This window comes from Hibiscus syriacus, unplaced genomic scaffold (assembly GCF_006381635.1).
Source record: "Hibiscus syriacus cultivar Baekdansim isolate YM2019G1 unplaced genomic scaffold, ASM638163v2 tig00110030_pilon, whole genome shotgun sequence".
NCBI lineage: Eukaryota > Viridiplantae > Streptophyta > Magnoliopsida > Malvales > Malvaceae > Hibiscus > Hibiscus syriacus.
This window is the reverse complement of record NW_024062572.1, coordinates 924543-996631: the sequence shown is the minus strand read 5'-3', so window position 1 is coordinate 996631 and position 72089 is coordinate 924543. Positions and strand designations below refer to the sequence as shown.

Below are 72089 nucleotides of genomic sequence, written 5' to 3'. Positions count from 1 at the left end.
ATATTTCTGCTAAGAGCGTGGGGGAATCGGTACCCCCTAATGGGGAATCAGTTCCCTAAGTGTAAAATTCAAATATTCGACCGTTGAACAGTGGGGGGAATCGATACCCCCTGGGGGGAATCGGTTCCCTCCGAGCACACTGTTATTTCTCGGAGCAAAACCATTCAGGGGAAATCGGTACCCCCTTGGGGTGGAATCGGTTCCCTCTGGACAAACTGTAATTTTTGGCCTTGAAACAGTTCAAAATACTTTGTAAAATTGTTTTGAAATTATTTTAAGATTAAAACTTAATTTTACACTTTAGTAAGGATTTAAAATGAACTTTGAAATACTTTGAGTAATATTTTGATATTCGATTTAATATATCGAATATGCTTAGAAAAGTCATTTTCAAAATTAAAATTCTTTTAATTTAATTTGTTATATCGAAACATCAAAATGTTTTCAACAATCTCTCCCTTTTTGATATAACAAAACATTTTAAGATTTTCTAATTTGAAAATGAATTTTGATTTTGAAAAATATAATACTCCCCCTTACTTTAACACTTTCTCCCCCTTTTTGTTAAATCCATAAGACCCTATAAAAACATTTTAAACAATAATTTTGAAAAATGTAAGCCAATTGATTTATTAATATAAAGCTTAAGCTGCTAAGATCACAATCAAAAGAGAGGTTAGCCATTAGTTTCATAATCAATATTCATAAACATGTAATGGATAATTGGTCATATATGTCTAAAGATGCAAAATAAACACGAAATCCAAATCAAATGTATTAAACATAAGTTCGAACAACCAAAAATAAACAATCCAAAAGCATTCAAAATGTTTTAACAATAATGAAAATATCCAAGTTCAATCCAAACAAGCAAAGCAAAGATCAATGTTCAAGCATCCGTATGAGGATCGGGAGGAGGGAAATGAGCTCGCATAGCTGCCATTTCATGAGTGAGTGCATCAATACGAGCGTTGGTTACTTCATTGTTTGCACGCATCTCCCAGAGAATTTTCAATTGTTGAGCTTCCATAGTCAAGAAGTGAGATTCTATGGAAGTGAAGCGAGAATCCAATGATGCATAACGGAAATCAAATGTCTCCATAAATGATTGAAAATATGGAGGCACTTGATCTTCTTGTTGAGCTTGTTCCTCGTGCTGCTCCGGCTCATCGTCGGCGTCGTCAATATCTTGCATTAATTGTTCAAGCTCGGGATCATCGTCAGCTTCTGGTGGAGCTTGTGAAGAACTAGCTCCCAGAGTAATCTCAGAAGATCGAACCCATTCACTGGTTGTTTTATTCTTGGTCCATCCCGATCTCATTAAGGAAATAAGATTGATTTGTTTTTTAAGAGGAAAGGAGGCATCTAGAACAACTCTAAGCTCGGCTTTAGAAAAAAGATCACTCAGAATGCAACCATAAACTAGAGAAGAACAAAGTTTCTTATTTGGAACTAAGTTTACGGTTTCAACAATTTTAGCAAAAATAATCTCAGTAAGATTTATTTTAATATTGTTTTCAAAATAATGTAACCACCAAAGATCCTAAGCTCTAAGAGTAGAGTAACGACCTCCGGATGGTCGAAACCACCAATTGATCATTAGATGAAGAAAACGCTCATGAAGATCTAAGACATTTGCACTATCCCTTGTTTTATATCGAGAACCTAATAACTATTTTCATTAGATAAACCATAATTATCTAATCCTAATGCATTGGCTATGTAAGCCGGGTCAAGATAGAAGTATTGTCCTAGAAAGTAGGAACAAACTCCTATGGTTTCGGATTGATTTCGGTTTTTAATACAAACAACATTAGAATAAAATATACGAACAAGCTGATGGTAAACCTTAGGTTCAAGATCACAGAGTTTATCAAATTTCCATTCACGTAAGATATGGAGATATTTAAAATTGATATCAATCATAGCTTGAAGAGATGGGATACGCTCTTCTCTAATTTTATACGAGTCAAAATACTGATAATACCAAAAACGATGATTTCTAGGACCAGGTTGATTGAAGCACGAGTTTTGGATAGTTAAATTAGGATCAATGGGATTATGAATAGGATTTGGTGGGATAGGAGGAGGGTTTTATTGACGGTTTGAACGACTAGACCTAGCTCATTTTGACATGGTTTAATAAATCGGAATAGAATGGATAACCTGCAATTTAGAAAAACACATGTATGCAATTTAATCAATCCCAAAACTCAATTGAGTCCTCAATATTTCAAGGTTCTCTAAAACAAATCTAATGGGAAAAGTTTTGAAAAAATATTGAAAATAATGTTTGAAAAACACATGTATAGTTAACATGTAAATAACACAATTAATTCAAAACACAACAATTTAAAAATAATTTTTTTTAAATATTTCGAAAATTCAAAAATTATTTGAAAAGTTGTGAGATTTTGATGAAATTGGTTGTAAAATATAGTTTCTAAACACTAAACAATCAATGCCCAATCATTATTTCAATCTAGAACTAAGTAAATCTAGTCCTATGTTCAAAAATTGACAAAATAGAAGTTTTAGAAAAATACCTTGAAGATTTTCGGATTTTGTGAGAATGTGATGATTTTTGCACTAGTTTGATGATTCTAACAGGTTTAGAAGATGATATTTGAAGAGAATTCTGATTAAAAACGTTGTTTTGAGGGAAAATGGAGATATAGAGATAGTAGAGAGGAGAACGGTGGCAAGAGGAAAAGAAGAGATTTTGAGAGAAAAAGGGTATTCTGGCCGTGTTATATCCAGAAACCCCAAGGGGTATCGATTCTGGCCGTGTTATATCCAAAAATCTGTATTTTAAACACTCAAAATGCTAAATTAATCTTCTCTAGTGGTATTGGCAACTCATGTATCAAAAATTAATTATGTTCAATCAATCAAATTAATCCTTAAACTACATTTGAACATAAAGTTAATTTTTCATCAAGAATCATAAACTCCCCCTAACTATTAGCAATTAATGTAATCAGAAATTACTATCATAAGCATTTTTCATTTATTCTTTAAAGTGCTAAAATTATTTTAAACACTTAGTGAAGATAGGTCAGTTAAACCTAATTCTCTCCTAAGTGTCTAAAAACGTTCCTTGTCTAAAGGTTTTGTGAAGATATCCGCTAATTGATGCAAAGTATCAACAAATTCTAGAACTACATCTTCCTTAGTTACATGGTCTCTAATGAAGTGATGTCTTATTTAAATGTGCTTAGGTCTAGAGTGTTGGATGGGATTTTTAGTGAGACAAATAGCACTAGTATTGTCACACTTGATATGAATGGTACCTACATCAATTCCATAATAAAAAATTTGTTGTTTCATCCATAAAACTTGTGCACAACAACTACCAGCTGAAATGTATTCGGCTTCAGTGGTAGATAATGCAACACAATTTTGTTTCTTTGAAAACCAAGAAATCAGCATATTTCCAAGGATTTGGCAAGTACCGGAGGTGCTTTTCCTATCTAATTTGCATCCTCCATAATCTGCATCAGAAAAGGCATGCAAGCTAAAGTTAGAGTCTCTAGGATACCAAAGTCCTAAACTAGGAGTGTCCTTAAGGTATCTAAAGATTCTCTTAACAGCTGGTAAATGTGATTCCTTAGGGCATGATTGAAATCTAGCACATAAGCAAACACTAAACATAATGTCCAATCTACTTTCAGTTAGATAAAGTAAAGATCCAATCATTGACCTATATAATTTAACATCTACATATTTACCTCCTTCATCTAAGTCAAGCTTTGTTGAAGAGCTCATTGGAGTGTCATGAGGCTTGCCATTTTCCATTCCAAATTTCTTGAGCATATCTTTGACGTACTTAGCTTGATTGATGAAGATGCCATCTTTTCTTTGCTTGATTTGGAGTCCTAAGAAAAATGAGAGCTCCCCCATCATGCTCATTTCGAATTCGCTTTGCATTAGCTTAGAAAATTCTTGGCAAACAACATCATTAGTAGAACCAAATATTATATCATCAACATAAATTTGAACTACTAATAAGTCTTTACCTTTATGCTTTAAAAACAATGTAGTGTCAACCTTCCCTTTTGAATAACCTTTTTCAATTAAAAAGTTTGACAATCTTTCATACCAAGCTCTATGAGCTTGTTTTAAACCATAAAGTGCTTTTGTCAATTTAAGAACATGATTCGGAAATTGTGAATCTTCAAAACCTGGAGGTTGTTCCACATACACTTCTTCTTTTATAAAACCATTTAAAAATGAACTTTTAACATCCATTTGATATAATTTAAATTCATGAAAACATGCAAATGCTAATAACATTCTAATTGCTTCCATCCTAGCTACGGGAGAGTATGTTTCATCATATTTGTGCCCTCTTCTTGAGTATACCCTTGAGCAACAAGTCTAGCCTTGTTTCTCACTATATTACCACTTTCATCAAGCTTATTCCTAAATACCCATCTAGTATCTATAGTAGATTTATTACTAGGCCTTTCAACTAATGTCCATACTTTACTTCTCTCAAATTGATTTAACTCTTCTTGCATAGCCATAATCCAATGTTCATCATTTAATGCTTCTTTAATATTCTTAGGCTCTATGCATGAAATAAATGCAACATAATTACAAATATTTCTAAGAGAAGATCGAGTTGTTACCCCTTTCGATGGATCACCTATAATCTCACCATCCTTGACATAGTTGTACTCTCTTGGATAAGATACTTCCCTTTCTTCAATGGTTGGATTCTCGAGAGGATCATGAGTTTCCTCATCTTTCGTTTCTTCCTTTGATGATGATTCTCCAACGTCATGTCTAACGTCATTTGTATTTATAATACTTACATCATCATTAACATAAGAATCCTTCCTTGGAACAAGATTATAATCGAAAACAACATGTATAGATTCTTCTACAACTAAAGTTCTTTTATTAAATACTCGATAAGCTTTTGAATTTAAAGAATAACCCAGAAAAATTCCTTCATCACTTTTAGCATCAAATTTGCCAAGGTTTTCTTTACGTTGTTTAAAACAAAACATTTACATCCAAAAGGATGAAAATAGCTAATGTTAGGCTTTTTATTTTTGAAAATTTCATATGGAGTTTTCTTTAAAAATGGCCTAATCATTACTCGATTTATAACATAACAAGCGGTATTTGTGGCTTCTGTCCAAAATTATTTTGGCAAAGCATGGTTCTAGCCATTTCTTCTAAAGTTCAATTTTTCCTCTCAACAACTCCATTTTGTTGAGGGGTTCTAGGTGGTGAAAAATTATGGCTAATACCATTAGAATTAAAAAACTCATTAAATCCAAGATTTTCAAATTCAGTGCCATGATCACTTCTAACACTAGTGATAGAGTAACCTTTTTCATTTTGGATTACTTTTGAAAATGTGATGAAATTTTCTAATGCTTCATCTTTAGTACTTAAGAATAGAACCCAAGTACATCTAGAATAGTCATCTACCAAGACAAATGCATATTGTTTTCCACCCAAGCTAGTAGTCCTAGTTGGCCCAAAAAGATCTATATGGATCAATTGTAATACTCTACTAGTTGATACATCATTAATGGATTTAAAAGAAACTCACTTTTGTTTTCCTTTAGCACAAGCATCACAGATTTTATCATTATCAAATTTTAGTTTAGGCAGCCCTCGAACCAATTCTCCTTGAACTAATCGTTGCAAAACACTCATGCTAGCATGTCCTAGTCTCCTATACCATAACCAACTATCATGCTCATCCTTAGCAACTAGGAACAAATTAGTCATATCAATAGAATGTAAATGCACCATGTATATGTTTCCTATTCTATGACCAGCAAGCATAATCCGATTAGATGCAATGTCAATAACTTTACAACCATTAATTTCAAACATGACATTGAATCCCTTATCGCATAATTGACTAATACTCAATAGATTATGCTTTAATCCATTCACATATAACACATTTTTAATTTTTATGGAAGAGGTATTACCTATAGTACCAATATCTTCAATGTGACCTTTTGAAAAATCACCAAAAGTCACTTCTCCTCCATTTTTGGTGTTAAGCTCTATGAACCGGCTTTTGTCTCCGGTCATGTATCTCGAGCATCCACTATCAAGGTACCATGAATTTGGATTTTTTCCCATGCCTTGTACCAATGCTCCTTTTCCTACAAACATAGATTAATTTCTAATTTTTTGTACCCAAATTCTTTTGGGTCCATATTCATTAGTTTATAAAATCCTTGTCCCCTTTGGTATCCATTTATGAAGGACATCCTTATCTTTAGTAGTAATGAATTCTTTAGGAACCCATATACTCCTAATAATTTTACCATTCAAGGTTCGTTGAGGACTTCTATGATTGTAGCTTCTAAATTTTTTCTTAACAAAGTTGGATTTTGAATTCTCACCTTTTTCAAAACTTTTTGGTCCAACCTTATTAAAAGAGGTTTTAAGATCATCAATCTTCTTTTGATGATCATCATGATTTTTGAAAGTAAGTTATGCAAATCAGTATTTTTCTTTTCAAAATCATTAATTTTGATTTGTAATTCTTTGATCTTACTTTCAAGCTCATTGTTGGTCTTGATATAAGACTATTTTCATTTTGAAATATCATTTTTGTATTTTGAAAATAGAGTCTTATAATCCAAAGCCAACCCATTATAATCCTCTAATAACTCATCATAAGATAATTCATCCAAGTCGAATGAGTTAGAGGTTACCTTAGAATCTTCCTCGATAGCCATCAAGCACAAGTTTGCAACTTCTTGTTCCTCTTCATCAGAACCTTCTTCATCGCTCCATATAGCTACATGAGCCTTGTGCTTCTTTTTTGATTGACCCTTTTTCTTCAATTATGGGCAATCATATTTGACATGCCCCAGCTTTTTGCATTCATAGCAAATGATCGGGTCTTTCTCCTTCGATTCAGGTTTGAAGCCTTCATGACGTTTGAATTTTCTTCCTCGGTTGGGCATCATCAACTTTCTGAATCGTTTGGCAAATAATGCCATTTCCTCTTCATCATCATCGTCATTCGAATCACTCTCATCTTTTGTGGATTTGAGAGCAACTCCAATATTTTTCTTCTTCTTCTTCTCCTTTGGCGTCTCGACAATTTTATCGAGGTCCACTTCATCTTCAAGCATCATTTTGTGAGTGAGAAGTGAACCAATTAGTTCTTCAAGAGTTAAGGACGTTAGGTCCTTAGACTCAATGATTGCCGTCTTTTTTGATTGCCACAATTTTGGAAGGGAGTAGACTAACTTCCTCACAAGCTTTTGATTTGAAATGATCTCTCCATATGATTTGAGACCATTGAAAATCGTTGAAAATCTATCCGTCATAGCTTTGATATCTTCATTTGGTTTCATCCTAAAATTTTCATAGCTATGAGTTAGAATACTAATTTTAGATTTCTTTACCTCATTGGTACCTTCATGAGTAACTTGAAGTTTGTCCCATATTTCTTTGGCGGTTGTACAAGATGAAACTCTTCCATATTCATCTGGTCTAAGAGCACAATATATGATATGGATGGCTTTGGAGTTGAGCTGGAACATTCTTGTCTCTCCTTCACTCCACAATCTTGGATGAGTGAGAGGCTTGATGTATCCTTCTTCTACGGCATTCCATGCTCCCATGTCACTTGCTTGAATGAAGTACATCATCCTATTTTTCCAATAGGCATAGTTAGCCCCATTGAAGAAATGAGGCTTGTTGACAGGCATCGAATCGAGACTGGAGTAGAAGTTTAAAGTAGAGGCCATTTATGACTTTGATTATCGATGTAACTCTTCCCGAATCGACTCAAGAGGTGATTAAACCTTCAAATGAGTTAGGCTCTGATACCAATTGTTGAGTTAATCGATTGACAGAATCGGCCAAGAGGGGGTGAATTGGCAATTAAAATTTTATGGAAGCTTTTGCAGAAAATTGAAAGTAATTGCACAACGATTTAGAGTGGTTCAAGTTTCTCAATCAAAGTCTACGTCCACTACCTTAGCTATCCACACTAAGGATTTTCCAACAAATTCACTAATTTGTTATTTCTTTTGAGGCCAAAGAGATAACCTTACAACACCCTCAAGAATATACCCCAATTCTTGATAACACTCTTTCCCAAAGAGAATATTACAAATTTGAAAACTTATAAGGAAATCCTCACAAGGTAGATTGTTTGCACAATTCTAGAACAAAGAAAAGAACACTCAAGAATGAATACAATTGAGTACAAGTAGTGTTCTTGAAAGAAAAATGAATATTGAATGAAAAATAGGCTTGAAATGCACAAACTTGAGGTTTGATGCTTTCTCTTTGATTCTCTCTTGATTCTAGTTGCTTGATGTTTCTTGTTATTGATCAATGGCTTCTAAGCTTGTTTAAATATACCTTGAATCACTTCTGAACTTTGGGGATCATTAATGAAGTTATTTGATCCGTTTAAGTGTGAAAACAATTAATATTTCTGCTTGGAGCGTGGGGGAATCGGTACCCCCTCATGGGGAATCGGTTCCCTAAGTGTAAAATTAAAATATTCGATCGTTGAACAGTGGAGGAATCGATAACCCCTGGGGGGAATCAGTTCCCTCTGAGCACACTGTTATTTCTCAGAGCAAAACCATTCAGGGGGGAATCGGTACCCCTTGGGGGGGATCGGTTCCCTCTGGACAAACTGTAATTTTTGGCTTTGAAACGGTTCGAAATACTTTGTAAAATTGTTTTGAAATTATTTTAAGATTAAAACTTAATTTTACACTTTAGTAAGGATTTAAAATGAACTTTGAAATACTTTGAGTAATATTTTGATATTCGATTTAATATATCGAATATGCTTAGAAAAGTCATTTTCAAAATTAAAATTCTTTTAATTTAATTTGTTATATCGAAACATCAAAATGTTTTCAACAAGAACCCTTGGTTTCTTAGAGAGTCGTGCCTTGAAAACAATTACACTTTGTCTCTATATTAAAAAATTAAGAGATTCAATTTTATTTAATTTTTTATTCTTTTAATTTCCTTTTAATCTTTATTCTTTTTAACTTCCTATAATATTTTTCCTTTTGATTTCTTTTTAATGTTTATTCCTTTTATTCGCCTTTAAATCTTTATTTCTTTTAATTCTTATAAATAGTTGTACTAACATTTGAACTTAGTGATTTTCAGGGTATTAAAATTTTCCTGAGACCGTTTGTTTTATCTGGTTCCTTTCTTTCCTCATATGGTTAAAAGTTTGAGTTTTTCACCTGGCACGCAACATATCCACATTCATAACATGCGTTCTATACCAAAACTATCCTTTTTAAGTGACAGAAAAAGCGACGTCTTCGTGATGATTTATTCTTCACACAGACCTAGTGAGTAACTTTCAGGGTCTGAAGTACCTATATCTTCGTGGGAATTTATTCCTCGTGTCAGGCATAGGGAAATGCTCCCTCTCGAAATTTGACTTGGTCTATAAGTCTGTCATGGGTGAGGATCGAGGGTTTAACTAGCCCAAGGGGGTGGCAACAAGGACAATATCGAGTACCATATCCTTTAGAGTAAAAAACATCCATATAATTAACCATAGATCTAACCGCTATGAACCTCTTCCCAAATTCCACCTTAGGTACCCTAATAAGTGTACACAAGTAGAAATCAACTCTAGCTTTTTATTTATATTTATGTTATGAATCGATGCATGTGAACTAGAAAATCATGTGGCTTAGGACTTATCATGTTTTTGAATTGTTATTATATATCTTGCATGTACTAACTAATCTCTTTTTTTCTTCTTGATTTTTTATTTTTTCTCACGTTTTCATTTTCATATCATAATCAAAGGTGTTAATTAATAAGTGATTGACCAAATTGGAAGATTTTCATATTGAAATAAGGGTTTCTCAATCGAATATTCAAAGTAAAGACTTTTACTATGTCCTAAATATCTACAAATAACACTAACCAATGAGTGAAGAAATTCGAAGCTAATGGAAAATTTTGAAGGCACCAAGATCGAGATGATAACCTGAAATCGGATACTAGCATAGTAAAATTCTTGACAAAGACATGAAGACCGTGAGAGAAGACTTTGATTCAAAAATCGTAGCAATCAATTAACGAACATCATCAAAAGAGAAAGATATCTCAATATCTTGATTGCAACATCGACTTGGAGTGCACCGTCAAATAATTGGGATAACACAACTGGAAGATTGAAGCTTGCTTTTGAAGTATTATGGTTATATGTAACCTTGTAGTCTCATGGAAATTGTTCTATGGGATCACTTTTAAGAATTGACACCTTTTTCATTTGTATTTCCTTCATAATAACATAAAGGCATTGATCCGCATTTGATTATCTAATTAGAAATTTTTTTCATAAATAGAGAAAAAGTTTCTTAATCAAGTCTTTGCATATGTGGATGTGCACCGATAGAAGCTTAAAGGAAACCAAGAGACAACTAGCATGGAATTTATAAATCAAAGTTGATGGATAACATGTAATTCAACATCAAATCAGACGATATCCAAATATCAAAATGCCTTCGATCTAAATAATGGTGCATCTATAGGATATGGCCTACATCTGTTCCATCTTTAATCGTCAATGAATGGCATTCAAATTTAGCATCATAGGGGCATGAACCAAGGTAGAGATCATATTTCAAATAAAGTCGTTACACAAGCCCAAGAAGCTGCAGAGAACTTGAGGGGCATGGTTTTCAGGGTAGAAGTCGCTAGGCATAACACAAACCCATTTCCTTGATTAAGGGAAGCAAGACAAGATCAAGCATCTAAGTGAAGTCACATATGTAAAAATGGACTAGCTTGTACTGATGTAGACTTTTATCTCTAATGAAATTTGTTCTATGATATTCATCTTTGGGATCAATACCTTTTGCATTTGCATTTGCATCTTTACATTTTATCATTTATATCACATTTATTTACGATTTTTTATATTGCATTAATCATTAAAACATGAGAATAAATCGTGGAGAATCTTATGGCAGAGGTCTCAAAAGTAAATATAAGTCACCCTAGTTGTACCTAGAGAAAGATTGAGAGCCATGAATGAGATACTAGCGCGGGTTCATAGAATTGAAATTCTACAAGAATAACTCGTCAAAACTCAACAGGAGATGAAATACAAAGTAAAAGAATTTGAAGATGAGCTAAGAGAAAACAATGTCCAAATTGATGAACATGGTGACTATTTTTATTCATAGGGGGAAGCCACTAGAGAATCCCACTATGGAAATAGAGGAAAATACTTTGAACGAGAGTATAAATTTTAATTATGAGGTTAAAGTGACATTGGTGAATGATCAAGAACCCGTTAAAAGTTGAGATAATTCAGGACAACTGCAAAAATCAAATATGAACTCAGAAAGCACTATTAAACCAATGTTGGGTAAAATGGCTGCAGAAAAGGAAGGTTTATTCATCAAGCGTACGTTTCAGCCAAATAAGAGGGGCTTAGAAGAATATCCAATGATGATCAAGAGGACTAAAATAAATGAAAATAAGAAGGCATTATTCATCCCAATCATTCAATCATATTCAGACTTTCTACCTTTATCTCTTCACGAATCATCTTCTCGCACCAATTCTGCCAAGGTTTAATGTTTATCAGTGACCAGGTTTGCGTGGTACAAGGATTTCATGTGGATATCACCTTGTCGTCTTTAATCATTACATAAGAATTGTAAGGACTTAATATTAAAGGTTCAAAACCACACCACAGAGAGGTTACTATTCTTTCAAGATATAAATGTTGGATTTCTTGAAGGCTCAACATATGTTAGTTAACCTAAGACATAGTATCAAGGCCAAGCATTTGCAAGTCAATATTTTAGCTTACCACAAATTGCATATCAATATTTGAACCTTCACAGCCAATCATTTTCAACGCAAGCTAACTTTTTATCAGTTTATCAGGGGAAGGAATATGAAGTGAAACTATCACATGATTCTCAATCCACCAATTCTACTTCCCGTATGAAAATTTATACTCTAAATTTCTCAAAGACAAGTCGATCGCATCGTGCAATGTATAATCACAATTACCTTCGTGTCAGAAGTGGTATGATGAGAAACATCGTTGCATTAATCAGGTTGAAACTCTGAGGTATTTCATAGAGGGATGTAAAAAGTAGTAAAGAATAATGTGAAGATCCTATTGAATATGAAATTAAGAAGTGTAAAATAGAGGAACATAACATTAAAACTCAAATGTCAAAAATTCCTAGCCTAGTGGGGTCTAACATGACTAAATCGAAAGAATGGCTCAGGATAAAAAAGAGGAGTAAAAAGAAATATGGAGTTAAAAGTAGAAAATATGAAGCAGAATTGGCAAAAGTGACCTTTAAAATGTCTCAAATGATGAAAGATGAAATGAGAGATAATAAAAGTATGGAGTAGAGCAAAGAGATTGAAGAAAAGGTGATCATGGATATGCATTCGTTTCAAAAGATAAATTGGGTAGATGCAACCTTTGATATGTCTCAAACACTGATTTCATATTTTTTGGAGGCAAGTAAGTCATTAAAAGGGAAGGATCTCAGATCCAGTTGAATCATGCATATTAGGGGTATTCTAGAGCAAGCAAAAGAGACCTTTGTCCACTAATCATCGAGCATAGTTACACTTGCATGAAAGCAACATGTTTTGTTTGAACGTGTTTTTCATTCCTTCTTTGTTTTTCATATGTTTCAAAATTCTTTGGTTAAATGAACATTAATTTCAGACTATGGGTAATGAAACAATTTCTTTTAAAAGTTTAATGAGTATAGTGAAATTCTCTTATAGCTTATGACAAGCGAAAAGATTGATCCTAGTAAAACAATGACCCTTTATCATACTCCATAGTTACGTCTGAGCATTATACTTTTTCCCTTTTATGGTTGAAGATAACCTTATTCTCCTACAACAAAATGATTAATGGGTTTGGTATTCAGGTATGTATAGGAGCGGACAAAATGGGGCATATTTTTTATGTGACATTGCAAAACTAATTAGATCACATTTCTATTAAGAAAGTTCAATGATGATCATAATCTCCCCAAATGGAATGGTGGAGTAGATGAATTTAGTTTAGGTCAGTTGCTTAGAAATTGAATTCTAAAGATGAAATTATCGGACTTTCAATGATACCCAGGCTATAACAGGTTCTTCTCAATAAGCTTAAGAAATCTTAAAGCTAAAAACCAAAAAAGTTAATAAATGAGTGTAATAAAATTGGGTCAATCCGATGAAAGCAATAAGATGATAATTTGAAGTAATTTCAAGTAGCTATAGAGGTAATTCTAAGCTTCATAAAGTGGTTATATTCAAATCGTGACATTAATTGTGACGTGATGAATTCCCTAAGGTGATGAAAAAGACAAAAACAATAAAAAAGAAAAAAAAAAGCAAGAACACTAGAGTGAATCAAATAAAGGCAATAAGGCTTCAAATTTAAAATGATTTTAGGTGGGAGATGGACTAAGAGAGTTGAGAAACACTTGTTATAGTTGACTACACATAAGCACTCGGGAATTTCATTTTTAGATTGATATTTCTGCACTACCTTTGCTAAATGAGTCTATGAAGCTTAAACAAATGAAAGATTTCATAAAACTGAAATAAAATTACTCTAAAAGGTTTAGGAATTAAATATATTAGTTTCTTCATTTTATTCGCATCCGATTGAAATGGCAAGTCGAGATAAAAAGAGGTATGTCACAATGTTTACAAGGATTGAGGGAAAAAACATCTTGATGATTGATACCTTAGAATATTTTGAAACAACCCAAAACCAACCTATTAATCCTAACACTTGTCAAAGAGCTATAGTTCTTTTGAAATTCAAAAGCTAATTGATGTTCATTGAATTGATAATCTGTTTCAATTGTGAGCCTGAGGTAAGAAACACTACTTTATTTTTTAATTTTTCATTCTTTTGAATTCTAAAATAATAGAAAGGAGGAAAAACATTTTCAAACATTTCTATCTTTAAAGAAGGTCTTGGAAGCTGAGGAGGCTCATTTTTTGTCTCTGATGTCCAAAGTAAAAAAGTGGGGAAAGAACCAGAAGCCCGAGCAAGGAGAATAAGTGGTACAAGAGCAATGAAGACATTCGCTGAATTGTTTTGAGAGATAAAAAGGTTCAAGAAATTTTACACATTTCTTTGTGACCATTCAGAATCAATAACAGACCAGAGAACACATGATCACCTTGATAAGGATGGGTGTGGTTTAGTATAAGATGTTCCAATATCAAATTTCATGACAAAGAATCAAGGAATTCTTGTCTCAGAAGTGTTGATCGCTTTTCAAAGTAAACATGGGGAAATAAAGCATTTTTGTAATTGAAACTAACAATTGTGTTTAAAGGTTTTCTTAGAGAACAAGTTGTGTGTCCATCTGATTATGAGACCTCATAAATAGAATCCCTTGTTGTTCAATTATTCGTTCAGAGAAGAGATAAAGAGAGCATTTGATGGCATTTCTGTCAACCCTAGTTGAGCATGTGGGTTGTTGATGAATGGTACGAGGTGGAGACCATTCGAAGTTGAAATTTTTGGCACTCGGGTGAAGATAAGCCATGAAAATATTTATCTCCATTGGGACATTGCTAGGGACCTAGATCATGATGGGGCAATTAAGTTTGACATTTCATTTCTCATTGGAGCATTTCTCATCAAGTTCAGGCTATCTGGGGTATATAAGAAAGACCATAGTTACAGAAAAAAGAAGTAGAGAATAAATAAGAGAAGAAGAGAAAGAGAAGAAGAAAGAGAAAACAAAAGAAAAAAACCAAAGTGAAAATCCAAAAGGGCATTTTAGAACGAATGAGGAATGAACCTGAAGGGAATAAGAAAAGGGTTTGATTCTAAGCATGAGGTGAAACCATGATTTGGAACCTTTAAAGGATCATGATGATAAACATCGAGCAAAGAAGAAGAAAAGAGGCCTAGGAGGTAGTGGAAATTGTGATCCTAATATAATTGATATCATGCATTCATGTTTAGGCATATAAATAACTGAATATTCTCCAAAATACCAACAAGTCAACCAAACATGACATTTGATAAATAAATATTGCATCATAAAAATTATCAAGGCAATTCCAAGTTATCCATAAATCCTCGAGTTCTTCAACATTAATATGCCTTCGAAAAGTTCTCATCATCGATACATGCAAAAGTCTTGGAAATTGTCTAGCTATTCGAAAGTCATGGCAAGTGTGTCCTGCAATGCATGATAACACAACAAAATAAAAAAAAAACTGAAAAACATTAAATGAAAAACAACACCTCCAAGTTAATGAGAAGCATTTTCCTCAATGCATGAACATGATGAACGCAAAAATATGTAAATATGAAATGCTAAACAAAATAAATAAACAAAAAATAAAAAATCAATAGTAAAGGTACAAACCCCCTATTATGGTGCACCTTGGTGGTGCTTTGACCTTCAGTTTCTTTGGTGGTGGTGGTTTGACAAGTGTATCCTCTTCATTCTCATCAGCATGTGATGTCGCCTCAATTGTCGCATCAGTGGGCATAATAGTGGGTACTTCATCTGTCACCACAGCATCAGTTGTCGCTTTAGTTGCCATATTAAGAGGCACGCGATCTTACTGAGGGACTATCTTCTCAGGTGCTTGTTTTCTCATGGCAAGAGACTTAGGCTTCTTGTGCTGCAAGGGAATCTCGGTGGCATCACCCATTTTATTCAGGTGGTGATGTGTCATTTTACATACTATATAGTATAGTATAATACGATGGGCTTTAGTATATAGATTTTTAAAAAATAATAATAAAATGTTTGGGCATAAATAGTATATAGTACGTATATAGTATATAGTTTTCATATTAAATAGTATAATATATAGTATATAGTCTTCATATTAAGTAGTTTAGTATATAGTAGTACATATTATAATTCCATGGTATATTGATTTCCATAATATATAGTTAGACTACCACATTTTCATATTGCATAGTTTTCATATTATATAATTAGTATATTAAATACTTGTCCATTTTATAAATCAAGCCCATTTTGTTTTCTTTTATAAATAATAAAAACAACCCAAAAGAAGTCCATTTTTATTAAATAAATAAGTCCATTACATTATTTTTTCAAGACCCAAATATTAGCCCATGTGTCTTTACAAATATATACAAATAAATAAATAAATAATCCTAAACAGTCTACTTTGCCACCAGTTTTGTGGGCTTTGGTGGGGAGGATTTTCTTTGGAATTTAAAAAGAGAAAATGCATTGATTTGGGTGATTCTTTTGAGGTGATGGCATCACTAATCCATGTAACAAAACCAAGACAATATCATCCATTAATTAGCCTTCATCCAATAGCTATTATTCTATCAATCCTTGGCAAACAAACACAATTCATGTGAACCATTGATGGAGGATTAGATACAAGGGTTGGAGCAAAAAAGGAGATTCAAAAAGGAAGAGAGTTCACTGTTCAAAAAGGAATTGGTCCGCGGTGATTCAAGTTTCGTTTAAGGTGAGGTTTTTTTACATCATTTTTTTCATATTCTCGGTTCGAACAAAAAATGAGTGGTCGAATTTTTGAGGTTGTAGGCATTAAAGCTGCGCGGTGACTGGAGCTTGGTGGTTGGCCAATGGTGGTCGAAATTTGGACGGTAAGATGATTTCGGGTAGCTAAGTGGGGAAGAAGGGGTTGGTTCTCTTGAACCAAGGTTTAGTTTGATATAGATGGAAGAACATTAGGAGTGTTCTTGGAAATGTTCTTGGGTTTTGTGTGTTTTGATCCAAAAATAACAAGTTTTAAAGTGGTTTTTGTTTTTGTGGGTTGGATTAAAAGATGATTTTTCGAAGAACATGGAAAGAACTTGAGAAGAAAAAGGGGAGTTTGATCCAAGATGTTCACCATTTTCTTGGAATTAGGTGTTTGTGTTATTGAATTGGTAAAGAGAAGGGATATCATTTTTTAGGCTAGATAATGTGAAAATTCAAAAAATGAATGAAAATGGAAAAATGAGGAAAAAAAGGAAAATGGCAGAAAATGGATGGAATATGACTGATAGTCGGTCGGGCCACCGTTTAGCCCATAGGGGTGGCCCGCGTGTACTCATGTTTTTACATGGGGATTGGCTTTTGAACCATTGTTTTAATTCTTTATTGGTCACGATTCTATTGCAATTTTGATTTTTTACATTGTAATTGAATGCAATTTGGTCACTAAATGTTTGTAAATTTTCCATTAAATCAAATACAATTTAGCCCTGAATTTCATTTCAATTGCTTTTATTATTTTATTAAATTTGTTTAATTATTAAGTGTGAGTTCCAATTTTTAAATCTTTCAAAATGGTCACACATTTAAATATAGATTAAAATATTTAGATTTTAAATCTCTTAATTTAGTCACTAAAATTAAGCCTTAAAACTTTTAATTTAAACCTTAGATTTTTATTCTTTTGTTTTAGTCACTAATTATTAAAGCCTAGTTTTAGGTTCATTAATTAGAAATTAATTAGGTTTAGAAGTATCATTTTAGGATTAATTTGTTTAGTAAATTCTAATTAAAAACACATTAATGTAATTCATAATTTGATTAAAATAGAATGTCTGTTTATTTTTAAATATTGAAAAGGATGGCCTTAAAGTAACTAGACATCCATTTTTCAATATTTTTAAATAAATAAACATTCTACTAGTGATCACCAAAATTAAAATAGGTTCATTAATTTAAAAAAAAAACGAAAGGGTAAAGGTTTGTTTCTACGTTTAAATTATTCATGACATGTTGTTTGATTAACGTCAAAGACTTATCATTCGTTCTTTAAATCAATGAACGTCCTTATTCTTATTTACAATAATTTGAGTAACTTGTCATTTTTTTAATTTTCTTTTTAAGGTTTAATAATTGATTAATTTTTTAAATTTTTGAGGAATGACAATATTTCATTAATTTGATTAAAAAAATAAGAAATAATTACCTTAATTCTGATCAAAGGGTTAGCTTCTTTTTAATTGGAAATATAAAAATATTTGTGTGTCTCTCCTAAAATCTTAATTACGTTCAAATATTTTATTTAGGGAATAAATGTAACACCGAAACCTGTACCCGACCCGGATACAAATCCGAGGTGTCACCTTTACTTTTCAAAACATTTACTTATACAAAATAGTGAATAATTTTAAATAAAATACAATCATATGATTTTTACAAAACCAATTAGAACAAATCAGATCCAAATCTTTATTTACATGCCAACTACCATCAATATTACAAAATACATATTATTCAATGCTTTTCTGATCTGATCTTTGGAAATGAGGAACTGACTTGTCTTGCTTAACTTTTATCGTTATTCCTCTTCTTGGTATCTACATGTGAAACAATCACACGCTAAGTCGTTAACTTAGTGAGGCATATACCCAAATACATACATGCACATATAATAGAAACCATAGAACATTTCATATAACAAAATACATACATGCACATATACTCTAATTATCAACACAAATATCTTTATCATGATCTCTATCATTATCAACATCAATATCATTATCATGATCTATATCACTATCATGTATTAACATTCTTGTATATCATATAACACATATATCATTTCACAAAGAAACACGCATAACATCATATAATTCTTATAATACATTTCATATCCCAAAAGCATATACATATATATTGTATTTATGTTATCTCTTTAACTAGCCCATGGTACACTTGTGAGAACAAAAGATATGTGAGTGAATTGAGGTTGTGCACAAATGTTGTCACCACGGCTCGTAAAATTCCCACTAGGGGCACTGAAATTTGTCCCGAATGACCACTATGTCCCGTAGGACCACTGTAACCCTCGACTCTTGGCATGCCAACTATACCCCTAGCTCTCATATTACATAACATGGGCATTATCATTTTTGTCATTTCACATATTCATATAGGCACTTATTTCACTTACACATAGAACATTCTCATATGATTAACATTCACTTGTCACATGGCTTATATCATGTTCTTATGTCTTCTCCTAGACATATATTCACATGTTCACATAGTCACATAAGTCCATGTCATATAACATATATCACATTTTCATGTAATCACATATATCGTATCATATAGCTTATATCATTTCTCATGTGTTCATGTAAACATGTATGTCCTATCTTATTCACATATGATCATATATTCATCACATAACTTATAGAATAACATATAAACTTATACACTTATTCATGTACATACTTTTATATAGTTCGTATAACAATACCTTATAATTTATCTCACATTATTTATATTCTAGTTTCACATAGCTTGTTATATATATATTCTCATAACTTATCATCACATAACTTCCATAACATTTTCTTTTAGCTTCATAAATCTTTACCATATAACTCATATATTATATGTTCATTTATGCCCATAATTCTTCCCCATATAGCTTATATTTCATGTTCATATAATCACTTCTGTGAATGTTTCCTAATTTATACATTATTCTCATATTGTTCTATAGGTCAATACTATTTAGCTTATCTCACTTTTCATTTAATCTCTTAAGTTGATTATACCAATTCCTATATATCTAACTCGTGTAATTTATATCTTTTTATAATATCTTCATTTAAACTTATCTCTGGTTGTTCATAAACACATATATCGCATTAATTATATATTATTTCCATATATTCACTTATATTGGGTTCACATATCTTGTATTACATATTGATGTAATCACTTATGTCAATGCCACATAGCTTGTATTATACTTTCATATATTCATGTAGTTAGTATCACATATCGCATATACATGTAATCAGGTAGATCATGTCACATATAATAACATTTGACACATATATCCATTTTCATGTACTCATGCACACATAAGAATAACATCAATCACAAATCAATTAATATTTCAGGAGTCACTTATTACCATAGTAACTCCGTCACTGGCTCATCTTAAACCAATGTTTATTCGATAACATAAGTATAAGTTAAATTGCACTCACCTTAGCCTTGCTTTCTGTGATTCGATCCTAATTCTTCGATTGTTTTGGAACAGGGTTACATTCAATATCTACATAATTATACATTTATACATATCAGTAATTCAATTGTATACTCTAATCTTTCAACTCTTAAACTAAAGGAAAACCAATTTCATATCTTGTTTAAAGTACGTATCGATACCCTCTATACGGTATCGGTACACCCCTAACTAAGGTATTGATACCATGTCTAGGGTATAGATACCCTAATAACATTCTGAATTTTTTATCTTCACGGGGTATCGATACCCTACTGACATTATGAAATTTTTTGTTAAAATGGGGTATCGATACACCTTAATAGGGTACCGATACCCTCCGCCCAGAAATTATATTTTGAGCACGAAAATCACCTCATTTCTGCTCAAACACTTCCTATTTCATCCCCTTACATATACTTAATTTATCTACTCATACTTGAACTCATTAATACTCATTCAATACATCTTTAACTTCAAAATCCACTTCTCTACCTAGAATCCAAGAATCATACCCAATTTTTAACATGTTCTAAATTCAATTCTAACACTTCATGCTCCTTAATTAGGTTGATGACAAGTCAAATTTAGCTTTATATTCAACTTATCAACTCTTTTCCATAAATTCATATAAAAACCCATTTCCTTTATCTCTCATATAAATTTCATCTTGTTGTTTCAGAACAAATTAAGCTTTCCTTAAGCTTAATTATCATCTAATGATCGAAACCCAACTTAAATTTCAACTAATAATCAACTATTAATAAATCTTACCTTTGCAAGTCGGAGTCAATGGATGGGAGAAGGAAGAAGAAAACTCTAGAGAAATCTCTCATTTCCCCACGTTGTTCCCTTATCTTATAAAAGGGAAAAATATCTTTCATGTTAAATGACCATTTTGCCCTTTGATTCCTTTAATAATTATTAAAACTTCAGGAAATATTTTTGAATAAATCATTGAACTATTCAAATATCCCACTTTACTCACCATATTCTGAAGTTTTACAATTTAGTCACTAACTCATAGTTTGGGATGTTACAAATCTCCCCTCCTTTAAGAAAATTAGTCCTCGAATTTTCAATGCACACATTGATAAGAACATATATTCTGATGTTCTCATGTTGCTTTCTTTACTTTATCACTTCACAATTGCAGTTAATGTTTTGCCTTTAATTTCCAAAGAACCCAATCTATTTCTATCTTTTCTCTTTTTCTATTGTACACTTACTTTTGACCGTTGAAAATCCATATCATGTCACTTATCATATAAATAGTAACATTCGTTCTTATCACCCAATATCATAAATCAATTAATTTCATTCGTCAATCTTTAATTGACTTACAATAATAACTCAACCTTTAATCCTTTATCATATATTATTAAAACATACACTTTAACAAAAATCAAACAATCTTTTTATACCACTTTACATGCTTTTCTTATTTCTACATCAAACTTATAATCTACTCCTCCAAATAATCATTGTCACTCTAGATTCTTTAAACTCCATCATTTAATTTCCTTAGCTCTTTATTCCTTTACAAATCAAAATATCCTTGTAATATAAATCATATCTTTTTCTTCATATTCCATTACTCTTCTCATATCGATATGAGAAACATCATCATAACATTTATACTCATATCTGATTAATACATTTTTTATCACATCTCCTTAACCTTGATAGTCAACACTACTTGTATATAACTTTATTCTTTATCATTCTTATACTTGTACTTTCTTTAATTGATTTAACAATTACCATATTCCAATACTCACCTCATCCATTTAAAATACTTTTTCTACTTCAATTTGCATAACTTCTAACAGAGCTTTTAATCTGATTCACAAAGGTTATCTTGAAACCTGTCTTATTATCAATTAAACGTTCATAGTTCCTTATTTAATATTCCAGTACGAGACCCTACTACTTGAGTCTGTCTGGATCTCATTGGATTTGATCCTCTGACAGAGGATACAACTAATTCAGACCTAGTCTGAAGTTGAAAACCAGAATCTTTACTTCTATTTGATAGTGCTAAACTCTATAAAGCACTAATTATCTTAATCATCCGAGATTTTTGTTCTTCAAACCTTTCATTTTGAGCTCTCTAGAGCTTTAGCACAATTAACCATTTCTTGAAATGAGAATAAATTCAAAACCAGTAACACTCTTCTAATTTAAGGCGCAAGCCTTAAATAATCAATCACATGTATCCTTTTGAATCGAAATCAACTCAACAAGAAATCTAATTAACTTATTAAACTTACATTCATACACATACACATGCAATTTCCTTACTTCAAGCTCATATTTCTAGTTTCCTTTATCTTATAAACCGATTACTGATGTATTCATTCTTAAGCTCTTTTTATCAATCCTTAGCTTTACTCAAACATACGAATCCTCACTTCCTTCAGTTTATCACATTACTATGATCAAAATATACAAATGTATTCAGATCCACTTCATATTTGGTTATCATAACCTAACAATATATTAAAATCCTATAGTTCCAATACATTTTTCATCACATAATCTTGTTAGTCAATGCTAACTCTTTCCATCTAAAATACAAACCCTTATCATATCACACTCTTGCTTATACACAATACTATTCTTTTGTTTCCAACTCATAAACTCTGGCTTTATATACCTTATGTGCTTGTCATTGATGCACTTATTCTTGAACTGTTCTACAAATTCTAATCACATCATTTGATCATTTAACATTCTTATGGTGACATTTGTCCACCATACTCTAGCTTGCCCACGTAGTAACGAAACTACTCAATTTAACTTATCCACTTTGGAGAAATGAAAACCATATAACATTATCTTCCTATCATTTAATCAAATGTCTATAACAATAGAACATTTCTCAAATTCACCATTGAACTCGGGTGTTCTCAACTCTTTTAACTATTTCGATACATTCATTCTATGAGTGGAAGAAGTATAAAATTCAAAACACATTAGAATATCATTCAACATTATGAAAACATTCTCTAATCTTATACATGTATTCTCTGAGGTGTTCGCTCTTTTCCCTGCCTGGCCAGGGCAGGTGAATGCTATTACCTTCAGGTCTATGCCTTCCGCTTCATTTTGGGAGCTCTCATGATCATACATCTAATATAACTTAACAATTTAACTCTATTAACAAGACAGTACACTCCTTACACTATCAAATCAGAAAATTTTTCACTTTGTGTTGGAATGTATACTTTTAAAAACACTTTTGACTTCATTTTTAGCCTAGAATCAGCTAAATCGTAGCTCTGATACCATTAAATGTAACACCCAACCCGTACCCAACCCGGATACGAGTCCGAGGTGTCACATTGACTTTTCAAAACATTTACTTATATAAAATAGTGAATAATTTTAAATAAAATACAATCATATGATTTTTTAAAAACCAATTAGAACAAATCAGATCCAAATCTTTATTTACATGCCAACTACCATCAATATTACAAAATACATATTATTTAATGCTTTTCTGATTTGATCTTTGGAAAGGAGGAACTGACATGTCTTGCTTAACTTTTATTATTCTTCGTCTTCTTGTTACCTACGTGTGAAACAATCACACGCTAAGTCGTTGACTTAGTGAGGCATATGAAACATATAATAGAAACCATAGAACATTTCATATAACCAAATACATACATGCACATATACCCTCATTATCAACACAAACATCTTTATCATGATCTCTATCATTATCAACATCAATATCATTATCATGATCTCTATCACGATCATGTATTAACATTCTTGTATATCATATAACACATATATCATTTCACAAAGAAACATGAATAACATCATATAATTCTTATAACACATTTCATATCCCCAAAAGCATATACATCATATATATTGTATTTATGTTATCTCTTTAATTAGTCCATGGTACACTTGTGAGAACTAAAGATATGTGAGTGCATTTAGGTTGTGCACAAATGTTGTCACCACAGCCCATAAAATTCCCACTAGGGGCACTGAAATTTGTCCCGAAGGACCACTATGTCCCATAGGACCACTGTATTGTCCCGAAGGACCACTATGTCCCATAGGACCACTGTAACTCTCGACTCTTGGCATGCCAACTATACCCCTAGCTCTCATATTACATAACATGGGCATTATCATTTATGTCATTTCACATATTCATATAGGCACTTAATTTACTTATACGTAGAACATTTCCATATGATTCACATTCACTTGTCACATGGCTTATATCATGTTCTTATGTCCTCTTACAGACATATATTCACATGTTCACATAGTCACATAAGTCCATGTCATATAACATATATCACATGTGCATGTAATCACATATATCGTATCATATAGCTTATATTATTTCTCATGTGTTCATGTAAACACATATGTCATATCTTGTTCACATATGATCATATATACATCACATAACACATAGAATAACATATAAACTTATACACGTATTCATGTACATACTTTGATATAGTTCGTATAACAATACATTATAATTTATCTCATATTATTTATATTCTAGTTTCACATAGCTTGTTATATATATATATATATATATATATATATATATTCTCATAACTTATCATCACATAGCTTCCATAACATTTTCTTATAGCTTCATAAATCTTTACCATATAACTCATATATTATATGTTCATTTAAGCCCATAATTCTTCCCCATATAGCTTATTTCATGTTCATATAATCACTTCTGTGAATGTTTCCTAATTTATACATTATTCTCATATTGTTCTATAGGTCAATACTATTTAGCTTATCTCACTTTTCATTTAATCTCTTAAGTTGATTATACCAATTCCTATATATCTAACTCGTGTAATTTATATCTTTTTATAATATCTTCATTTAAACTTATCTCTGGTTGTTCATAAACACATATATCACATTAATTATATATTATTTCCATATTCACTTATATTGGGTTCACATATCTTGTATTACATATTGATGTAATCACTTATGTCAATGCCACATAGCTTGTATTATACTTTCATATATTCATGTAGTTAGTATCACATATCGCATATACATGTAATCAGGTAGATCATGTCACATATAATAACATTTGACACATATATCCATTTTCATGTACTCATGCACACATAAGAATCACATCAATCACAAATCAATTAATATTTCAGGAGTCACTTATTACCATAGTAACTCCGTCACTGGCTCATCTTAAACCAATGTTTATTCGATAACATAAGTATAAGTTAAATTGCACTCACCTTAGCCTTGCTTTCTGTGATTCGATCCTAATTCTTCGATTGTTTTGGAACAGGGTTACATTCAATATCTACATAATTATACATTTATACATATCAGTAATTCAATTGTATACTCTAATCTTTCAACTCTTAAACTAAAGGAAAACCAATTTCATATCTTGTTTAAAGTACGTATCGATACCCTCTATACGGTATCGGTACACCCCTAACTAAGGTATTGATACCATGTCTAGGGTATAGATACCCTAATAACATTCTGAATTTTTTATCTTCACGGGGTATCGATACCCCCTATAGGGTATCGATACCCTACTGACATTCTAAAATTTTTCGTTAAAAGGGGGTATCGATACGCCTTCATAAGGTATCGATACCCTCCGCCCATAAATTATATTTTGAGCACGAAAATCACCCCATTTCTGCTCAAACACTTCCTATTTCATACCCTTTCATATACTTAACTCATCTACTCATACTTGAACTCATTAATACTCATTCAATACATCTTTAACTTCAAAATCCACTTCTCTTCCTAAAATCCAAGAATCATACCCAATTTTCAGCATGTTCTAAATTCAATTCTAACACTTCATACTCCCTAATTAGGTTGATGACAAGCCAAATTTAGCTTCATATTCAACTTATCAACTATTTTCCATAAATTCATATAAAACCCCATTTCCTTTAATCTCTCATATACCTTTCATCTTGTTGTTTCAGAACAAATTAAGCTTTCCTTAAGCTTAATTATAATCTAATGATCGAAACCCAACTTAAATTTCAACTAATAATCAACTGTTAAGAAATCTTACCTTTGCATGTTGGAGTCTACGGTTGGGAGAAGGAAGAAGAAAACTCTGGAAAAATCTCTCCTTTCCCCACGTGGTTCCCTTATCTTATAAGAGGGAAAAATATCTTTCATGTTAAATGATCATTTTGCCCTTTGATTCCTTTAATAATTACTAAAACCTTCAGGAAATATTTCCGAATAAATCATTGAACTATTCAAATATCCCACTTTACTCACCACATTCTGAAGTTTTACAATTTAGTCACTAACCCATAGTTTGGGATGTTACAATAAAAGGATCAAATTAAATAAATATTTACATTTTTAGATTTTTAATATACGGACAAATTCGTAATTGAAGGTACCAATTTTAGGCGTGGTGTGTAATCATTCCTCAATCGTAATCAACTCGTGAACTCATAATCTCTAAAATCGCATACCAAATAATGTCTTTTTAGGGTTTTTATTTAAAATTCTTTAAAAGGGCATTTTCCATATTTTCGATCTACTTAATCCCAAAGGTCGATGACAACTCCAAACGTTTCTAAGTCTTTCCTAAAATTATGATTCTTAATTCCGACTTGTAAAATCATTTCATATATTCCTTCAAAAAAAAGTCTTCATGACACTCGACGGAGAGTGTTCATCCAAAATATGAAAAATATAGTCATTAGATGGATCAACAACTTTTTGTTTACCTTCCTCCTTGGTAGGAGTTGTCGTTGCATCATCTCTCAATTTCAACTCCTCTGTTTTTCCAGCTGACTCAGCGTGTTCAATTAGCTGGAGCAGCAGTGTAGGAAATGTCGAAAATACAACATCGGAATCCGATTTGAGTTCTCTTAGGGCTCGTCCAATGGCACGGTCGCAATGGTGAGCATAATTCCAGTATATATAATGGTTTGCCTCCAGCAACCCGAATTGCACCATCAGGTGCAGCACAGACTATGAGGATGGCAAAGTTGGTTCTAGAGTAGGCTCATTTTTTGGCATCATGGGCATTGTCCTTTGTAGGTATTACCAGTATAGTTGTTGATGGTAACACATCAAACATAATCTATTGGTAGGCCTTCTTGGTTAACCCCAATCAGTTTGGTAGCATATCGTCATCTAGAATATCTATCGCCCAAGCTTCCTAACACATCGTGATTAAACAAGGAAAAGTTAATTTCCTTATCTTTTTCCTTGTGCGTGCAAAACTTTACTTGACAATAAAGTTCCCAGCATTGATTTTCTTTTTCTGCAAAATAGAGTCAATCAGTAATAATCTAGAAATGCTAAAAGTAGTATTATGAGTGGTTGGGAGAAGCCTAGTTTTAATAAAGTGATTCTAAATCCTGGCTATCGGTGTCAAGTTAACACGGTTGACGGTTCCTCATTGGTTTCCATCAATCCACTGTGTGCCTTCAACTGTCAAAGCACGATGAACGGCCTAGTGGGTTTCGATAGTGGCTTTGCTCATGAACTCGGGATGTTCATATTTGTCAACGTAGATGCCATACAAGATGTTAACAAAATCGACATCAAGATACACCAAACTACCATGAGTGGAGATGAAAGTGTGCTTGTTAATATGGGACCATCTTGCAGTTTACTTCGCTACGCTACTCGCATAGCATATTGTAGACACCCATTTTCTTAAAAGATAGAACCAGCAAGAGTTCATCTCCTAAGAGGACTCTTCCACCACCATATATTTTAAAGCAACAACCACACCAACAAACGTGCAACAACCGAGCAAGGAGTCTAGTTGCATTAGGATTCTATTGTTAATAGGATTCTAAAAATAGTTAGTTTTTTTCACTATAAATACATGTAATCCTCCCCATTTGTAACACAAGATTTACATACAAGATACAGAGGAAAGCACGAAAAAATACAAAGGCAAAGCTATTGTAAACGATTCGAAAAGGAAATAAAAGGTAACATCTTTTTTTACATTGATTCATTCATTTCTCGCATGTGCATGTTATTTTTCTTGAGATTTGGTTTGAATAAACCAAAGCGTGGGTTGCGCCGATGACCAAAAAGGGGTGGGGTTTCGAAGTTTCGAACCTAGATCTACTCCCGATACATGTTCATTTTTTTAAAGTATTTAATATTCCCCCTAAGTTAATCTTAATCTTTAATTTACCTTGAAATTTACCCTTTAATTTTACTTTTATATTAATTTCGTCCCCTATATATATATTTTTAATTATGATTTTTTATTTATTATATTCCTTTTTTATTTATATTATATTATTTTTATATATATCTTATATATTATATATATATATATATATATATATGTATAGATGTATTAATTTTTCTCCATTTACTATGTATATATTTTTTTTAATATTATATTTTATACGTTTATATATATATATATATATATATATATTTAATATTCTATTTTTGTTTTTATTTATTTATATATATTATATTTTTACTTTATTTTAGCTTTTTCTATTATTTTTTTTCTTAATATCATGTATATCTTTATTTTTTATTTGTTTTACTTAGTATTATATATTTATTATCTTTATTTGTTTTAGTAAATACTATTTATATGTACACATTATTTTTATTCCTTTTTAATTTCATTTACTTTTTTTATTTTTTTTACTCCATTAATATTTTTCCTTTATCTGTGTGTTTGCTTTTTTAACATTTTTATTTTTATTATTTTTTACTTGTTTTGTTATTTTTCATTTTTTCTTGTTTTATTTATTATTCTCACGTTTGCACACTTGCTATCCTAATTCGATTTTATACTCCGCTACGAGTCAAACGTTTTTATCTTTTAAGGGTATTCAAATCAATCAATTGTAAGTAATTTGAATTGGGTTAGTTAAATTTTAATTTAAATTTCGAATTTTCGCAACTAAGACAACCGGCAAATTAATTGGTACCGAAAGGGCGGTTCAAGGGTGCTAATCCTTCCTTGACTGTAACCGACTCTCGAACCCGACACATTTATGGTAAAAACGCAGATCAGGGTAAGATGGTGTCCGGCCCACCTAAATTTGTTTTAAAATGGTGGGTGGCGACTCCAATCCACATTTTTCAAGTCGAAGTCCAATTTTGGGGCCCAATCGAAAGACGGTTACGACAGCTTGGCGACTCCACTGGGGACAGGTAAGTGAGTCAGGCCGAAATTAATTTTTGGTTGTCTTTTTTTAGCGAAAATTACAAGTTTAAATTTTAATTTATTTATTCGATTCCAATTATTTATCTTTGATTATTTTTTTCAAGTAAATAGTTGTACTGACGTTTTTTAAATGATTTCAGATTTTTGAAAAAGTTTTCATCTCTAGTTCTATACCCGAGCTCCGAACCCTTTTAAGTGGGGGTGAAAGCGACGCCTTCGTGTGAATTTATTCACCGTGCAGGCCTAGCAAGTAGCCTTCGGGATTCATATACCTTATGTCTTCGTGTGAATTTATTCACCGTGCGAGCATAAGGGAATGTTTCCTCTCGAGTTTAACTTAGTCCACATAAGCTTGTAATGGGCTTAGGACTAAGGGTCTGGTAAGCCCAAGGGGGCATCGGCAAGGAGAACTCGGGTCCCGTTTTTTAGAACCTAAATCGGGAGGCTATGGAGAATTAGAGCCCACCCCAAAACCTCATTTCAAACCCTAGGTTGCTTTGTTTCATGCTTTACTTTATGTTCAAAGCATGCGAACTAGACAAATGGATTTGTGTGGAATCAACTTGCGGGATAGAGATCATGTTCGGGTAGGAATAATAAGCATGTGGGGTAGATATATGTGGGGTAGGACTTTTATTTTCATGATTGTTTTTTCACCTCACTAACCTTTTTCATTTTTGTTCTCTTTTATTTTTTTCATCATTTTCATCATTTAAAAGAGGTATTGATCCACCAAAAACGTGTTTGTTAAAACATAAATAATTCGCATTAATGGACAAAGGGGTTGTAATACAAGAGGTGAAAAACGCAGGGGTCTGGCTATGGTCAGAAAAGACTCAGAAAGAAAATGAGGATAATCTGCAAGACAACTATGTGTCACATTCAAGAAGACATGGCGCCCACAATCAAATACATCAAAAGTTAACTTTTCAAAAATGGGTTGACAAAGGTGGCAGGGGCACGACGAGAAAAAGGTTACTAACCTCGAGAGTCCATTCAAAGACGACAAAAACAAGATGGCAAAACGATAGCTGAATTGGAAGTCATTGTGACAAATTCAAGAAACAAGCAAATGAACTTTGGATAATCCCTTTGATGGAGGATTTCAATGGAGTTTCCGATTCAGCAAAGGATGAAAGCCAGAGATGAAGTCATTCGATACTTTTGGGAACAAGTACAAAAAACAGCTCGTCACTTGCACGGTTTAGCTAGAGAAGCCGGAGCGGTTCAGCATGGTATTCGACCGATGACACACGAAGGTAGAAGACTAGTCAACTTGTTTCGAGGTCTAGAGGAATTAGTCCGGATGTACCTTTAAATATGTTTATTGTCTCTTAAAAGATAAAACACTTTTGTCGCAATAAAGATCATTTATAATAACATACATGTTTTTGGATCAATGCCTCGAACATTTCATGCATTTTTGCACTTTTCATTTTGCATTTTGCATCTACATTTCATTTTTAAGCATTTTCAAAAACATGAAATTTCTTCATAAAGGATTCGATGAAGTGGTTTTAACCACATGACACCACATGGAAGCAAGATTGTAACATCAAAAGAAAAAACTAAAATCATAACGAATGAGCTCGATCAGCTGGTTGTACGACTAAGCCTGCCAAGATGATCTGAGAAAATAGTCCACATATCCTGAGGGCTACGATGTTGAAGATGTTTGCAGTTGCCACATAGGATGCTCCAAACATTTCTTTGAGAACTATAAGGCGCTGAAGCGCGAGATCCAAAACCTGATGGGTTCAGGGGCACGGACAGCCGAAGAAGGGGCATTGCATATACCATTTGCACCTAGAGGATTGTTTTGTTTGAACAAGTCTTTGATCTTTTGCTTAATCTTTTAAACGATTGAATTTATGCTACTTTCTAAGGTGGAGCAATTGAACAAATTTTAATATTTAGTTCTTCGAATATTAAATGAATTAAGGATTCTTTTAATTCTTTAAGAATTATAGATTTTTGACATATGATAAGATTAGACCTTCTTATCCTGTCTCAAACCCCAAAATAAAATACCTTGATTCTTTACCCAAAATAACTCATGGTCATTACCAAAAAGACCAAGTTTTGACGTTAGCACCCCTTTGAAACTTTTTCATACCATACCTTTCTTTGAGTCGATAAAGTCACACCATTGTCTTTTTAGACTCAAAATTGACATTTTATGCCATCAAAACCCAAGGCATTTAGTTGTTCATTTGAACATGAGCATTCTTCTAAGACACAACTTGGGGAATCTCACAGGGAGCCTGAACATTGAGACATGTTGGAGGCAAGAAGCAGAAAGAAGAATTCTCTCGAAATAATTCTATCATGCATTAATTACACTGTTTTCATGTGAATAAAATTAATCCTGAAAATCTATCCCCCTGGGGATACCTCTTCTATGAAAGCTTCTATGTATGAAATGATGAACGGCTTTCTTTCTTTACCCCTTCACAACAGGAAAAAATATATATCCCCTTGTGTCCCCTTTTGAGCCTATAGTATTTTTCTTCTGATTCAACCCTAACCAAGGATCACCCTCCACACTGGGGGGAAAGGTGGAGAAAATCCGCTCGTATGAGTGAAGACATTGATTCAGGTGAGATACCGAAAGGTGAACCAAATGCCAAGTGAGAAGATTCAATCAGAACAAAAAGAGAAAAAAAAGAGAAAAAAACAAAGAGAAAATAAAAAGAGAAAAAACAAAGGAAAATTGAAGAAAAAAGAAAACAAGATGCATATGCAAAGGTTCTCTCGATTCAAAAGACGCATCGAGATTCAAACTATGAGATTGATCAAGCACAATCATTTCCCGAATCACTGAACCACTTCACTCGAAGATCATAGAGCATCAAATGAGATTGATCAAGCACAATCATTTCTGAATCGTTGAATCACTCCACTCGAAGATCATAGAGCATCAAGAGAGAGACACATACGAGCATATTCAAATTGAGCAAGATATGATTGAAGACATCAGAATGAATTGATCCTTGGTTCATTCACCCTTAAATACTTGTTTGGGCCTTTTATCCCTTTCTTTCATAACCATGACCTACGTTACGTGCCTTAAAATTCCCTTCTAATCATACATGGATTTCTAAACAGAAGAGACTATCTTTAGATTTCATCCCGCCCATCAGGACTAATCGTTATTTGCAAAAAATAGTGTAATTAATGTATGATAGAGAAAAATAACAAAGGGGGTTCAAGACGTAAATTACGAATGACGTCTTGAAACCAAAGGAGGATTTAAGTTGAAAACCTGAAAAGGCGGCTCGAATACGAAAATTGGGTAGCTGAGGCGATCGCACAAATTCCTTGATAAGGCATCGCACAATCCGAGCATGACCATGAAAGTTGGGAGTCAGAGAACACTTCTAGTAGAGGAGCATACAAGGTACCCCATCAAACCTTTGAGCATCAAATAAACAAAAAATGTCAAACCTTTGACCAAACACAATAACCTGAGACTTTTTATCCTTTCCTTACTTAACCATTTCCCAAAAATAGCTTTGATCTTGGCACGTGTCAAATAGCTATAATTTATTGAAGGATTAACATTGTAATTAATTCTTTGATATCCAATGAACTCTAGTTTTATGATTCGTCTCAATTGTAAAATCGTGAAAGGGGCAATATTTTCAAAACTTCTGATTAAATATTTTTCGAAACTCTTTTAATTGATATTTTCAGAACTTTGAAAATAAAATAGAAACATTTTTTCAAACAAGACAATCTCTCTAGAGTGGATCTTGGTAAATGACACGTGGCTCTCAGACAGTAATCTCATGCTTAGAATTAATGTTGAAGCAATAAATGAGGAACAATAGGGGCAATTTTAATGTTGGGGCATTTTTGGAGATTCAACGTTGAATATTGGGGCATCTCCGAGGATTCAAAATCCTGATGCGAATGATCAAATCTTCCGAAGGCTTTTCCTCTACATGTAGGAACCAGCAGACAAAAAATGAGATTCTGTCCAAGGAATAAAACAAGAACTCATTCATTATGCATACATTTTATAGCATCATATTTATCATTTTTTCACATACATAAGTTTTACAGCTTTAGAGTCAAGTTTCAACTTCAAGGCGAAAGATACTTGATTCAAAAGAGTTTGTAAAAATCGATGGTGGTTGCTTAACTCAGCATCAAGAAGTCACACTTCAACCAACTCGACAGATTGAAAGATCGACATTCATCTTCAGATTCAACATTTCCAATATAAATTTTGCCTCGTTTGAGACAGACTCATTTAATGCAGATGATTATCTCACTTGAGATTGCTTTTCTTAAAACAGACTTTGTCTCACTTGAGACTGTTTCACTCAAAATAAGGCATTTCATTTCACTCAAGACTGTTTTTAAAAAGAAGATTTTATCTCGCTTGAGATAATTTCCCTTGAAACAAAATATTGTCTCCCTTGAGACAGTTTCTCTTGAAACATAAACATTGAAAACATTTCCCTTGAAACAAAATTTTGTCTCCCTTGAGACAGTTTCTCTTGAAACATAAACATTGAAAATATTTCCCTTGAAATAAATTTTGTCTCTTTTGAGACAGTTTCCCTTGAAACAAATTTTGTCTCTCTTGAGACAGTTTCCCTTGAAACAAATTATTTGAATATGTTTTATTTGAAACAAATTTTGTCTCCCTTGAGATAGTTTCTTTTGGAACTAAGTTTTGTCTCTCTTGAGACAGTTTCTCTTGAAACAAATTTCGTCTCTCTTGAGATAGTTTCCCTTGAAAAAAAATCTTTGAATTTATTTCCCCTAAAACAAATTTTGTCTCCCTTGAGACAGTTTCTCTTGAAACACAAAATCTTCAAATTTATTTCCCTTAAAACAAAATTTTGTTTCCCTTGAGACTGTTTTCATGAAACAACAGATATCTTTGAGATTGTTTCCCTTGAAACGAATTCTATCTCTTTCGAGACAACTTCTCTTGAAGCATCATCTGAACCGTTACACTCAGCTCAGACACATACTTGAGAGGGTCGAGAAGCATTTCTCAAATCAAAAATAGAATGCGCACATCAGATTTGAACATTTGAAGAATTCAAGATCAGGGATCAAAACTTGAAGATTCAAGAATCAAGATTCCAAACAGGCAACCGGAGATCGATATTTCTCTCCAGAGCCCCAAGATAACATATGTTGCATATACATTTTCGGCACACCTAAGAGCATTGCATCCATAGCATTACATATATGCATAACTTTTTCAGGTTTTAGCTAGAGTCAATTTCAACTTCGCGGCGAAGGATATTGACCTCAAAGTGACACAATTTGCTCGAGAGTAGATTTCAACTTCACGACGGAGAATATCTAACTCGAAGCCAAACTTCACAATAAAGGGGTCATTCACGGTTTCAACTTCACGGCGAAGGGAATCGTGTCCACCCGACATACAATACTTGGATTTCAACTTCACGACGAAGGATATTTAAGTCAAGGTTCAACTTCACGACGAATGAGCCATCCGCGATTTTAACTCCACGATGGAGGATATCGTACCCGCACATCCACGATTTTAACTCCACGACGGAGAATATCGTGTCATTTGAGGCTCAACTTCATGACGAAGGAGCTTCCCAGTTTCACAACCAATTTTAACTTCACAACGTGGGATATTGGACTCAACACAACACAAGCTCAATTTCACAATGAAGGGGTGACTGATTGTCAACAAACAACTTTTCAGTTTCATTCAGAGTTAATTTCAACTTCACATTGAAGGATATTGAACTCGAGACAACACAAGCTCAACTTCACAGCGAAGGGGCGGCTGGCTATCAACAAACAATTTCCCAGTTCCAGAGCCAATTTCAACTTCACGACGGAGGATATTGGACTCGGAACAATACTACCCACTTGGATTTCAACTTCACGATGAAGGATATCCAATTACCATGCTCAACTTCACGACGAAGGTGCCACTCGCGATTTCAACTTCACGACGAAGGGGAATCATACACACAAGCAACATCCATCTCTAGATTGGATTTCAACTTTATGACGAAGGATATCCAACTCAAAGAAGGGTTATCTATCACCAAAGACCTTCGAGTTCGATTACATTCAACTCAGAGGTAAATCAAATTTACAGCATAGCTCAAGGCAAGAAGGGTTATCTATCAACAAAAATTGTCGAGTTCAATTCCATTCAGCTCTATGACACCTCAATCACACTATTATCCAGCTGCAATCGAGGTTTTCAAGCCGAGAAGAAGATCTGGGTTAGCCGTGCCTTAGTAGCAAGAAGCCTTTTTTCCGTCAGCATAGCTTAAGTCGAGAAAAGCTAACTGCCAACGAAGACTTTTCGAGTTCGGTTTCATTCAGCTCGAGAGCATATCAACCACGTTATGGAGTCAATGGATTACTTTCCAGTCGAATTTTTAGCCAAGGTCTTTAAACCGAGAAGAAGACCAAAGTGGACTACAACGAGAAGCCACATTCTTATTCAAATCATTTCAAGATGAACTCAACTTCGAGACAGAGGAGCCATCCGCAACTCAATTCGACAGGGAGTTATTCTTCATCTCCACTGAACGAAAATTTGTGTCTTTTTATCTTTTTCCTATTTTTCATTCCACGAAAAAGGATAAAGAGGGGCAGCTGTAGACACTCATTTTCTTAAAAGATAGAACTAGCAAGAGTTCATCTCCTAAGAGGACTCTTCCACCACCATATATTTTAAAGCAATAACCACACCAACAAACGTGCAACAACCGAGCAAGGAGTCTAGTTGTATTAGTATTCTATTATTAATAGGATTCTAAAAATAGTTAGTTTTTTCACTATAAATACATGTAATCCTCCCCATTTGTAACACAAGATTTACATACAAGATACAGAGGAAAGCACGAAAAAATACAAAGGCAAAGCTATTGTAAACGATTCGAAAAGGAAATAAAAGGTAGTATCTTTTTTTACATTGATTCGTTCATTTCTCGCATGCGCATGTTATTTTTCTTGAGATTTGGTTTGAATAACCCAAAGCGTGGCTTGCGCCGATAACTAAAAAGGGGTGGGGTTTCGAAGTTTCGAACCTATATCTACTCCCGAGGCATGTTCATTTTTTTGAAGTATTTAATATTCCCCCTAAGTTAATCTTAATCTTTAATTTACCTTGAAATTTACCCTTTAATTTTGCTTTTATATTAATTTCGTCCCATATATATATATTTTTAATTATATTTTTTATTTATTTACTATATTCCTTTTTTTATTTATATTATTATATTATATTATTATTATATATATATATATATATATATATATATATATATATATATATATAGATGTATTAATTTTTCTCCATTTACTATGTATATATTTTTTCTTAATATTATATTTATACATATATATATATATATATATATATTTTAATATTCTATTTTTTTTTATTTATTTATATATATTATATTTTTACTTATTTTATCTTTTTCTATTATTTTTTTCTTAATATCATGTATATCTTTATTTTTATTTGTTTTACTTAGTATTATATATTTATTTTTATTTGTTTTAATAAATACTACTTTATATGTACACATTATTTTTATTCCTTTTTAATTTCTTTTACCTTTTTTATTTTTTTTACTCCATTAATATTTTCCTTTTATTGTGTCTTTTTTTTAACATTTTTATTTTTATTTATTTTTATTATTTTTTACTTGTTTTGTTATTTTCCATTTTTTCTTGTTTTATTTATTATTCTCACGTTTGCACACTTCCTATCCTAATTCGATTTTATACTCCGCTACGAGTCAAACGTTTTTATCTTTCAAGGGTATTAAAATCAATCAATTGTAAGTAATTTGAATCGGGTCTGTTAAATTTTAATTTAAATTTTGAATTTTCGCAACTAAGACAACAGACAAATTAATTGGTACCGAAAGGGCGGTTCAAGGGTGATAATCCTTCCTTGACGTAACCGACTCCCGAACCCGACACATTTCTGGTAAAAACACAGATCAGGTAAGATGGTGTTCCGACCCACCTAAATTCGTTTTAAAATGGTCGGTGGCGACTCCAATCCACATTTTTCAAGTCGAAGCTAATTACGGGGCCCAACCGAAAGACGGTTACGACACATATGCCACTGGTGGCCTCAATGATTTCAAATATTTTTGTCTCTAACCTAAGGTTGGTAGATCATTACAAAAACCCTTGCTCCTGCCACAAGCCACGTTTCACAAACTTTTTGTTGAAGTGAGCCTCCATTAAGTTCATCGTAAAATGCTTTAAAGGGTGAGAGAAGAAGTGTGAAGTACTGATTTGAGGACTTTAGCTTGAAGAAGCCACGGTGAGAAGATGAAAATAACTCAAATAAACCAAAGAATAAATAAAAAATGAAGGGAAAGAGGGAAATGAACCAAACGAAAAGAGAGAAGATGAATGGCGTGAGAGTAAAAACAAAAACGTAACTCTCTAGTAAAAGAAAAATATGAGGAGGTGATGAAAAGAAGATGGGGTTATTTTATAAGAGGTTTGGGGAAGGTAAAAAGGTGTAATGGCAAGTGAAAGGAGAAAAATGAGAGTTATGATGAAAGTGAAAAAGTGAAAAGTTGGAGATGTAATAGGTTTGGACGGCAAGAGTCTTTTGGAGGGAAATATTGCTCCCTTGGATGAGAAAATTGTCACTGGTCAAACCCCTTAACTAGGGTTCTCTATGTCAGCCTCAAAAAGTTTCGCCTCTTCTTAGACATCCATATAAAATTGGTTTTTATATGCCGCGTCACAGTCGATCAAAACCCAAAAATTTCCAAAACCTACAAAATAAAAAGATTTAAAAGAAACGAAAAATAAAACAAAATTTATTTATTTACAAATTCACGAAAAATCTTGAATAAAGAGAGAAAATATTAGAAGTTATGTCCTATAAGAACATAGCTTGCTTGTCTCATATTATAGGTGCTATAGAATAATGCTTCAGGTGTTTCCCATTGACTTTAAAGGTCTTGCCATCAAGAATAGGTCTCACTTCTACTGCCACATGTGGAAAGGTAGTAACTATCTTGAATGGTCCGGGCCACCTCGATTTGAGTATCTATGGGAACATTTTAAGTCAAGAATTGAAAAACATCACTAATTTCCCTGGAAAGAATTGTTGAGGAAGGTGTCAATCATGCCACCTATTTTTCTTGTCTTTCTAAATCTTGGCATTTTCGTAGGATTCAGCTTAAAATTCTTCTACCTTATTAAGGTCTGACAAACACTTTTTACCAGCTAGATGCCAGTCCATGCTAACTTTTTTGATGGCCCAAAATGCTTTATGATCAATCTCCATGGGTAGATGACAAGCTTTACCATAGATAAGTCGGAATGGTGGCATGTCCAACGACGTCTTAAATGTCGTTCAATAAGCCCATAATGCTTCATCTAGTCTAGTCGACCAATCTTTGTTAGATGGGTTGCCAACTTCTTGAAGAATAATCTTTATCTCCCAGTTAAATACTTTAGCTTACCCATTAGTCAGAGGATAAAATGCCATGGAAATTTTATGCCGCACTCCATATCATAAGAGCATCTTGGCAATTAATCTTTTATCAAAATGTGGCCCCTCATCACTTATAATTTCCCTTGGCATATCAAAACACATAAAAATGTTCTTATGCAATGCAATAATTGATTAACAGTATTAGCATCATTCTTTTGCACAGCTATTTCTTCTATCCACTTAGACACATAATCAACAACAAGCAGGATGTACAAGTTCTCAAAAGAAGATAGGAAGGGTCCATGAAGTCGATGCCCCACACGTCGAATAATTTAACTTCCAAAAATTTTTGTAACGATATCTCATTCTACCAAGAAATATTCTATATCCTTTGGCATCGATCACATCTCTTTTAGAATATGTGTGCATCTTTGTATAGAGTGGGCCAATACAATCCTGATTGTAAGACTTTTGTCGTTGTACATATGCCTCCAAAGTGTCCTCCATATGGTGCAGCATGACAATATTGTAATACATTTTGATGTTCTTCCTCCAGGACACAACGTCGAATCAACTGATCTACTCATTGCTTAAACAAAAAAGGCTCATCCCAACGATAATGCTTAACACTATATAGGAAAATTTTCTTACCCTAATAGGTTAGATCAAGAGGGAAAATGCCACTAACAATATAATTCACAAAATCAACATACCATGGCACAGTGGAGGCAACTAAAAGTTTCTCATTCGGGAAATGTTCCTTGATTTTAAAGGGATTGGCGATCTCATTACCATCGACATGTTTTGATTTGTGAAGCCACTTGATTCTCTGTACTTTTTTCTATCTTTTATCTCAATGTCAGATTCCTTAAAAAGTAAAATACATCTAATTAGTTTAGATTTGACATCTTTCTTGGCAAGTAAATACTTAATTGTCACGTGATCTATGTGCACGATCACTTTGGTTCCCACAAGGTACTTGCGAAATTTTTGAAACCCAAGCACTATGACAAGTAATTCCTTCTCTATGGTATTGTAATTGAGTTGAGCTTCATTGAGTGTTCTACTAGCGTAGTGATGACATGAAAGATCTTGTTTGTCTCTGGCCAAGAACTGCACTGACAACATAATCGTTGGCATCGCACATCAATTCAAATGGCAATTACCAGTTAGGCGGGAGCATAACAATGATGTGGCAAGTCTCCCCTTCAGTTCCTCAAATGTCGCATGGAAATTCTTGTCAAAATTGAAAGGTATGCCTAGTTTAAGCAAATTACACAAAGGTTTAGAAATTTTGGAAAAATCTTTAATAAACCTTCTATAAAAACCTGCATGGCCTAGAAAACTTTGAATGCCTTTTAATGAAGTGGGCGGTGGAAATTTCTAAATAACTTCCACTTTAGCTTTGACAACATCTATTCATCCAGTTGATATCTTGTGACCTAAAACAATGCCTTTGTCAACCATGGAATGGCATTTTTCCACTTCAAAACAAAATATGTTTCCTTTCAACAAGCGAGTACTTTTTGAAGATTGCTAAGAAAATCTTCAAAATTATCCCCCAACACTGAGAAGTCGTCCATGAAAATTTCCAAGAAATTTTCCACTATATCCAAAAAAATTGTCATCATACAACGTTGAAAAGTTGCAAAGGCATTACATAAGCCAAACAACATTCTTCTCAAGGCATAAGTTTTAAATGGGTAAGTAAAAGTTGTCTTCTCCTAGTCTTGGGAGGTAATGGCAATTTGATTATAACCTAAGTAATTGTCCAAAAAAGTAGTGGAAAGGTTTACCTGCAAGACAATCAAGCATTTGGTAAATAAAAGGTAAAGGAAAATAGTCCTTCCTAGTAGCTTTATTCAATCTCTTGTAATCTATTCATACCCTCTAACCAATAGTTGTCCTAGTGAGCATTAAATCATTATTTTCATTGCTTACCACTGTTATATCGCCTTTCTTCGATACACATTGTATTGAACTTACTCGTGAACTCTTGGAAATAGGATAAATAATACCCACGTCGAGCCACTTGATAACCTCTTTCATTACCACTAGCTTCATGGCAAGATTGAGTAATCTTTGGGCTTCTATGGACTTGCCATTAGAGTCCTGTAACAAAATCTTATGCATGTCAAGCTGATGCCCTTCAGGTCAGTAATTGTCCATCATATCTTCTTCTTATTTCGTGCTGGCATCTCTATCAACTTCATTCTTGGTCTGACTGCAACTTAGAAGAGATAATCTCTATCAACTTCATTCTTGGTCTGACTGCAACTTAGAAGAGATAATCATAGGTATTACTTGGTCATGTCAAAATCCATTTACCTCAAGTTCATCCTCACTTGCGGAGTCAGGAGAACTGATGTAATTGTCATTGGATCTGCCACCTTGCTCACAAACAAGGATAATAAAATCAATAGAGAAAATAAATTTAGCAACCTTAACCAAAATATTTTCAATTGTTCCTTCAAGATAAACATAAGATCTGTCAGCAAGCTAGAGCATGACTATAGTTGATTTTGGTTTCCCAACGTCAAGCCGTATGAAAATTGACTTCGGCATAAGATTGCTACTCACTCCCAAATCGTGCAATGCCTTGCCTTCTAACGATTTCTGATCGGGCAAGGAATCATGAAACTTCCTGGGTCTTTCAATTTTGGTGGCAATTAGTTATTTAACATTTTTATACAACCTTCAATCAAGGCTATTCTTTCGAACTTACTAAGCATGGCCCGCTTGAAAGCGATATCCTTGAGGAACTTGGCATAATTGGGCATTTCTCAATTGCCTCCACCAATGACAAGTTGATATGAACCTACTTCAGAATGTCAAGAAATTTTCTATACTAATGTTAATGCTTTTTTCCTAAGCCTGGAGGAAAATGAGGCGGCAGTCTATTTTTCAGAACTCACTTGTCGTGCTCCTTGGCAAATGATTCGGCAAGTTGAGGACGGAATGTGGTGGTAATAACTTATGGTTCTTCATTTTGTGCCGCCACATCATCTATTGTCTTTTCTTCCTCAATTGTCGCCTCCTTTGATTCGACAAGTTCATCGTATTTTTTTTGAAATGTATATCAAAACTTCATCTACCCTTGGGTAGGATCTATACTTATTGTTTTTCCACTCCTCAATGCAACCATTTTACACTGCTCGTGAGCTACCTTTCTTACTTCCTCAGTGTCACTGGGTAGATTTTCTTGTTGCCTTGTATTCACGGCTTTGGCAAATTGCCCCATTTGCCTCTCCAATACCTTGATTGATGCTCCTTGGTTTTGGATCTCCATTTCTACATGGTTCATAAATGAGTTTATCTTATTGATAAATCCACTAGTTACACTCATATATGAATCAATTTTATGTAAGAAAGCATGTAAAATTGCTTCTAAAAAAGAATTTGAAGAATTTTGTTGTTGAGGAATTTATTGTTGTTACATTGTGTGTGGCATATTCTACTTGAAACCAAGTGGGTCGCCCATGAAATTTTGGCGTCCTTGATTGTCGCTAATATTCTGGTTGTTTCAAGGAAAATTTGGATGTTACCTCCATCCCAGATTGTACGTGTTGGAATAAGGTTATTACTCAGATTGAAGTTTCCAATATAGCATATCGATTCTAGATTCTGTGGACATTCAAAAATATCGTGATTAGTATAACATAAAACAAATATGCCCTAGCTACCTTCACTTCCCGATTCTCAGTTGGATGATGCAAATTCTTAACCAGATTGGTTAAATTGGCAAGTTAAGCTGACAACGCATCGTTTGGTTCCAACTCAGTCATCGAGGTATTTCTTTGTCCCATTCCTCTTCTTATCAAAGGAAACCGGTAATCATTATTAGCTATTCTATCCAACAAAGTCCCATTTGTCGATGCATCAAGCATCATCCTGATCTGTGAATTGACTGTTTGGTAGAAAATCTCTATTTGGGTCCACTCCTTGAATCTGTGCATCGGTGATAGTACTGAAAATAGCATACAAATATGCCCATAAAATAAGCTTGTTTTGTTCCAAAGTTATGCATTTCATACCATTTGTCCCAGCATTCAATTATCATTGCATTGTATTTAGGGTTAAGTTTTCGTTGCATTGCATGTTTATATTTTATTTGCGTTTTATACTTATTGTCTACTTGGTTACACTTTAAATGGTCGAAAGACCTGTGCTGGTTTCTTTGCCTTAACCTTCTTGAAGTAGGAACTTGTCAATGTCGTGGACAAAGAGCTTATTGTTGCCGCAGTGAAGTTGGAAAAGCATGTGAGTGCAAACATTGAATGAGAGCTTGTAATTCTAGAACCCATATGGTTATGTTGAGCTGGCTCATATTCTAGAATATGTACGAATGATCACACCATTTCTACGATGGGACCATTATACCATTTGAGGACCCTATATAAGGAGGAAAAATATACCTTAAAGGAAGCTTTTGGATGACCATTCTCTCCTTTCTTTCTCGGTTACTAGTCCCAACAATCTCTTTCGTCAGCACGGAAGCCATGACCATGGTGTGCTAAGCCACCTCTAGAGTACCTTAGAAGACTGAATCACACCAGCGTGGACTACAATAGCAGCAACGATGAGCTTCGAGTTGCAAGGATCATTTTTTGTTAGCATTTGTTTAGATTTGATTTTGTTGAACTCATTTTATAATTTGATTACATATTGCTTGTGTTTATACGAGAGTTCCTTGAACATATTGTGAATTTGATTTTATATTAAATCTTCTTTTGTTTGCTTAAATCCATTGAATCTGGGGGCGTAGTGATTACGAGAGTAACATTGCGAAGACAACTCTAGATGCAACCTTGTCTTCGAGAGTCACTTTAATCGCTACAAGAGTTGGGTAGATTATGAGCACAGTGAGCTAGGTATAGAGCCCGATAGGGAATGATACTTGGTTCAATAGGTTTTGATAGATGCCAGCGTCTGCTATGTTTAATATAAACGCATGTGTCTTATAGATCTAAAATCAAAATACTTTATCTTGTAGTTTGTTTGCTCTGGTGTGTGAAGTTTGATGAGTACTTTACTCTATCCTTTGATTTAGTTCTTTATTTTATTTTATTGTCCACACAATATTTGCACCCACAATCAACTCAATCAATTCATATTTCTCTCCTCTTTTACAGTATTGGATCTAACAACAATAGTCGTGTTAACTTTGTTCCCTATGGATTCGATATCCTTAGTCAAAAGTCTATCAGTATTCTGTAGTCGACGGGTGTACGCTTGCACCTATTGTTGTCACATATACCTGCTGATCAAGTTTTGGCGTCATTGTTGGGGAACGACTTTGTTAATGCTTATTGTTGTTATTTATTTTTATTTTGTTTATTTCATTTTTAGTTAGTTGACCAACTCATTTTCTTTTCTTTTCTTTTTCTTTCGAGATGATAATTATTGCGGTCACAGTTCATGACCATGAGGAACCCTTCTGAGCTACTAGATTTCGATCTTGATCCCTAGTGAACACTAAAGAAAAGAAGGCAAGCTCAAGCTCAAGCTCAAGCTCGTCGAGCTATGGCATAGAGTTCGATACGTAATTTTGTTGGTTCCGTGCCAGATGACTTGTAACCTAGGGTCGTGCGACCGGCCATCCAAGTAGGAAACTTTGAACTAAATTCGGTCATGTTTCAAATGCTCAACTCCAATTGGCTATATGTTGGTCTACCACACGAGGATGCTAGGGAGCATATTAAATCTTTCCTTTTGATTTGTGCTTCATTCTCGCAAAAGGGTTTTCCTGATGATTCCCTGAAAATGCAGTTGGTTCCGTATTCTTTGTAGGGTAGAGCAAGGACATGGTTCCTAAGCTACGAGCTGTATCGATCACATTGTGGAATGAGTTGGCCACATAATTTATGCTAAGGTTCAACCCGCCAACAATGAATGTCATGCTACGGAAAACATAACATCCTTTCAACAATCTAATGATGAGAACTTTCATACCATGTGGGAACGCTTTAAAGCTTTGCTGCGTCGATGCCTTCGCATGATCTTCAGCAAGAAATTCATATCGAGATTTTTTACAATGGGTTAAATGCGCAAACGATGAACATTGCGGATGCATCTGTCAATGGTCCACTGTTGGATTGCACTTATGATTATGCTATTGAAATATTGAAATGTTTATTCCAGAATGTCTATCAATACCCTATCTCGAGGGCGGCCACAGCCAGAAATCCTCTAGGTGTTCTTGAGTCGGACATCATTTCAACTCTAGTTGGGTAGGTCTCCACGCTCACAAATCTTATTAAAAACATGCAGGGTACCACTGAAAAGGTAACAATTCAAACTGCCCATCAGATTGATTCTCCAATATTGAGCTGTGAAATATGCGGCGACAATCACAGTTTTGAGGATTGTCCCCATCATATGGAGAATGCATGCTATGTTAACAATCTTCGAGGACGTAATCAAGGTAGTTCTTTTGGAAATTATTTTGGGTACAACATGATCAACCGGAGTCAAACAAATTGGGGAAACCAAAATCTTGTGCAACAGTCCAATGCTTATAGATTTGGGAATAACAACCCCTCAAGCAGTTCCAAAATCAATTCTCGCATCAATTCAGTCAGAATCAGTAGTTTAGCCAGCAACCATTGCAACCACAATCAACTTATCCTAGTCAGTCGTAGTAATTTTGGCAGCCACAGTCTCAGCAGTTCCAAAATTTCAACGCCTCTACATCTCGTCAATCCAGTTACTAACAACCTTCCAGCTCTGATCCCTTAGCCTCATTGGAAGTCTTAATGAGGGAGCACATTACACACACCGAGACCATAGTCCAAGGCAATACTTTCTCCATTAGAGCTTTGGAAACTCAATTTGGGCAGCTAGTCTCATCAGTGAACACTAGACCTCAAGGCAGCTTGCCAATGATATGAAGAATCTCAAAGCTGAGTAGTGCAATGCGGCCACCTTGAGAAGCAACACGCAAGTTTGGGAACCTAAGTTAATATTCCAACACTTGTTGAAACCAATGAAGAGCCAATCAAAATGAGCTAGGAAGTGAGTGATGAAGCTGAAGTCTCAGAAGGCCAACGACAATTTATCACCCCTATGCCTGATATAGTGGAAGTTCCTATGTCTGCGCCAATTATGTCAACACCTTATGTGCAACACACAATGTCGACGCAATTTGACTCTACTCCTCAAGTACAGAAACTCATTTTTAATGTTCTTAACATGACTCCCCATGTTGGGAAAGATGAGAAGGAATTGTTAGCCAAGAAGGAAAAACCTCAGGAGATAGAGAACACTACGTTCACAGAGGAGTGTAACATCATCTCAATTGCCAAGCTGCCACCTAAGTTAACGGATCTCAATTGCCAAGCTGTAACATCATCGAAGATTTTTAGGTGGGAAGAACCTTGTGTGACTTAGGTTCAAGCATCAATTTGATGCTTAGATGAAGAGCATATTTTTGTCTTTCAAAATAAATAGTTTGTTCCATTGTTGTAAGAATATTTAGAGGTAGATTAAGATTCTCTAATGACTACTGAATTTGAAGAGGATGACATATGTATAAAAATTGATGACGATCTTTTAGTATTCAAGTATATTCTCTTGGTTGATAGATCATCTTTAGAATCTAAATTCTGATACTAATTGTTGACTCAATCGAATAATCTAAATATGTCAATGCAAGTGGACTGACTTTTAAAAATTTTGGTGAAAACAATGAAGATATTGAGACAGACAGAAAGAGTTTTTAGTGATTTTGTCCCAATTGTTTATTTTGTTTTCTTAACTTTCTGAACTAATGGTTTTCTCAAATTCATTGCCTTGATTTGAACCTTTGAGAACAAGATTTAAACTTACAACAATCTTTTAATATTTTTAAATAAATCCTAAGACAAATCTTGTTAAGAACAAATAAGAGATGTAAACTAGAAAATTCTTGATAAAAAAAATATAGTGAAAGCCCACAAGTGTTCAATGAAAATACAAATAAAAAATAACTCTTGATTGTTGGTGATAGTTTTTTAGTATTGTTGAAGTGTCTTGGAGCTCTATTTATATCCACTCTCATAAATATATCTATCTGAGATTGTTGGGAGTAAGAAATAGTCGTTTAGAGACATGAATCAATTCATTTAAGACAACTTGTAACAAAAATATCAATAAGTTTAAAAAGGGTATCAATATTTTCATATAGATATTAATACATTTAAATTGGTATCAATACTCGATTAAATTTCTTCAAAAAGTCAAATACCAAACCTCAAAAAGATATTGATGCAAATAAATGGTATTTATCCTTTGGGATCAATACATTTGAATTTTTATTCACATTCCAAAACATTGAAACTCAACAAAGCATACGCACCAAACGAAGGTATAAATATTTAGGCAAAAGGGTAACTTTGCCCTATAATAGATTTAATTTATCATTTTTATGCTTATCGTATTTTCGCATTCTTGAAATTGTTCAATTGCATCATCCTATACCCTATCCCTAACTTAAAACTCTAAATTTAGGATTTTAAGTTAAAGGTTAAAGTTTAGATTTAGGGTTGATAGGTTATGGATTTTGGTTTTGGATTATCAATTTAGGGTTTTAAGTTAGAATCGAGAATAGAATGATGTAATTAAACAATTTTAAAGGTTAAATTGATGTAAAAATAAAATAGACAAAAATGATAAATTTAATATATTACAGGGACAAAGTGATCCCTAAGCCAAATATTTAAATCTAGATATTAATAAAATATTTTATAAAAATACCTTATCAGTTTAATACTAAGATTTTTATTCAAAAAATCATTCATCTGTTATATCAAAATCTTTATAAAACAAAGTTTAACTTAGCACTGAAGGACATGGATTTTAACCTATACTATGATAAAATGATTTGACACATGTTTCCAACGAAATGAAAAATGGAATGCAACTTGTGAAAATATATATAATTAGGTGGCCAACGGTGTAATATAGCCAAATAATTATACAATTAAAAGCCTTCATGTAATATTTCAAAACACTTCTAATAACCAAACAATAGAAATATTTAACCCAAAATCCAATATTTTAAAACGGACTAACATCACCTGTTTATATAAACATGTTTTGACGGTAATACATAACATGTAAATGCAAAATAAAATGGCACAAACAAAATTGGAACCATTCTCTCTGGTGTTTAGTCTTCAATTCATCCCTTGAATCTAATGCTCCTACTGATTCCAACATTGATTCCGGAGGTTTCTCCGCTGTACTGACCGACCGGTTTTCGAATGTCCCGCACCTGACCTTTCCTTTGTTGCTTCCGTTTCTTGCTTTGCAACTGTAAACCAACAAACAAATACATCAATCCACAACTTATAATATCAAAAATAATCAAAATTTTCAACCCCCACACATACCCTGTATTTCTTCCTTGGGTTTTTGGTGTTCTTATTCCGTTGTCGAGTCAAACCTCTATTCTTCTCGATCTGTTTCAATTTGACAGATGATTTTTGTTGTTAGGAATAGGAAGCAGTGAAAAACAACTGTGCCATAGAAGAGAACAAGGCAAGAACCTGATGAGTTATCTGTCGTTTTCCATCGACAGTTTCAGGCAACGAGGGCGGTGCTGAGGTCCTGCAAAAGAAACACATTTCGAAATCATTTTACATGAATTGGTTTAAATCCAAAATTTATCCAACTTAGAGAGTTAAAAGATTTCATTTTGGATGATAAATTATAAAGTACAGACAATCATGAACAGAGCAATGGCATAGAGCTTAACAATACCATTGAATGTTGGAAAGTGGCATCACTTTACCTACATCCCACTACAGTAGGTAAAATTAAATGCAGTGCATAAACATACCTTGTATATCTCAGCCTTTGCAGCAAGTTTTGCTGCCCTCTGTTGTTTCACTTGTTTGTAAAATTCATCTTCTGAATCCTCCGAATCTTGCGTATCACCATTCTCCTCCTCAGATATAGCTTCATTGCCTCCATCGAGTTCCAACATGTCATATTCACCTCCATGGTCATCCTCAGATTTAACTGTTGCTCCTGCCAATACTCTGAGCTCATGCTTCCTTCGCCTTTCTCCAATATCATCTCTCTTTGGTAAATCATCATCCCCAGATATAACCTTCTCAACAGGGTAGAAGAGAGAAGGGTCAAAAGAGAAGTTATAAAATCCAGAGTACACATGAATCATGATGCAAAGTTTAACATGCAAACACTAACAAAGTTGCCACATTCAGATTTTGAAACCAAGTTGCAACTGAAAGATTGAAAAGGAAAAGGTCATATAAAGTCTAAACTGCACAATCCTACTGTTTTTACTTCCTTTTTGACTAAGGTGCATATATAGAGATAGGTTACAAGTTTCAGCTTCCATCATCAATTCCTTTGTATTTGCATTGGTTGGTCTAGCAAGTGTTGCCCAAAATCAGGACAAGAAAAGCAGATTACAAAGAAAACTAAAATTGTGTTGCTTGGACAAGGAAAACAGAAAGGGAAATAACGTATACCTATTGTCCAACAAGATGAACACGAGAAGGAAGCCTAAAACTGTTAAAACTTACTTTCAGCGTCTTCCTAAGAGAAACTATTAAGGTGTTTGAGATTGGTATTGACTAGAGAAAGCAAAAGCTGAACCAAACTAACTGGAATGTCAGAAACCTGATGTTCAAAGCACAATCCAGACCAAATTGAATCAAACAAAAATATTACGTGAAAGGTGAATTGACCTGCTGAATTGCTACCACTAACAGAAACACTCTCAACTCAAAAGGCTGACACCAATTATAAAATATTGTTTTCAGTAGGTAGCAAGCCAGTACTAAAAGTTTCTAACCTCATCCCATGGGGCTGAGCAACGAAACCGAGAAAATAGTGAACAGTCAAAAACCGGAAAACCGAACCGAAAACCGCAGTTTTTATGCCATTCAGTTTCGGTTTCAACTTTTAAAAATCTGCAAAGTGATTCGGTTCATCTTTTATTGAAAAAATGAACCGAACCAAATACACCCCTATCATCCCATACTGAGGACTGCAGTGCTCGTCCAATCCACTTGCTGTTTCCAAGTATTGAGAAAGCTTGTCATAGACAGATTTCTAGTAAATCTTAATGTTTTGCTGGAAATATAGAAACAGGAAATCTTGTTGAGATTTATACCTTGGACTTGATCTGTTTATCAGTAATAAGCTTGGAATATTAGAATGCTTTGAGCTTGCATGCCCGTTACTTAATCCATGAGCAGTTCCTTCAACATCCACATCATCATCAGCAAAATCATCATATGTTTCAAGCTGTCTGTCAAGTCCAACTTGAATGAATTAGTACACAGTGCTGTGAGAAGGGTGGCTAAAATTACAAAACAAGAGGAAAAGCAGCAATACCCATTCACTGGTTTCCTATGCTTCTTGGTTTTATCGGGCTTTGGGGTGTTGGAACTAAGCATTCCCTTATGTTTCAATTTTTCCTCGAGAGCTGCTCTTACTTTTAGCATTTCCCTGCTTTGTAAACCAACTTGGTCATTCTGCATTTAATTTGAAGAATTTTGAGTAAGATAGTTTGCTACCGATTACACAACAGAGACAAAGAAACAGAAGGAAATATTAAGCCTTATCAAAAGAAGGGTGATGTGTAAGGAATAAAAAATAAAGAAAAGGATGAAAATTTAGCAGCAGCAACAGGCACATCTCACCTCACGCTTAAGTTTCATCCCCTTATTATCACAGTTACTTGCGAACTCCATTTTAGGCAAGTTAGGTGTGTCTTCAAGCTGATGCGTGAAATAAGAGATCAAATAACAAGAAAAAAACGAGAACAAAATGGAAATTTAGTGAAAGACAACATCAATGCCAACTTTGACTACCTCAGGCATTTGTACATCCATTACCGACAATGAGCCATTATCCTTTGCACCAGAGTCGGAGACCAGTTCAGCACTCTCTTTAACCAAGTTTTGCCCCATTTCAGCCCCTTTATTCTTCAGAATCTCCTCCCACTCAAAAGGAAGGTTGCCATCAAGTTGTTTCACCTGTTAAATGGAGCAACCATCAGAAAGAACAATACAGTAACTCTAGTAGCATACCAGCAGCCTTACTCTCACATCAACAATCTATAATTTTCTATGAATATAAGAGAGATAAAATAAAATAAAGCACAAAGGTTGTATTGTTATGTATGATGGGTTAAGTGAAGTGAAATGTGCACATAACTGTCTATGAAGTATAGCCAACCACTATTGACCCCCTTCCCTGCAGATCATGCATGTTATCTGTTGTGTAAAGCATAGAAATAAGTTCATAAATCTAAAAACCAATATTCCATTTCAAGGATAATGACCTTCTCAAGTAAGCCTTGGATCTCCACAATACGACCTAAGACAGGATGATCATGAACAGGCTGCCCTTCAGACTTGAGAAGAAGATAAAAGGTTATTTGTTGACAATAGGCCAGCAAAAGAATCTGTTTCACCTCCAAATATCGCATCCCACCTTCCATCATATCCCCTTCTTTAGCCTTCAAAACACATAAAATCCTTAAACATGTCAGCAAAACACAGAAAATATGAGAAATCTGATGTTATATCCAATGCATAGTCACATGGATCACGGTACGCTCGGTACGGGAATGTGGAACGGGATCGCAATTCGCTAGGTCCCTAAAATTCGGTACGAGGGGGTAGACTTATTTCGGATCGCTTCGGTACGATGTACCAGTTTCTTAGGTTGCTATTTTTCTACATCAAATTTTATAAGTAACTATAAATAGTAGGAATAAAATAAACGAAATTAAAACTTCCTTAATAACTGAAATAACACATAAAAAACAGGGATTTAAACAGATATTTACCCTTAACCAGAAACAAATATAAAATTGAACAGGTAAAAATTAGAAATAAATCAGTGACCTAAGTACAAAATGCGCATAAGTTACAGGGTCCTATATACAATTTATCAAATTCGATTTAATCTAAAATAATATGTAAAATAACATAAATGGTACCTAAGCATTTAAAACAAAATCAGAAAACTGGGACGAATTAGGGACCGTTTTATAAACATTCACTAAATTACGAGGCCTAAACATAATTTACCCTAAGAATACGGTGACTAAATCCGAATTTAACCGAAAACCTAACTAAAGGTATTAAAATACCCAAACTCAGCCGCCTCTCTCCAACTCTCCCTCTTTTTTTTTATAGGAACCCGACTCTCCTATCTTCTTCATCCTCCTATCTTCTTCTTCGACAGCATCATCGACAGCCGCCACGCCAAGGTTAGTTTCGCCTCGTTCATTATCTTCTTCAGCCTTAAACCGACCCCTGTCGTTCCCCCATTTCCTCTCCCTCAAGCTCCTCTTTAACACTCGACGAAACCCAAACCCTTCATGCCATCCGCCGTCCTACGCTCCGATGAGGAGCTAGGACTCCATCTAAACCCAAATCTCGTACCGAATCGCGATTTTGAAACGACTGGAACGCGTTTGTACCGCATTTCGGATCGCTTCGTACGGTACGCAGATCGTGGGCTGTTGAGCGATTTATGTGACTATGATCCAATGTCTGAAATCATCTTTTAAAGTAAAATTATCCTACACACCCGGTGATGGAGTTTTTCAACCCCACAAGCATATTAAACCCATTAATATTTATTTATGGAATGTAATAAATTAACAAGTTATTAAGTGGAAATATCAAAACCATCAAACCTTTGTGGAGCTTAAAAATTTCATTTCCAAATTAACCTCAAAAGATATCAGGTAATCATGTCCAAATTACCCACAAAATATCAGGTAATCATCTCAAACTATGTGAATGAAATTTACCAGAGAACCTAGACAGACCCTACAGGCATATATCAATCAGCCAAATCAGAATTGGCAAATCAAGTATAGTTTTACCCAGGGATTTAAATAGTGGTCCGCTATCGGAATAGCGGCCGCTATATAGCGGTAACGGTGTCGTCCAAAATCGTTATTGCATGACCCAAACACCCGCAATGACAGCAATAGCATCCGTTATGTTCGCAATCGCAATAAATGCAACACAACCGAAAACACGGCCAAAACCGCAATTTAAATCCCCGGCATTACCCTTCACTTTAAAAATTAAATAAAAATAACAAATGAGAAGAGCACCTTTCTTAGAAGTGGATTAACTTTGCTTTCAAGCTCTTCAAGTGAAGCAGTCAGCTCTGACAATAAGCCAATTAATTCTGGTGCAGAACTGAGCAGAAAAATATACACTTATAAGCCATGGGGTAAGACTAAGAAAAATTAGGCAACCAACACTCAAACCCATCCGAAAATAAAAAAGGGTAAATATCTGTTGCATGCAGTATGATAACAGAGTAATTCTTCCAGTTAGTATTTTGGATAAGGACTCCACTAAACCAAAAAAAAAAATTGAAGGCATATAGTTTGACACAAGTAGATTCAAACTTAAAAAATGTCCAGGATCCAAACTTTAAATACAATGCAAGTGATTTATCTTATAACTCATTATTACGTGGAGGAAGAGAGAGGCAGACCTTCATTAACCAATTATGTTATCAAAGAAATGAATTCATAAAGAACCATTAATAAAATGAAGAGCTGCAAAGCCAGAAGACTGATATAAACACCAAATATGAACAAGGATCAAATAACAAAAATAAGTATAGAAAATCAGGGATGCTTAAAACACAATGCTTCCAGTTGTTGTTGTACGATATTTCTACATATAAGTTATAAAACATACAAACAATAACAGCCAAACCTACGTTAAATGAAATGATAGAAAATGAAACTACCAGAAGGCGAAAACCATACCTGTGTACCACATCCATCTGCTCTTCCTTTGATAAAGCATTCAAATCTTTCTTTACATTTTCAAATGTAGTGAGGTCATCCACAGTTTCTTCACTTACCAAGGATAATTTTCCACCTTTTCCCTTCAATGACATTTCCTGTACAGGAAACATTGGCTCAGTGACTGAAATATTTAAAATCCATATCCCTTCCTCGAGCAAACAAAGTTTTCGATGTCAAATTAATGGGGAAGAAAGTATGCCTCACCTCTAAGGTTAACTCTCTATTAGTTTCATCTTCACTGGCATCCTCAAGGCCAAAGTCTTCAATTGATAAATTTTTTGCTCTTTCCTTTTGTATTTCTTTCACCTCTTCCTCCTCTTCCCTGGGAGCCTCATCATCACTTGAGTGCAACTTCAAATGTACACCAAAAAATAAATGAAAATATTTCATCTATTTCAAAAGAAAATATAAAAGCACCTTCAAAGGAATGCTATTCACAAATGGCCATCCTTGAAAATCAGGCGAGGGCTAAGAATGCAGTAAAGTAAACGATACAGACGACACCAGAGACCTAGGGTTCAAATTCTCACCTCAAAATCAAGATTATCACCACCATAGTATCTGCTCTTTATATCACCCCATGGAGCCCTTTCTTCTTTCTCATCCTCATCCTCATCCTCATCTTCTTCATCATGCATTTCATCGTCAACTCCTCCAAACTTTGCTCTCAACAGTTTATGTTGCCTAGCAACTGGGAATCACGAGCAGTAAGTAATTGATAGAAATGTAACAATAAGCAAACACAAACTACAAAAACTTGAAAAGGATGCATCATAAAATAAATTAGATATATCTACCTAAAGTAACACCTTCAAAATCACATGGAACAGAGAAAAAGGAGTTTTTTTGTATGCGTGTGTTGGGGTCTGTAACTAAGCCAGTTTCTCCAGAAAGCAGAATAAGTTTTGGAACAATAGCAAGTAAATTAACAGTGAAAGCGATGGATACACGGAAAGAGGTCAATAGTACTGCAGAAACATTATGCACCAGTCTTCTAAACCAAGACTGAAGTATCTAAACCAAAAAAATTACAAAATATATATTGTCATACACATTAACAAATTTATTACATTATCTCATAGTTCAAGTGAAGAGGAAAGGAAAACATTCTACTATCTTAATAACTTAATTTTAAATAAAAGCCAAACAGTATCAACAAATTCAACTAACATAGACAAATTATTTTACTTTCTTGTAATTTAAGTTTTATGCCAAGCAGTCATTATGATAACTTTAAAGAAATGCAACAAACTGTAACATCTTCTGAACTCCCTTACTTTTTGCTGCAAACTTAGAAACTTGGGTGTCATCGAGATCGTCTTCATCATCGTCTCCCTCATCATCATCAATATCCTATATGCAGAGAGACAAAGATGCAATAAAATGGTAAATGCGTAATACGAAAGGGATGTACCACCAGCAGTCTTGATACTATATCAGCAATATCAGCTCTAATACCATTATGTTTGCTCTTTTTTACCAAGTCATTCATAAGGTTTCTTCCAAATGTACAAGTAATTAAAATTATTAAAAATACAGCATCAATTTACTAAATAGACACTAACAGCGTAGACCTAAAGCTAAATTTTTAGTTAAAATAAAACGTTTTTACACTCAAAGTTTGACTATGAAAAGAAAGGAAGGAGAAATAAGAACCTGAAGATCAAAAACGGGATGTTCATCATCTTCATCCGAATCTCTAACATCCCCATTCATATCCAATGGAACAACATCCCTTTGCTTATGAACTGCAAAAAGGAAATCAAATAAACCATTAAAAGAAAAAATTGAAGAAAAGAAAATGAGCATAAAAATAGATGAACTTACAAACATCAATTTCGTCATCGACGTTCTCGGGGTCGTTGCCTCGGTGTCTTCTCTTAGGGTTTCTCTTGTCTTTCTTGGAGCTGCTCCCTCTCTTTCCCATTCCTAGGAAATTAATTTCTTGAATTGAGAGTACAATTACAAAATCAACTTGGTAGAAACTCGAGAGAATCAGTAAATCTGATGTGTCGGTGTTAGGGTTTATGATTTTCAATAAGAGTGACGGCTCGGGGTTTATGCTTGAAAGAGTGGAGAAAGGGTTTTATTAATGGCCCAACATCAACTGGTTAACTTTGGGTAAATTATATATTCAGTACCTAAACTATAATTTTTATTCTATTTTAATATCTAAAACTTTATTTTTTAAAATCATGTCTAACATTTTGTTTAGGTTTCAATTTGATACCATCGTTAAAAACTTAACAGTAGTGATGACGTGAAACTTGCATTACAAGACGTGTGAAATATCAAAAAAAGGAAAATAAGTCCACATCATTGGTGTCGCTAAGTTTTTAACGGTAGGGTACCAAATTGAAATATAAACTAAGCGTTAGGCATGATTTTAAAAAAGAATAAAGTTTAAGTATTAAAACAGAATAAAAATAATAGTTTAGATACTAAACTTGTAGTTTACCCATTTTTGTCATAACCAATGGGTTAATTTAATAACATACTCTAAACATTTTCCCATGTACCTAAACTATAATTTCATAATTATTATAGACTCAAGTATAATCTTTCTATAAAAAATCTCTTTAGCCAACCAAGTGATGAGAAATTAATTTCTCTTTTGTTTTGAGGTGAAAATTGAGAAGAAAATCTAATAATAAGATTTAGGGTAAACTATTTATTTAGTCATATGATTATCACTATGATTTTATTTTAGTCATCTAATTATTTTTTTTAAATCATTAATAACGTTACATTTTGATTTCATTTTAGTAACTCATTGTTAAAAACATTAATGGTGGTGTTAACATGCCACCATAAGATAATGTCATGTTATCATTAAAAAAGAATTAAAAAAAATAATGTGTCATTTGTTTTGTTAATTTTCTAAAGGCGGGTGACTAAAATAAAATTAAAACGTAATGTTAATGATAATTTTAAAAAAAATAGTTATGTAACCAAAACGTAATCAAAGTGATAGTTGAATGATTAAATATGTAGTTTACTTTAAGATTTAAACTAATTTTCTCATAAAATAAAATGTATATTTTCTTTAGAAAAAAAAATGATCTAAATATGATATTTTTTGGGTAAATTATATCCGACCACTTAACTATAAGAGGATTTCATTTGACAATCAATGTTTTAATTTTATCAATCAGATCACTTATAAATGATGTCGATCAAGTCACTTGTCGTTAAATTTTGACGGATGAATTGATGTGGCAATTAACAAAAATGGTATAATTACACATTTGATCCTCATTACTTACAAATTTTATCAATTTGATTTCAATTTTAATTTAATTCAATAATCATATGATAATATGTGTTACCATCTGATTGATGACACATGAAGATTTTTTAATTTTAATTTAATAAATTTTAACTTTAATCAGAAGGTGACACATGTCACCCTCTGATTGGAGGGAAAATAAATATAAAAGAATAATGCTAAAGACATTACATCGTGGAAAGAAAATAGGACGTGCCACAACCACTGGACTAACACACTATTGTGACATAAATTACAACATGATTTATATAACTTATATTGTAGTTAATGTCATAAAAAATTAAAGTGCCTAAAAGGAGATTCAATGAAGTAAGGTATTTTTATCTTTTTTTTTTTTATTTTGGATCTAATGAAAGAGCAAACAACCTGCAATAAGCTAGATTACAAAGAAGATGGTTAGGGTTAGGTTGATGTAGGCGATAAGGGTGAGTTGTTTAGAGAGTTGAATAGCGAAAACCTTGGTGATGGATATGGCATGGTGATGGGTTATGAATGAAAAAGATGGTTTGACAAGATAGTATCTTGAACAAACTAAGGAAGAAACTAGGATATAAAGATCCTAGCACCAATCCTTAAAAGTTTGAACAAGGGGTAGTAATCAAGTACTTAGCCCTTCTAGTTATATTGAATTAGGAATACAAATATCAACGAAATGAAGGGGTTTGACGCCACAAGCACAAGTGTCTAATAAGTCAATAAAGTTCTTAAAGAACTTGGAAAGAGGAAAACCACACAATATAATTGATATGCAAAAGGAATGCATAACAAAGACTAGGCATTGGTTGTATATAGATAATGAATGGGAATGCCAAATAATGACAAGAGGATTCGGCAGGTGTGCTTCCCATGAATGTACATAATGATTAATTAAATAAATAAGTCTTTTCATGATGAATATATAAGGTGATGGTTCGGTAAGCCTTTGAATGATTTAAATGTTCTTCAAGGTCGAATAGATAACATGGTTTGGCCAAAAAGGAAAGGATTGCAAGGCTTGACCGAATGGGCATGTTTCTCTTCATTCTTGGCGTTAATGGGAATGCTTGCATTGCTTGGTCGAATTGTTATGTGCCTCTTAGAGTTGGCGCCTAGTTTTGAATTCAAAGGAGTGCACACAATTTAAGCATGCATATGGCAACATGTTTTGTGTACATGGCATCTCTAGATGATATAGCACGCATGGAAGATTCCTAGCTAGCTAGGTAGTGTAGGTAGCTAGCTAAGTACCTAGTGTCACTCCAGTTGCCTCTAGCTGCCAAAAGTCATTAGCTCAGCTTCCAACTCCTCAGCTAATCTCCAGCTAATGTCAGCTACTCTTCAGCTCCTTCAACTGCTCTCCTTGTGTCTTGAGCTCCTTTTATCTTTGATGAGCTAACCTTTGATGTATTCTAGCTTCCACGAGCTGCCATAGATGTAGTAAGCTATCCATAAGCTGCCATAGTGGTCCTTAGCTTAGTTTGCACCTATATGTGTCAAGAAAACAATAGATTAAATGACGAAAACAATGATAAAGCTAAGTATAAATGCTACCACCTATGATAATCATGCAAATGAGTTAAATAACTTATCATAAACGTAAAATGAGCTAAGTAAATATGTGTAATCATATAATATGCTACATTTCAGCATGCAACACATTATACATCTTATCATCTAAGGTTAAGAGTTCTTTAAATGAATCAAAAGCTTGAATGCACTTGATATAAAGAACGTCCTTGAATGTTTATGTAACACCCATCTCCCGTATACCTTTTCGTACACGAGATACAGATGTCACATTACTTTTAAAGTAGCTTATCATTTGAAAATCCAAAAAATTTGTTTCTTTTTTTAAACATTTTAATTTAATAATAATAAAACATGTATTAAACTTACGTAGATAAACAAAAAGTAATGTTCAAACATTCCATCATTTTACATCATGGTAAATCAAATACTTTTCAGAGTGTTTTTACTAAATCTATTACATGCCAACTAAAAACATCAAAAGTAGACATGGATGTCGTACTGTTACTAACGAGGCGACACTTGCTTTGATGTCCGATGATCTCCTTACTCCGCTTGTATTAAAACCTACGCGTGAAATTAACACATGCTAAGAAATTTCTTAGTGAGGCATAAATAATCATAAGCAAAATTCTAAACACAAGTATATCATGAAAATTCTAATATCCATTAACTCTTTCAATTCATTATACACTCTATAGTTTACACCTGTAGTGCCAATACAGTCATTCCCCAAACTTACTATAGTTTACGTGGGATGTATACCCACTACCCATACGAAATTCATAAACTTATTATGAATTTCTTAAGTTTGCACATAAAGTGCTCATACAGAAATTCATAAACTTATTATGAATTTCTTAGTTTTGCACACAAAGTGCCTATACGGAAATTCATAAACTTATTATGAATTTCTTAGTTTTGCACACAAAGTGCCCATACAGAAATTCATAAACTCATTATGAATTCCTTAGTTTTGCACACAAAGTGCCCATACGAAAATTCATAAACTCATTATGAATTTCTTAGTTTTGCACACAAAGTGCCCATACAGAAATTCATAAACTTATTAATAAACTTATTATGAATTTCTTAGTTTTTCACACAAAGTGCCCATACGGAAATTCATAAACTTATTATGCATTTCTTAGTTTTGCATACCAAGTGCTCATACGAAAATTCATAAACTCATAATGAATTTCTTAGTTTTTGTACACCAAGTGCCCATACGAAATTCATAAACTTATTATGAATTTCTTAGTTTTTCATACAAAGTGCCCATACGGAAATTCATAAACTTATTATGAATTTCTTAATTTGCACACATAGTGCCATTTGGTAATCACCGTACAAATATTAAGCAACACACATCTATGACTATCATAATATATAAGTACATAATAAATGCACTCACCTTGCTTGTCTCACTATTATATCCAAAATGCAAATATGATTACTCAGCTACTTTACCTTTGTCTTTCGTTTTGCTTGACTCGGGAGTTTGATTTCGATCTACTCAAGCATCCATCAAAGATACATACAATATCAAATATTAGTATATTTCCTAACATTTATACTTAAACAATTACTCAAAAGAACTATTATTAAATTTTCTATGACCATCTCAGCCTATCTTAAAATTTCGGGCTCAATAGTATCGATACCCCTACTATGGTATCGGTACTTCTATACTGTGGTACTGATACTCTCTTTCAGTATCGATATCATTTCTACATTCTGGATCCATGGTACGATACTTCTCTTCTAGTACTGATACTTCTATACTATGGTACCGATACTCCATTACAATATCGATACTATTTCTGCATTCTATAATCAATGGTATCGATACTTCTCCATAGTATCGATACCCCCTCTCAGTATCGATACTAATTGCATCAGTATCGATATTGTTCAGCTGATTCTTCCAATTTAAAGCCTATAGTATCAGTACTGTTCTATTATTATCGATACCCTTACCCAGATTTTCCATTTTTCAGCCCGATTATTACCCAAATTTGATCAACATTCCTTATGTTTACACCCAACAATACTATTAAACTCTTCTTTACTTATCCCTACTAACTTTCCTTCATTTAGCTTCTTAAAACATCTAAAATCTCCCAAGAACATTTCAATCTAAGAATTACAACACTTTTTCTAACATGTTTTTAAACCCATCCAATGCTTATAATCTCTCATTTATTTCTTTAACAAGTCAATTATATCAGTAAACATAAATAAAAACTCATACCTTAACATATCATTCCAAAACCTATTTTCTTAAATCTTCAATATTTCATCCATCTCTTAGTTTTGATCTATTTAATCCTTCATTAATCCTTTATAATACTTAATGTTTCAAAAAACCAACCAAAAACGAAACAATAAACTAGCCAAATGAAACCTTACCTTTGGCTATGGAGGAGAGCTCTTCCACGGGAAAGAAGAAAAGAGATGGCTTTTTTATTAACTTCCTTTTCCCCCTATTTCCTTAGTTTAATACCTTATTAAGAATGAATTTTAAATTCACTTCCCTTTAAAGGACCAAAATGCACTCTTTATTCATTTATTGTTATTTTTTTATCATTTATTCAATTAAATCCTCAAATTTTAAAACTTTTCACCAAAGTGTCTGACTTTATATTTGGGGTATTACAGTTTAGCCTTAGATCTTGTAATATGTCATTGTGGCATCACTTCTGGATTCGGTGATGCCATGCTCATATTATTCAATCCTAGATTATTTAAAAATATGAGAGTACTTAAATCATTAAAAAAAATTAATAGTTAGATTGAATTAGATAGATATATATATATATATATATATATATATATATATATATATATATATATTAAATTATAGTTAATGAAACATTAAAAATAAAAATATTTTTTTGATAAAAGCCGCTAATTTTATTAAAAATAGAAGATATTCAAATTACAATGAAGGTTTACAACCACAACTGTAAACTAAACATATAATGAGAATATTTTATAAACACAAAAAAGTTAGCCACTTCAGATCACAAAAGGGCCATAAAAGGAAAAGGTTAAAAAACCTAACCAAATAAAATTGAACAAGAGATAAATACGAATAAATATGATTGTGTTGACAAATGAACAACAAAAAATAAAAAGTTATTGAAAGACCATTGATATACCGCAAATCAGAATCGAGCGATGTGAAAATAATATCCACGAATGCAAATCGCATATCCAAATTCAATCTGAGGGTCCAAACCAGGGAAGATCATCATGATAACAAATAAGCACCGTGTTGATTAGTCGTGACAATATCAAATCCAAACCTAAAAAATAAATGAAAACAACGATCAAACAATCGAATACAATAAAGGTAGAGAAAAATGTATCATAGAGGTTTAAGAATATGTGTCATAAAGGCAGAATAATACGTGCCAAAAAGGAAGAATTATTAATAATAAAAATAAGAAAAACAAAGATACGCTATAATAAAACGAAGGAAAAATAATGGATATTGGGCAATCAATACCATGACTGGTGTCGCCACCGATCACAAAGATGAAAAAGAAAATAGACTAATGGCTGGAAAAAAGAGAGAGAAAAATAACCAACCCTAGATGCTATTTGAATGCTCTCAACTAGTTAAAATAAATTTTATTTTTTATACTGTACATATTTTCTGAACATTTAATTAAATATTTGATATAAATGTAATTTCATATTTAATTTTTTTGGTATATCAGATTAATCACAAGAGTAAAAATAACAACTATGTGTGGCATGCTACCACCAAAGAAAAGCTACACCATCCATATCCTCCTGAAGAAGATGAATAAGTTATTCTGGTGGTTCTATTAAGATATGTCTACCTTCACTTCTCTCGAACACTAGGCTAGCCAGTCGATCAACACAATGATTCCCTTTCCTCCAGGTATGTCAAATTTCAGTAACCCATCATTTTTTTTATAATTTCTTCACAATCTCTTAAAATAATTTTTTTTGGATATCGTCTGTTTGCATTTTGTTCAGGGTATCAATTGCACATTTCGCATCGGCTTCACAATAAGTCATATTGCCCCCAAGGATCTAGCGATGTTCAATCTCAATTTGATTCCCCAAAGCTCATCGATGGCACTAGTAACTATCCCAATCTTACTCATGAAACCTTGGATCCAACAGTCGTTCTCATCTTTTATGAGTCCTCCCACCATAGCTACACCGGAGTTCATCTTACAAGCCCTGTCCGAGTTCAATATCCAGTAAACTTAGGTGGTTTCTTCCATTTAACCCATTGAGGTTCTTTTAAAATTATATTGTGTGAATTTTCGTATACTGCTTTGATGGTCCTAGCAAAATTTAACCTGTATTGGGTTGTTTGGTTTGCATTCGTGATGTTGGTCTTAAATGTTGTTTCATTCATGCTCTTCCAAATTCCCCATATAGTAGAAGTAAATAGGGACCCCTATTTAATTCCTTCGATTCCTTATTTTCTTGAAGTACAGTTCTTGATTAGCCAACTCTTAACTTCAGTTGAATAGAACTGGTCATCATGTTATGGTATGCCGATATCTTCCCGGACCCGTTTAGCCATTTGACAAATCCTTAGTACGTGTTTGATTGTTTCGCTGGTACCCAAACAGTGTTTACAATTTCCATCATGTGTCACATTCTTTTTCAGTCTAACTTCGTTTGTGTTCAATTTGTTGAGGTAGCTTAGCTAAATGATGACCCGACCCATTGACCCGCCGACCAGAACCTAAAAAAATCAGGTAATTGTAACCCCCTCAGACCGATGCGGATAACCCAATCCGATCTAGAGTGTCACATTAGGGCCACCTGAGCCACCCATTGTAAAAATAGCGAAAAATTTAAAACTTTTATTAAAACATGTAACTCATAATTGCTTTATCAGTATTCAGAAATAAAACAAATTTTCAGACTCGTATATAAAATAAAATACAATTACATACCCCCTAATCACATGTATCATCCTCTGCAAGTAACGCCGGAAGAACTCCCTTACTGATGTCGATGGCTGAACTAGTACAATTCTTTTAACCTGAAACGGTGAGTAATAAAGTGAGCTTCGGAAAGCTCAGTAATACAGAACTACCAGGTGATGCTACATAACATGCAGATAAATGGAAAGCCATATAATTTCCTTATTGAATCAAACGTATATCGGTTTTCGGGATAATCTAGAGTTCCACTGGTAGTTCATCAAGTAGATTCCATGAAGATATCAGTTCATAGGAAAGTTTCATACTATCACATTTTCATGAGGTCGAATAGAATGTCTGTTATGTTCCAATCAAAACTAGTGAAAAGATATAATTCTTTTAAAACCATAATAAAACCCTCCAACCAAACTCCATTATGCAGTTCCCCAAAACTACATCCGTAGGGCTTACCCTCAGCACACAGCAAAAAGGGATCCAACCTAAGGATATTCCTCGGGGCCTATGGGCCTACCCAAGGGTATCTTTAGATCCGTAGGGTTACCCTAAGCACCTAACAAAGAGAACCAAACTAAAGATATGCCTTGGGGCCTATGGGCCTACCCAAGGATATCTTTAGATCCGTAGGGTTACCTTAAGCACACAGAAAAAGAAACCAACCTAAGGATATGCCTTGGGGCCTATGGGCCTACCCAATTATATCATTAGATCCGTAGGGTTATCTTAAGAACACAGCAAAGGAAACCAACCTAAGGATATGCCTTGGGGCCTATGGCCTACCCAAGGATATCCTTAGATCCGTATGGTCTTACCAGCTGGATCAGAGTTGTGCCTCCATACTTCAGAATCCTATTCATATAAAAATCTAGTAGAAACCAGTTTAGCCGTAAATCATAATACTTGGATCGTGATCTAGTAATATGTCATAACCGTGATAATGAATAAATATTATAACCAATTTCCACTGTACACCATAAGTAGTCAAATGATTAACCCAAGGGAGTACCTTGGGGCATGTGAGCCTACCCAAGAATCCCCTTAGGTCAGTAAGAAATTTTCAGCTTGATTAGAGCTGTACCTCCAGTCTACCCATATAATATCCCAGTAAAATAGTTCAAGTATAAACAGTGAAACATAAAACCATAGTTCATAAACCAGTAGTTTTCATGATTCCATAAATCAGGAAAAATTCATATTTTCAGTGAAAACCATAATCGGATATCATATACCATGTTGTCATGGTTCATAAACAAATAAGTCAATACTTTCGTTAAAAACTCATTTCAAAACATATAAAACCGTCATGTAGTACATATGGATCACACTAGAGAATCCAAGTATTTTTCAGAGGCATTATGTAGTTATCAGTATGGATAACATGAAACTTGTGCAATTTGATTAGATTTCAGGAATGAGATTCTATTGAAGAGAATCGATTACTAATCGATCTAATTAGACATTTAAGGTTGATACTTCAGAATCCCTCTATGATTCATATGCATCAGGAAAGTGTTCAGGTATGACCGAGTAATTTGAGCTGATAAAGGAGAAATGAAGATTCAGTGCGCTTCTCATCCATGTCAATCGATCGGACTATCGAACAACTCCCAAAACTGATTTATATCAACTGGTCAATTCATTTTCCTTCCAGGGTATTCTTTCTTTAATACCAACAATTCTTGTCTATAGATCATCTTCAGAATCATCGCTGAACACATCTTAAGGAAGCGATAGAGGATCCAAATAATCTTTATTTCTATCCACATGGCAACAATATCACGAATGTTAACATTTTTAATTCTTGGTTCATAACCCATAGGAATCATACATTATGCAAGATCATTGGAGTTCTCAAACTCATCCAATCACTTACTGAATTCTCAATCATTAAGATTACTTGGTTCATTTAGTAGTCAAATATATCTCCTTTACTTCAGAGTCTTCCCGAGTAATTCAGACTCTTCTGAGTTTCGGATATATGTTGTACTTCCATTTAGTTCACTTTGGTCATATACTAAAATAATTTTTGGTATTCATGGTTGATTTATCTCACGAATATACACTTCTTAATATAGAATGCGCTTTAGCATTGAGCTGAGCTGAGTACTTCCATAATTATCATCAATCAAAACTTGAGGAGACGAACAAGCATTCAAGTGATCTATGCCATTCACGTACTTATATAGCCCTAGCATTGGTTGACTGGCTTAACTTGCATTCCATAACTTTTAAGAGCAGTAAAACATCTATGTTTATTTGGATTTCTTAATTAATCCACGATATTAACTTAGTCTAGTCATAAGGCTATTTTGGTCATTTTGGTGGTCAATGATTTTCCATTCTTTCATAGCTTGAGGATATCCACTTATTCCTTGCTTGGTGATATTCTTGAGTCATTTCTATTACAGGGGTATTTTGGTCATTTTATAGATCCAATGTATTTAAATCATTTCATTCCGTCCAAACTTATTATTTAATTCAAACTTATCATTTATTTCATTCCCTTCGAACAATTCTGACAGAAGAACACCCTCGATAAATTATTCTTCAGGTATTTACTCTTAACTCGGAGATTTACAAGTTAAAAGTCTTTTCAGTTGTTACTAACGAATTATAGGAATTTCCATACAAAAGTAGGATCTCAACAATTAAATCAGTAATTTATCGGTTTAAGTACTAATTATCAGTTACTTCCTCATTCAGAGTAAACTCGGACTATTTTTACCTCTCAAGGGCATTTTTGTAATTTTGTAACCAGATAATTTCGATGTTAAACTCTTAACAAGGATAATATAATTTGGAGACCCTAGGATTATTTGTTTTTTCGGATAATCTCTAAACTGTAAATTATTCCTTAACAAACCTCTTATTCAACTTCAGGATCAATTCTTATCTTTTTAAAACATAAAGGTATTTGGCTAAACGGACCCCAAAAATAGATTCAAGACATTGAAAAATGTCAGAATAGTTGTACCTAGAAAAAGTCAACACCTAGTTAACGCAGGTTAAAGGTCCGGTCAACGGGTCAATGGGTCGGTAGTCGGGTCGGGTCTGATCGGTCAAACCGGGTCAACCCAGTTCAAATCTACCCACCACCCTGTTTCGAGACTTCCCCACGCGCAAGGGCGGCGCGTGGGGGCTCGTGAGGGATCTTCGGCTTTATAAAAATCACACAAAAATTCCTAAAATTATTTTAATACATTTTGAGACACTTACCAAACTCGGTTCAAAAATTTGAACGGAGGAGAGCTCGATTTCGAAACATTGGAAACTTTGACTTTCTCACCCCTCCACGCACCGACGAAGACGAAGACGCGAAGGTCACCGGTGGACTCAAATAATGCAAGGAACACGATGGTGTGGGAGATGTCGAAAATGGGTGGTCGGATCGACTTGAATCGATGGAAAACAAAAAAAATTTGAGTTAAAACCGATGATACTTCCGATTAAGATTTACGACAAACGACGCAGATTCATAACGAAAGGTTTGATGGATTTTGTTCATCGGTCGACAACAAACACGATGGTGTTTTTGGTTTGTCGAATGGTGGTCGGATGGTGAATAGATTAGAGTTTAAATGAGGGTTGAGGGGAAAAGAAAATGGGAAACAATTTTGCAGAAACATACGGGGAAAGGGGTTTATAACTCATCATATAAAAAAATAGGTAAACTATGACTTTAGTCACTGAATTTCCTGCACTTCTTAAAATGGTCTGCCATCTTTAAATTTTACAATTTAATTATCAATTTCTTCCAAAATACTAATTAAATATAATACTTTAAAGTTTCTAAAATTTAGCCCCTAAATTATGGTGTTACAATTCTCCCCTCCTTGAAAGAATTTCGTCCTCGAAATTCATTAATGTCACATAATTGTAGAAATGAAACTTCCATTAGTTCTTTCATATCTTTCAGTAGCTTTTACAAAAATATCGATACTCTATTAATCCTTAACCAGTTGAGTATACATTTTCTTCAGAACTCTCCCTCATGCCAATAAAAGAATCAGAACGGTAATATCCTTGTAGAATCAATTCAGCATTGGTTATGAAAATAGGCTCATAGAGTTGCAACATATCCCAATTTCATTTCTGGAGTCGGGTCAGAATTTTTCAGATGAATAACTCTCACATGGCTCATAAGGTACTTTACAGAGTTTAGACAGACGGTACTGGTATTCCTTTTTTGCAAAGATAGAGCCTTAATAGATAGAAACTTCAGCTTACTCGTTACATAGAGGGACTCAACCTTGGAGTTCCTGCTCAAAGAGGTACAATTATAGTCTAGGGACATGTAGTGATTAGACATCTTTTGATATTCGATCGGCCGGTCTATTTAGAAAAATTTTGACTCAAACCAAAACTCTGATACCACTAAATATAACCCCCTCAGACCGATGCGGATAACCCGATCCGATCTGGAGTGTCACATTAGGGCCACTTGAGCAGCCCATTGAAATTTAAAACTTTTATTAAAACATATAACTCATAATTGCTTTATCAACATTCAGAAATAAAATAGATTTTCAGACTCATATATAAAATAAAATACAATTACATGCCCCCTAATCACATGTACCATCCTTTGCAAGCAACACCGAAAGAACTCCCTTACTGATGTCGATAGCTGCACTGATACAATTCTTTTAACCTAAAATAGTGAGTGATAGAGTGAGCTTCAAAAAGCTCAGTAATACAAAACTACCAGGTGATGCTACATGACATGCAAATAAATGGAAAGCCATATAATTTCCTTATTGAATCAAACGTATACCGTTTTCGGGATAATTTGGAGTTCCACTGGTAGTTCATCAAGTAGAAGCCATGAATATATCAGTTCATAGGAAACATTTCATACTATCTGTTGAGTTAATCGATCAACGGAATCGGCCAAGAGGAGGTGAGTTGGCAATTAAAATTTTGGTGGAAGCTTTTGCAGAAAATTGAAAGTAATTGCACAGCGATTTAGAGTAGTTCGACTTTCTCAATCAAAGTCTACGTCCACTACCTTAGCTATCAACACCAAGGATTTTCCAACAAATTCACTAATTTGTTCTTTCTTTTGAGGCCAAAGAGATAACCTTACAACTCCCTCAAGAATATACCCCAATTCTTGAGAACACTCTTTCTCAAAGAAAAGATTACAAATTTGCAAACTTACAAGGAAATCCTCACAAGGTAGATTGTTTGCACAATTCTAGAACAAAGAAAAGAACACAAAAAATGAATACAATTGAGTACAAGTAGTGTTCTTGAAAGTAAAATGAATATTGAATGAAAAATAGGCTTGAAATGCTCAAACTTGAGGTTTGATGCTTTCTCTTTGATTCTCTCTTGATTCTTGTTGATTGTTGTTTCTTGTTGTTGATCAATGGCTTCTAAGCTTGTTTAAATACACCTTCAAATGATTCTGAATGTTGTGGATGCTTAGTGGAGTCAATAGAGCTGTTTAAGTGTGAAAACAATTAATTAAAGCAGTTGGGAGCATCAGTGCATCGATGCATACCCATGGTGCATCGGTGCATCAGTGTAAAATTCAAATATTTTGACCGTTGGACCCTTAGTGCATCGGTGCACTAAGAGTGCATCAAGTGCATTCGATGTTTCAAAATAGACAGAGTGCATCGATGCATGGCTGATGCATCGATGCATCAAATGCATTCGATGTTTTCATAAAATCCTCAGTGCATCGAAGCATGAAATGCATTCGATGTTCAATTTAATTCATGGTGTATCGATGCATGGATTGGTGCATCGATGCATCACTTTGATAAATTGATTTTAGGCTTGATTTTGGTTCAAAATACTGTATGAAATTTGTTTCAAAAATAGTTTAAGTATAAAACACAATTTTACACATTTAGTAAGGTTTGAATTTGAACTTGAAAGACTTGGAGTAATAATTTGATATTCGATTAATTAAATCGAATATACTTAGAAAATCATTTTTAAAATCTTAAAATTCATTTAAACTTAATTTGTTATATCGAAACACAAAAATGTTTTCAACAATCTCCCCCTTTTTTATATAACAAAACATTTGTGTTATTTTAAGATTTTCTGAAATCAATTTTGAAAAATTACTCCCCCTTACTACAACACTTCACCCCCTTTTTGTTAAATCAAAAAGACATTAAAATGTTTTAAACAAGGTTTTGAAAAGCATAACCAATTGATTTTAAATATATATATATATATATATATATATATATATATAGCTTAAGCTGCTAAGATCACAATCAAAAGAGAGATTAGCCATTAGTTCCATAACCAATATTCATAAACAAATGTGAAATGGGCATAATTGGTCATAATGTAACTAGTATGTAAATGATGCAAAAATAAAATTAATAAACATTAAGCTCATAATGAAAATTCAAAACAAATATATATAAATATTAAGTTCAAAAATCCATAAAACAACAAATAAGTTCAAAACATCCAACAACCATCAAATTTAAACATCGAGAAACATCAAAATCAATCCAAGTTTGAAAATCCAAGAAAACATAACAAGGAAATAAATTCACTCCATCGGAGGATCGGGAGGAGGAGGATAATGAGCTCGAACTTCAAGAGTGAGAGCGTCCATACGTTCACGCATCTCCCGCTGAAACTCAGTAATCTGAGACTCCATGGAGGCAAACCTCAGATCAAACGACTCCAAGAAGGATCGAAAATATGGTGTCATTTGATCTTCTTGCCGTGTCGGTTTCGGTGCAGGCTCATCGTCTGGAACGTGATCGTCGATATCTTGCATAAGTTATTGAAACTCAGGATCATCGTCAGCAGCCGGTACCGGAGGAGAAGGAGGAGCACGAGAAGAGCTAGGAGTAGCCCGTGAAGAGCTAGCTCTCGGGGTTTGCTTACCGGGTTGAAATACCCAAAGACCGGTTTCCTCGTCTTGTTTCCAATCCGCTTTCTTCAAGGAAGTAAGATTGATTTGATTTGGAGTGGGATAGGATTGTCGAGAGAGACGTTTAGACCGAGTTTGATAAATAGGTTACTCAGAAGACATATATAAATCAATGTTTCAACATGTTTTGAAGGAACAATGTTTATGATGTCCACTAGTTGACTAAAAATAATGTGGGGCAGATTTATTTTGATCTTATTTTTAATACAGTGCATCCACCATAAATCCCTAGCACGAAGAGTGGAGTACCTACCTCCGGATGGTTTAAACCACCAAGAGATCATCAAATGAACAAAATGATCGAGATGAGATCGTAGAGTACTACACTAGAATTTGGAACATAGGGATATTCCACATTTTCATTTTCATTATATAACTCATCATCATCTAACCCAAAATGGAAAGCTATAGTCTCAGGGTCAATATTAATATATTGGCCTAAAATATAGGATCTAATGGCTATAGTCCCACATTGAGTTTCGTTTTGAATACATACCGCATTGGAATAGAAAATGCGGACTAACTATTGATAAACGATAGGTTTGAGCTGAAACATTTTATCAAACTTCCAAGCTTTAAGAATCGGAAGGTATTCAAAGTCAATATCTATCATAGCTTAAAGAGAAGGAATACGCTCTTCCCGGATTCTATAAGATTGAAAAGAATTTCTATACCTAGAGTACAATTCGTCTCTGCGACGCTCAGGCATGTTAAAACAAGATCCTAATAGAGATGTAGGTGGAGGAGGAACGGGATTAGGAGGTTGGTTTGAATGAGAACGACTCGATGACGTCCTAGGGGTTTGGGATTTGATATGTTTTAAAGATTCGGAAAAGGAATGTAACCTGTAATTTGAAACACATGTATGCACAATAATCAATCCCAAAACTCAATTGAGTTCTCAATAATTCAAGGTTCTCTAAATCGAATCCCAATGGGCAAGGTTTTGAAAACTATTTGAAAACATTTTTGTAAAATCATAATATGTATAGTTTTTATGAAAATAACATAATTAAATCAAAAACATCAAATTAAAAAATTAAATTCAAATTTTCGATTTTTTTTAATTTCGAAAATTCAAAAATTTCTTTGAAAATTTGTGAGGTTTTGATGAAATTGGTTGTAAAATCTAGTTTGTAATCATCAAACAATCAATGCCCGATAAATGTTCATCCTAGAACTAATTAAAACTAGTCCTAATATTAGAATATGATAAAATAGAGGTTTTTAGAAAAAATACTTGAAAATTTTGATTTGAGAGGAATGAGATGTTGTGTTGCACGATTAGCAGGATATAGAGATGAAAAGCTCGAAGATTCTGATTAAAAACGTTGATTTTGGAGCAAGAGGAGAATTCAGAGATAAAGAGAGGCGTACGACTGAGAGGGTTTAGTTTTAGGGTTTGAAATAAATCAAAAAATAAGCCTTATAAACCCCAAAACCCGACTGATGCATTGATGCATGACCTTGTGCATTGATGCACATTCAAGGCGTGCATCGGTGCACCTTCATGGTGTATCGATGCACATTCAAGGATGCATCGATGCACTGTTAGTGTATCGATGCATTAAGCACAAAAATGTCAAAAATCTGTTTTAAACACTCAAAATGCTAAATTAATTGGCTCTAGTGGTATTGGAACTCATATATTGAAAATTAATCATGTTCAATAAATCAAATTAATCCTTAAACTACTTTTGAACATAAAATTAATTTTCATCAAGCAACATAAACTCCCCTTAACTAATAGCAAAGAATGCAATAAAAAATTATTATTATAAGCATTTTTCATTTATTCTTAAAAGTGCTAAAGTTATTTTAAACACTAAGTGAAGATAGGTCAGTTAAACCTAATTCTCTCCTAAGTGTCCAAAATCTTTCATTGTCTAAAGGTTTTGTAAAGATATCTGCTAATTGATGCAAAGTATCAACAAATTCTAGAACTACATCTTCCTTAGCG

The 72089-nt window shown here is 33.6% G+C and overlaps 1 protein-coding gene across 1 annotated transcript; it reads right to left on the bottom strand.

Moving 5' to 3' along the window:
- Positions 1-48060: 48060 nt before the first annotated feature.
- On the bottom strand, positions 48061-55519 carry LOC120213551 (something about silencing protein 10-like). Its single transcript, XM_039211660.1, is given in 16 exon segments — positions 48061-48103; positions 48191-48251; positions 48484-48756; positions 49789-49826; positions 49829-49926; positions 50013-50152; positions 50321-50398; positions 50492-50656; positions 50965-51141; positions 52762-52849; positions 53434-53570; positions 53680-53826; positions 54006-54166; positions 54753-54828; positions 55132-55223; positions 55303-55519. Coding segments are annotated over 15 exon segments (1797 nt in total). The 5' UTR covers positions 55403-55519; the 3' UTR covers positions 48061-48103; positions 48191-48224.
- Between the last annotated feature and the right edge of the window lie 16570 nt (positions 55520-72089).